At 46.1% G+C, this 65,588-nt stretch overlaps 2 protein-coding genes across 2 annotated transcripts; both read left to right on the forward strand.

Annotated features, from left to right (window-relative positions):
• The first annotated feature begins 21,153 nt into the window (after positions 1 to 21,153).
• Positions 21,154 to 21,770, forward strand: LOC109749062 (uncharacterized). Its single transcript, XM_020308057.3, has 2 exons — positions 21,154 to 21,498; positions 21,634 to 21,770. Exons 1-2 carry the CDS (start codon positions 21,195 to 21,197, stop codon positions 21,768 to 21,770), a joined length of 441 nt encoding a protein of 146 aa, XP_020163646.2. The 5' UTR covers positions 21,154 to 21,194.
• A 7,816-nt stretch (positions 21,771 to 29,586) lies between these two features.
• LOC141026730 (uncharacterized) lies at positions 29,587 to 59,130 on the forward strand. Its single transcript, XM_073503577.1, has 2 exons — positions 29,587 to 29,728; positions 58,114 to 59,130. The coding sequence occupies exons 1-2, from the start codon at positions 29,587 to 29,589 to the stop codon at positions 59,121 to 59,123; spliced, it is 1,152 nt and encodes a 383-aa protein (XP_073359678.1). The 3' UTR covers positions 59,124 to 59,130.
• The last annotated feature ends 6,458 nt before the right edge of the window (positions 59,131 to 65,588 follow it).

A 65,588-nucleotide genomic window follows, 5' to 3' on the forward strand; every position in this document is an offset into this window, starting at 1 on the left:
AGACTCCCTGTCTAGTATTCAGCAGATAGATGACCCTTAAGTGTGTGACCCTATAGGTTCGGTGAAGTATAGACATGACCCAGAACCCCTTCCGATCAATGATCAACATCGGAGCCGTGGACACCCATATTGACCCCTATACCCACACGAATAAATATTCGAGTGAACCTCCAGTTGCCGTGTGCTATTCCTGTTGCTTCGCGATATGTTACAAATACCCGAGGTGAGACATGTTGGCATTCCCGTGGATCAACGACTTGTCCACTATTCTAGTTACCTCGTTACCGGTATTGTTCTCTTTTCTCGTTATCGTGTTCCGGCATCCCCGTGATCAAATCACAAAGTGTCTGGCCAGACGATGATGGATACCGTAACACTGAGAGGGCCCAGAGATATCTCTCCATCGTCGGAGGAGCAAATCCCAATCTTGAGCTATCAAGTTACTTGACACACTTTTCCATGAACCTGTAAGCCGCCGTAATAGCCACCCATTTACGGATGACGTTTAACAAACCCCAAAGTTCATGAAGCAAGCATGAAGAAACTCGATACTCTCATGGTCTAAGGAATCATGCAAACGTTAACCATCTCTGTGTTATGTACCAATAAACTTGTGACGAATGAATCTCATAGCATAACATCATGCCGGGTCGATTCAACACAAATGTTCTCTTAACATTATGCCCTCAAGGTTGCTGACATAGACATGCCCATGATCAGGAAAACATAACCATCATGCAACACTTGAGCTAGTCTTAGAGGCCAGACTAGGAATACATTTTACCGTTTATTATTCCACACGTGCATATGAGTCTTCCTCCGAGCCTCGTGGTTATTGCAGACTCGAGAACCATAGCAGTTATAGCATGGAACATAAACATAATTAAGAACTCGGAGATAAATAATATCATTTATTATTGCCTCTAGGGCATATCTCCTACAGACTCCCACTTGCACTAGAGTCAATAATCTAGTTAATGCTAATGCACTTTACACCTGTGGCACACCGGTGTAAATATGCTTCGCTTGTGGTATAGCCTGATGTCCAACGGATCTGACGACTTCAGTTCCGTGTGTATCTTTGCATGTCCTCGCGTTTTCACGTTTTCACAAAATTCATATTTTGTGTGGACTTGGCTTTGTATGTATGTGAATCACAGGTCGAACCTGGATTCCTCAGACTGAGTTTTGGAGCAACTACCTGCAGTAGTGTCCCATTGTCAAAAGCCATCTTGGAACTATACTAAGTTCATGAATGAACTATATGATTCAACATCTTCTTTGTCGCTTCTAAAGCGTCAACATACTTAGCCCTTGTTATAGAATTCGCCACAGTAACTAGTTTGAACAAATTCCAACTAACTGTGCCACCACATTGTGTGTTACACAAAACCCTTAACTTAAATCGAAAATCGCACGGTGAAAAGATGAAGACTATCGATGTAACATTTTACAACGAACTCTTCATGATCTCCGCTTGCAAGAAAACATATCATCAGTACTTACTCTTGTACTCAATGACATCTTTCACTGTTGTCCCACGATCAGTACTTTGATCACTTTAGTATCCATACTCGCAACACCTTGAGAGTATCGGACATATCTGGTTGTTTTACATACCATGGAATACATGATTAATCCAAACACAAAAGTGTGTGGAATCTGCATCATGTATTTTACTCATCAGTGTTTTGGGACACCGAGTCTTGCAAAAACTCCTTCCATGTGACTTTGGCAAGAATCACTCCTTGGCGTTTTAAATGCTAAAAAGTTTTAGCATCTTGTCAATATGTATTCATTGTTAGCCCCATTAGGTAAATCTATCTCCATAGATCATCATGCCTAATATTGAGGCTATTTAGCCTAAGCACTTCATCGAAAAACTATTTTCAAATGAAGTCCTAATTCGTGTCAAGAAATTTATTTCCAATTACCAATGTGCCAAGCACATAAGGTTTTTAGAAATATTATTACGCTCTCACTTACTTTCTTGAATTACAAGCATCTTCGTTACCCATTGATGAAGTCAAAACCCCTTTGACCATTTCATCAAAACACGAAGATTCCAACTCCATTTTGCTCTCTTCTGTCCATTGCTGGAACTCTGAAGTTTGCATACCTACTAGCATCCTCTGGATCGACAAATTACTTTGGACTGTATCATATACAAGTCCTAGCTTTCATTTCCATCAGATGGAAATCCTTTTATCATCCATGTTTCATATCTCATGATTGAAATATGTATTAATTGCTAGTTCAACCCGAACCGACTTTAAGCATCGCTACGATGAAAACAACCTCATCGTAGTCAACTCTTGAACTTGTTATTTCAACAAGTCGAGCATTATGGATAAAACATTTTATCCGTATCAGTTTTAAGTTCCATAAATATTCTTTAGACTCTAAGTCTTCCGAAAGGTGTATCAAGGTTTTAATCTTGAATCACTTATATGGAAACTAACTCGGGTTGTATTGGCATTTAGCCAATTCCGGAGTCAGGGCCCATCAACGCTTCCTTGTGTATCATAGGTATAATGTTGTCTAACAACAATATCTCGTTTGCGCACCTGAGAGGTTTGCACGAGCCTTGCCTACGTGGTTCAGCTGCAAGTTCGACCGAAGTTCATACATTTTATTGTAGAGACTTCCGTATCAGTCGCGGTAGGAAACTCTGGAATTACTTCCAAGGTCTCTTTCCTTTGATCTGATGACGTAGATACTATTTATCTCGTCGAGTTGCACTATTCTCCCACTCACCTTTTTGAAAGAACCATTCTTTTTAAAAGCACACCGTTTCATGGCAAAACTATTTGCCTCGGTATAGTGAGGGAGGAATACCCAACATTTTGGTATAACCTACAAAGTAGCACTTGTCTGATTTGGAATAGGTTTGTAACCTTTTACACAAGCCCCATATTCCAAATGTTAAGAAAAGATATAACATGGTTGGGCGTACCATACCATGGCTTCATTTCAACAGACCCGATGTAGCTCTTTTCAGTGTAAAAGCCGCAGTCTCTAAAGCATCACTTTAAAAGGGATAATGGCAAATTTATTTATGTCATCTTTCACCTTACCATGTCATAAATGGTTTGATTATATCTCCACAGACTTTCCACTTGCAGTGGTGTTCCGGGAGGTGCAAGTTATGAAACCCCTTTCACAACTCATCAGACATTCGCTAAACATGTAACTCAAATATTCCTTTGTGCAATCAAATTGCAGAAACATAATTTTCTTGTTACAATAACTTCTACTTCATTTTTGAGAACCTTTCGAATGATTTTAAAAGATCCAGACTTACGTCTCATCAAGTAAATATCCATATATCTACTTGAGTCATTTCTGAAGATAAATAAATCCACCACTAACAACACTTATCGGACTACACACATCAAATGTATGATCACTAATAAGTTTGTTGTTCGTTCCTTATGGCATGTGAACGGTATTTTAGTCACTTCACTTTTCGGAGGAAAGTTGCAAGTGTCAGATGATTCAAAATCAAGAAGACTTCAAAATCCATCATAATGGAATTTTCCATGCGGTTTCTCCAATGTGACCAAATGTAGTGCCACACTTGTGTGGTATTCTTTTAGTCTTGCGACATTTAGCGTCAGTGTTATGGATGTATCATATTACCATCAATATTCATAACATACATGCCATCTTGGATGGAAGCATGGCCCTTCATGTTATTCATAATACTTAACAACAATTGTTGTTTTTATGAACAACTCTTTTGCAACAAACATTGTGCAATGGGCTAGAGTGTATGAAACTCTAAAATGAATTATGAAAGTAAACCCAGAGGTATTGTATTATTATCAATATTCATAACATACATCTCATTCATAATGAAAGTATGGCCCTTGTGTTATTCATAACATCGAACATGAAAAGTTCTCTTATGAACAACCTTCTTGCAAGATACCTTATGCAATGGGATAGAGTTTGTAAAACTCTAAATGAATTATGAAAATAAATACAGACGGCAATACACCGATGGAAGGTATAGTAACATTTACTATGTTCCTTGTGTATACCTTAACCTCATTTCTAGCTAGTCTTTCAGGCCATAGTAGTTCTTACATCGAGTTGCAACAGAATGCAATCGAGCGGGCAATTTTGTGATGAACTCACAATACCCAAGAATTAGTGATTAACATGTTTAACCATAATTCGCAAGAACTATATCTTTGACCAGCCTTCTATACATCAAAAACTTGTATGACATTCATACATGAGCTGGATATTCCAGTCTTCTTTCCTTTTGCCTTTATACTTCTAACAGTTTAACTTTTAGTATTTCTCCTACTCTCAGAAGAAGCACCCAACTTAAGAGTGGCATTAGCCCCGGACTTCCTAGGCGTGTAAGTCATACTAACACCCTTTGGACACTTCCTTTCTCTTTAAGTTGTTGTTTTATTCATCTTTCATTATATGACAGGCGTTCTTCTGGATCCCTTTCCCAACAGTCAAATGCATAGTAAACACTTTTACTAATACTTGCAAACAAACATTGCTTTGTTTGTATCTGAAAATAATTTTCAGTTCCATGAATATCATATAACTATCCCAACTTTCGAAGTTTGGGTTTCATGGAAGCAACCATATTCCACTTGACCGTAACAGAATTCTAGCTTTTGGATCGAAGGACGAGAGTCACATGATCCATAACATTAGCGGGAGGATACGGAAAGCATGCGATAGGACAAAGTCCTTCTCGGCACTTTTGAGGGCAATCCTCATATTACATTACCAATCTTTAAGTTTTAACCAGATATTTAATAGCTATTCAATTTAATAGGGAAGGTGGAAATGCGGGCCATTATTCTACAACTATTATGCAAAAAACACTTAGACAGTGTTCATAATTAATTGCACTGAGAATTAAACATGTTAATTCAATAGTGCGCTCCCACTCAAATCAATATCTCTCACAATTAATTTTGAGTGATACAAGATCCAGACTTCAATTCATCGCCATAGAATCATCATCTCATAACGGGAATTTTAATCGGTAGGCCAACTTGCCGATCACATCTCTATGTGACTCTTGCTCATCTTTCGATGCGTGTGTTCCGAGCTCAGGACGATCCTGCCATGAACGTCAAGACAACCAAGTGATCTTGCTGCGAGGTCTGACCTCACCCGCCTCACACTTCTCTAATCGTTCGTACCCATGCATCCATGGCGCAGCCCGAAAAGATAGGTGCCGTGACGGTGCTACACTTGGGAGAACACTAACTACTTGATATTTTAAGTGAGAGATCACCCTAATAAAAGCGACTACCGCGCAATCAAGAAGGGTGCATCATAAGGGATAAACATCTCAGGCAATTCATAATAGCATGATATGGTATAGCCCTTTCTGACGGAGAAGTATTTCATTTCTTCGTCTTCGGCATTCGCGTCGGTGTTCACCTTTGCGAAGATTGCCACCACCTTGTCGATGCACCAGATAATATTGCTATCTCTATAGCTAACAAAATAATGCATTACAACAAGGTTGACACGCAGGTCATTAAAGTGCAATCATATGGCTCCAGCCATCATGCCGAATCATGACACACAGGTCATGTTAATCAAATTACATCATATAGTCATCTCATACATAATCGAATTAGTATGAGCACTGCTATACCACATCACATGCACATCCTGCAAAACCAAGTTCGACGCCTCTAATCGGTTTATGCAAAATTTATTTTACGTGGCTTCTAAGGTTTTGACTTAAACCGCAGCGACCAACGTTCATCATCAAGTATGATTATTCAGGTTGCTAGATTAACATCTCGGGGTGTATGAAACACGGGATAATTAAATCTCGAGCCCCATACTAAACTTCGTCATACGCATGACCCCCGTGCAGATCATATCTGCAATGCCCTTTCATCTGCGAATTTCATCTTTCTTTTGACTACGGCAGAACCCAAAGAACTGATAGCACTTCCATGATCAATCAGGATCACGGATTGCCAGAACTTTGTCAAATTCCACCATGCTGTCTCGAGATTGAGCAAACGCAAATTCAAGGGAAGCAACAAGAACCTCGGGTAACAGATTTCATCTGTCACCCGCATAAATAATTTTCAGCAATAGATCTCATCTACTACCTAATTATATTATGCAATACCCATACATCTCCATGTATTCTAGATCGAAACCTGCATCTACGCATAGCACGGATCTTGATGCCACTGTAGGGTAACGCAGCAGAAAACAAAAAATTTCCGACCTACGCACCAGCCCAGGACCACTATGGAGACTGCATACATGGTTTGATCTTTTTCGTTACCGACTCGTAGCGCAGCGGGAAGTAGAGTCGATGACGATCGGCGGTGCAGATCCCCGCAGCTAGGATTTACAACCTCCCAACCGCGAGGATGTATACCCTCATCTGCTCCTCAGACAGCCCTACGGGAGGCGGTCGAACAGCCCCCCGGACGGTGTCGCGGACAGCCCTTCGGGAGGACCTTCGAAACTCGAACGGTCACTCGGACAGCCCTTCGGGAGGACCTTCAAAACTCGGACGGTCACATGGACAGCCCTTCGGGAGGCACTCACGAACTAAGACCGAAACTACGATCTCTCTACAGAGTTGCACACATATGGTGTCATCTATCCGGCAGGGCTTCGCCGTCCAGAACTAGTTCCTGCCGGAACCCAGACAGCCTTACGGCTCTACGAAACTCTTTTCGTGGGAGGGAGAGAAGAAGCCAGATAATGCATGGCATGTGTATGAGAGCAAGGGATGAGTGTGGAGGGCTGCCCTCCACCTCTATTTATAGGAAATCCCAAGGGGGTAGGGTAGTTTCACAAAAAACCCCAAAATGCACATGAATGAAGTCCTTCCACAAGGACCTAGGAGTGAAACCAAGGAACAAGAGGGTCCCCAAGGGGGGATACCCCATGTGGCCGGCCACACCCCCATGAGGGGCCCAAAAAATGGCTCCTATCCATCCATGTCATCCCCAAGATCTTTTGGAGCAAAGCCCCAAAAGGTGGCTTTCCGTAAAGTAACCATAAAGCTGATTTTCACTATTCACGACGACATTTTTCAGCGTCTGATCGAACTGAAAATATTTATGTGGGCTAAGAACATTTCTAGTACCCACTAAAATGATTTTCAACGCGTTCCGAAACAATTCCGGTTTTAGTGATTTTCATCTGTGAAACGCATCTGAAGTGGCTCCGGCAGCTCCGGAACATTTCCGGTTTTTATCTCAGAAAATTCCAAAAAGCTTCCAGAATGATTCTGGCATCCTCCAAGAATTATCAGGCATGTGCTGAAACCAATTTGACTTAATGGTGTATTCCGAAACAACTTTTCGGTATCATCCAAACTTATCCGATGACCTCTCTCTGCGGTACGATTCCGCTGTCCGAAACTTTTTCGGTGATTTTCTCTCAGACTCCCTGTCTAGTATTCAGCAGATAGATGACCCTTAAGTGTGTGACCCTATAGGTTCGGTGAAGTATAGACATGACCCGGAACCCCTTCCGATCAATGATCAACATCGGAGCCGTGGACACCCATATTGACCCCTATACCCACACGAATAAATATTCGAGTGAACCTCCAGTTGCCGTGTGCTATTCCTGTTGCTTCGCGATATGTTACAAATACCCGAGGTGAGACATGTTGGCATTCCCGTGGATCAACAACTTGTCCACTATGCTAGTTACCTCGTTACCGGTATTGTTCTCTTTTCTCGTTATCGTGTTCCGGCATCCCCGTGATCAAATCACAAAGTGTCTGGCCAGACGATGATGGATACCGTAACACTGAGAGGGCCCAGAGATATCTCTCCATCGTCGGAGGAGCAAATCACAATCTTGAGCTATCAAGTTACTTGACACACTTTTCCATGAACCTGTAAGCCGCCGTAATAGCCACCCATTTACGGATGACGTTTAACAAACCCCAAAGTTCATGAAGCAAGCATGAAGAAACTCGATACTCTCATAGTCTAAGGAATCATGCAAACGTTAACCATCTCTGTGTTATGTACCAATAAACTTGTGACGAATGAATCTCATAGCATAACATCATGCCGGGTCGATTCAACACAAATGTTCTCTTAACATTATGCCCTCAAGGTTGCTGACATAGACATGCCCATGATCAGGAAAACATAACCATCATGCAACACTTGAGCTAGTCTTAGAGGCCAGACTAGGAATACATTTTACCGTTTATTATTCCACACGTGCATATGAGTCTTCCTCCGAGCCTCGTGGTTATTGCAGACTCGAGAACCATAGCAGTTATAGCATGGAACATAAACATAATTATGAACTCGGAGATAAATAATATCATTTTTTATTGCCTCTAGGGCATATCTCCTACAGGCCATACGGGAAAGGAGAGAAAGGCCTCAAAAGGTGGCCGCACCCCTCCCCATGGTCTGGTCCGAATTGGACTAGGGAAGGGGGGCGCCCCCTTCTTTCCTTCTCCTTTTCCCTTCCCTTTTTCCTATTCCATGTGGGAGGAGGAATCCTACTAGGACTAGGGAGTCCTAGTAGGACTCCACACTTCTGGCGCGCCCTAAGGGCTGGCCGGCCTCCCCTCCTCCATCCTTTATATACGGGGGCAGGGGGGCACCTCTAGACACAACAATTGATCTCTTGGATCTCTTAGCCGTGTGTGGTGCCCCCCTCCACCATAATACACCTCGATAATATCGTAGCGGTGCTTAGGCGAAGCCCTGCGTCGGTAGAACATCATCATCGTCACCACGCCATCGTGCTGACGGAACTCTCCCTCAAAGCTCGGCTGGATCGGAGTTCGAGGGACGTCATCGAGTTGAACTTGTGCAGAACTCGGAGGTGTTGTGCGTTCGGTACTTGATCGGTTGGATCATGAAGACGTACGACTACATCAACCGCGTTGTACTAACGCTTCCTCTTTCGGTCTACGAGGGTACGTGGACAACACTCTCCCTTCTCGTTGCTATGCATCACCATGATCTTGTGTGTGCGTAGGAAATTTTTGAAATTACTACGTTCCCCAACACCCTCTAGCCAGCACATGCTTCAAAACGATGCCCCCATGAGGGACAACGATATTGAAGGTGCCATCATCGTCCGATCCGGTAGACCCAGATCTAGGGTTTCACCCAGAGCATTAAGAGTGGGCTGCCACGACCTGCAACAACGACGCCTCGAGAAGGGAACGACGTCATAGACGCCACCATCGTTCGCTATGACTGTAGTCGGCGCGATTTTCACCCGAAGTCGAGGCCCCCCGGTCTCGTAGCTGACTCGAACCGTACAGAGCCTCGCCGTCAAGACGAAAGCCGCCGTCGGCACACTGGCAGGGAGCCTTTAGCCACCCCTCACTAGTCCCTTCACGCGCTGCCGGTTGGAAAAAACCACACCAGGCGGACCTGGATGGACGCCAGATCCACGGCTTCCGCCACCAGCCATCTCCGGGCACAGAATCCACCGAGGGGAAGGGCACCATGCCGGCCATGGATCTGGCCGCCGCCGCACAGGCAAGGGGCGGCGCCCTACCTGCTGCTCGCGGATCCAACATCGGAGTCGTTCCTGCCGCCTCCGGGAGATCTCGCAGCACACAACCCGCCCTAGCGCTTTGGTGTCGGGCCCGCCACCACCGCGGACTTGGCCGACGGCAGGAGAGAAGACGGGAGGGGCCTGGCAGCGCTAAGGTTGGGTCCCCTGGCGTCGCCCAGGAGAGGCCGCGCGAGGGGATAGAGGAGTTGTATCTTCTGGAGCAAAGAATCAGAGAAATCCTTGACCATATCTATGGTCTGATGACGATTCATGCTCCAATTTTTTTACTATTCTACTGCTAGATAACACCGCATTATATGTAAAAGAGCTTTCATGAATAAACACATAAATGATCCAAGATAAATGTTCTAGCAGCCATATGCTTGGCTCACAATTTATATACCACTGACCATACACCAAGTGTGTTCTCTCCACAATGAATCATTTGGATTAGCACCTACCTCTTGTCCTGCATCAACTCTTATCTACTATCTCTCCGTTCTGTACTTTAAGATGTTCTAACTTTTTTTTTGAATCGAGTATATATACACACATTTTAGTGTGTTTGTTCAATCATTTCCGTTTATATAGTCCATAATGAAATATCCGAAACATCTTATAATTAGGAATGGAGGTGGTAGAATGCAAGAAAAAAAGTAAAGAGGTATACCAACTTGAGAATAGGAGACATCAGAAAAGGAAGACTTCAGACGAAGGAAAACCTTTGTAAACGCTTTGTAACACACAATATGTTGCTCTGGTGCCACTCCGTTTTCTAATGGAACGGGTTAGCAATCCATCTTCTGAGATCTAGAACGTCATGACATCTTTGAAATAGATGGGGTTGAGTCTCTTTAGATAACGAATCTAACTACCAGGGACACACAATCCCCAAATGTTTCATCTATGTGATATTTTCTTCTGGAGTTTAACTCTACAAAATTCACATTATTGTTGTATTTTGTGCGATATCGATTGCCTAGTCAACGTAGTTCCAATCACCCATTGATAGATCGAGTGACATATGTGCTCGATACTAAGTGCGCCGGACCTATCTCCGCGAAGGGTAAACTCAGTACTTTTAATTAGTACCTGGTTAACTAGCACATGCTCCCTAAAATGAGTTACTTAACTAGGACATCAGCACATTTTATGTGTGCAAACTTAATGAACTATTTCCATCTGTAGTAATTAAATTGTCTAATTGACTAAAACATGTAACAAATGATCAATTCAAAGCATTCATATCATGTGTCTTGCAGTGGTAGTCTTGGATGGCTAAAGCCAAACATGTCATTGGTTAATATAAATTACTTGTGTGCTATGGTCCTCACATCTACTAGTAATTATACATTTGGTCACATGAAACAAGGATGGGAAAAGTACCGCAAAGTACAAACATCTGTACATTATCTGTACATCACGCCCCACCAACCACCAACTATATATATCAGCAAGCATGCTGAACACAAAAATACAAAAACAGACCCAGTGGCCTCCCTAGAGGCAATTACAAATAATAATAAATATGAAGAGCTTCAAGGAATAGAAGACACGAGGAAGAGGCAAAAATTTCTCCTCGCTAGATCAGTATCAAATCCTATGGAGTTGAACCTGTGCACTCAAGAATACAAGTCACAGAATCACATTATGTCGATCAACCCAAGAAAGACGGGCTAGTGCTCCATTGATTCATTGCTTTTCCTAGACATTTAAGGGTAAAACAAAATAACCGAGATAATAACCAAACAAACATCAAGTCTAGATGTAACACCCCTTGTGTGATTATATGAATATGTTCATGTTAAAATTTCCATAATATACTAGCAGTATCCCACCCATTCACTGTTACAACTGGTACAATATGTTTAATCTTTAGATGTGTGTCGTTGGAGTAAGAATAAGATCTGTTTGTATGTGATAATATACTGGTGCGCAAAATTGAGCTTTCATGGTTAACAAGTCATTGTTGTATGTGATACTAGATTAGTTTGCCCCAGCATTTGGATCATGTGTTAACAAGTCATCGTTGTATGGCCACCATTAGATGATGCACTAATTGAAGACTGTAGAAATGCAATATTACATGGAACACTAGATAGAACATACACATGTTATACATGTTTTCCGTCGAAAGACTATTTTGGGGAACACTAGATAGAATGTGCACCGCTAATACATTATTTCTGTCGATAGGCAATACCTGGTGTAATACTAGACACTTTTTCACACGTGCTGTTTTCCCTTTGATGTGCAGGGTCTAGGAGACATGATTTGTACTACAGTGCCACACTGCTAGTTTTTTTTTTCCGAAGAACAGTCCGTTATGTAGTTAAGAAAAAGCTTCATTTATGATCATTTTATGCATTAATTGTCTGCAACATTATCATAAAAATCACCACATTTTGGCAATTGTACATTTTTTGAACGTCAGAACCACCGGACCATGGGGTTGGGTCTTTGCAAATAACACTAATGATTAATGAGTAAATTTTTTAAAAAAAGTTTAGGCAAACTATGAGGCCAAGTACCAACTCTAAAAGGAACTGCTATTTTATTTGTGAGAGATACCATACTTCTCTGTGAAAATGCATGCATGATTTGACCCTAGTCAATCCAAACCAATAAATACCATTCATAACACGTAAAAGGTCACTGAAAATAAATATACTACTTATTGCCATATAGACAATGTAAAATAGCACATACTCAACCACCTTACAAGATAAAAATTATTTCGGGCACATATATATGTTGCTCAATCTCCACTGAAGAAGAGGCAAGCTCCTCAAGCTACCAGTTGGCAAAACCTTCTTCTGCTATAATAAAAAAAAGAAGGTCATATGCAAGGAGAAGCATAGAAGCTAACCTAGGGGATACATTGCAGAAGAAGAAAATAAGTACTAAGTACTCCAAATACAATATGGTAATAGGAGACTTCGGGAAAGAGATGTTTGTTTCTCTGTACAGCTGCCACCGTATCAAGGCGTGGGGACGAACATTTCTTCTCTATGGGTTCCCTTAGCCCTTCATGTTTTGGTCCTAGATTTGTCTGGGGCGTGCTCTAGATCACTAGTGAGAAACAATCAGCAACTTTGAAGGTTAGTGGGTCTATCTTTATCTTGCAGCCCCAAAGACCAACATTCTTTTGGGTGCAGGTTCTGCTGAAGGTGCTGCTTATGGTCTGATATCTATGTTGGCTTCTTGTGCTATCTCTCGGCGTTTCTCACTGCAACTTGTCGATGGTGGTGGACCAAGCCTTAGTTATGTGCCTCACAAACTCAAATTATACCTCACGAACACAAAACGAGCGAATGTCCCCAAACGTGCCAACGCTAATTGTGTGACACGTGAATAGTGTGGCCTCGGACTTCTTGCTAACCTCTCTGTTAGACTTGATTAAATGTTGCTTGCTAGGTGTGTCCAATTCATATGTGTGTTTTTCATGAAAATATGATATCAAGTATTTGTTGTTTCTACATATGCTTATCATGGTGTCCTTCAATATTGCGATAATGGGTTTGCAAAGTCAAATCAAAACCAAATAGAGGTTCCTCTATAGTTCAGAATAGGCTCACTCCAACATTCCACGGTTGTGCTTTTATCACTTCTTTTGTTGTGGTCTCCCAACCTATTTTTAAATGCCTACCTTTTCACGTCACGGGGGACCGATCCCAACACTTATATTATATTTTCTATGTTGCGTTTGAGTTCAACACTTTATGTGGTTTAAGACATCCATGATTTGTTGTTCTTTGGAAAAGAATCCACTTATCCTCCTACCACTCAATGATGTTAATTTAGCATCAAAAAAATAAGATTGCTAATTTAAGTGGTTTACACGGTGAGTCATCTAGTGGTATTGTTATTAATTTAAACTAGTCATCGACCCGTGCTACTGCACGGGCTAGCATAAAAACATATTTACTAAGCTTTAAGTATTATGACTGCAATATCCTTTTAAAATTTTCCTTTTTATCCATATTAAAAATTATAACTCCAGTAAATTCCTCAATGTTTTACTTGATGATAAAAGATAGGCACTCATGTATACTATCTGAATTTAGAAAAAAAAACAAAGAATAATATTCTTGGATACTTGATATGGTAGACACTTTATACATCCTTCCAATTATTTGAGTAAGAAAAACAGTTCGTACATAAAGAACACACCCTGTTGAAGAGACTTAAGAAGCTGAGAATTATACATAAAAATAGTTGGAATTGAAGAAGACACAACTTAATGCATTTTGAATTTGAAGTATGTGAATAGGTATAAAACTAAGATTTGGATCTTAGATAGTCTAGATGTACTGCATCATTGATGGTCTTCGGCGAAAATTGTGCTTCCACGTTTAATCAAATAGTACATGGTAGTATTCTGACTTGGTGAACATGAATATAAAGTATAGTCAAGACCATAGTCCGTACTGAAATTATTGAACTCATATATTTTGAAGCCACTCACAAATAGGTTTGAGAACAAATACATAAACATGTTAGTACAATTTTTTTAGTGAATACAGAAATAGACTATCAAATCTATTATGTTGTATAGTTGTCAAAGGCATTCATTTTTTGAACTCCAAAGCGAATCAATGAAATTATCGTATTATTTATCTGGTACAGGGAAAAGGGGAATTTTTTTAACACAGAATATTAATTCTGATATTCAACATTAAATATGAACACATAGCTCATCAATCATCAACCGTCACCATGTGGCGATTCATCCTTGCATGAAGAAGTATTGCAAGGAAAAGCCCTGTGTGTGACATCACGCATATAGGCTGACATATATTAGAAGGTATATTAAGGAAACATAGGGAAGACATGGATTAGTGCAATCTTAATTAAGGTGCCATCACTCATATATGTTGACATATATTAGAAGGTTTATTGAGGAAACATAGGGAAGACATGGATTAGTAGGACATCTGGGTGCAATCTTAATTAAGGATTGCAGTGGTAATTAGAAGCCAATAAGAGAAATATAGATGTACCTTGAATAACCTCAGCACAGCTTGCCCCTCACTCGTAAAGTCCAAAGCATGGTCTAATATAAAGCTACTAATTATGGATCTTCACGTGCCTACACCTAGAATTGGACACATGGGTTTTCAGTCTTGGCCCATGTACAGTGACGTTCCTGCAGTCATTGATTGATATCGACGCTGGTGACTCCGCCGAACATCCAATCATAGACCACAGGTAGACTTGTTGTCCAGCTAATGTTACAGGAAAGAGATTACAAAGAAAAAAAAATTACATGAAAATTGAAAAATAAGATAGTAGATTAGAATAGTTGGATATGTGCTGTTGATGGGCATCATATCTATACGGCAATCCAGCAATATTAGCAGTTTACGTACCAGCTTGCACCTGCTAGGGAAATTGTGGACATCACTTTTAAATTTCAACAAAATCAAGAACATATGCTGAATTCTAGTATAGGCTTCTAACGGATGAAGCCATCATATCTTTTTGATGAGAAGTGAGTGGGTGCAAGAATGCCCGGCGAATAACATGAACGATGTCGAGGACGCAAGCAGTCGGCCAGCCGTACATCCAGTTGGCGCACTTCCTTGCCTGATTATTTTCTTTAAATTAACTGCCTTTGGTACGCCTCCTCAAGATCCATGGGAGAGACTACTCCGGATTTAAAAATTAATACTCAATTTCCCCAAGAACCATGGGAGAGAACCTTGATTAGATCGTACCTTTATCTAACTTCAATTCCTCCATACTTGGAAGATTGAAACTGAGAATAACTGGAGAGTGAATGCGGCAAGTTGGATAAGTTGGGTTAGGATTCTGCAAGGACATGCTGATGACATGCGACAATGAAGGCAAGGAGGCCAAATATAGCAGGACGCCACCATGAATTTCCTTTTCGTGGGAAACGGGGAGAGAGACGATCAGATTTCTTTTGTATTTTTTACCTTCGAACATAATACCTTTTTTTCCCTTCACGCAGAAGTCAGGAGACCAAGGGGAAGAAGGCTGAGAAGGAAGAGCTCATACCTTTTTTCCCCTTCACGCTAGAAAAGTTAAGAGACCAGTATTCCTTCACGGAGAGGTCAAGAGACCAAGGGGAAGAAGGCTGAGAAGGAGGAGCGTATACCTTTTTTCCCCTTCACGCTAGATAAGTTAAGAGACCAAGGAGAATAAGGCTGACAAGGAAAAGCGTACATGGTACTTCATCAAACGGCTACGGACGTATTATTTATTTATCCTAAGGATGATATTTCTTAACTTCAAGGATTAACGTGGTAACTCGGATGGTTCCTCCAATTAGTAAATACTCCCTCCGTTCCTAAATACAAGTCTTTGTAGAGATTTCACTATGGACTACATACGAAGCAAAATGAGTGAATCTACACTATAAAATGCACTACATACATCCGTACGTGGTTCATAGTGGAATCTCTCCAAAGACTTATATTTAGGAACGGAGGGAGTATAAGATAAGATATAAGATATTCATAGACAGAGTTATGCTCAAGACACAACCCTATGATTTGAAGTGAACATGAACTATAATCGTTAAAGGAATATAAAAAATTATCCCAAAAGAACATGTATAAGAAATGGAAAGATATCACTTCATCAAGCTAAACCAGCGAACCAGTAATCAGAATTGCCACTCCGCTAAGGTCAAATGAAATTGAACATGAACATGTTAGAATAGCCTAGATTCATTAGTCTAGCCAACTTGAAGGAAACATACATGTCAATGGTAGATACAATGTCTGCATGTGGCTCAATGTTTCATGGATGTCTAATTTTTCAGGAGTAACACAAATAACTTTAGCACAAACTGACTACGAATATTTAGCAATCCAATTATCCTTGATCTCATTGGCAACATTGATAAATATGGGTAAAACTTGAAGACTAATAACTAGCTTTAGTAGAGAAGATCAATACAGATGCATGCTTCAGTAGTATCGTTTGACAGAGAAAAACAATCATCAAAAGGAACTCCATTACTTGCATTTGCGAGGCTATGAGGAGGATGGGGCATGGCAAGGGAGAGAGGAGTGGCAAGTTCGTTGATCATGAGCTCTCAAGGACTAGTCAAAGCCAACAGAGGGCTATGGCTCACGTGCTGACGGAAGAAAAATCCAATACGACCGGCTCTTTCCTCTTATCAAGTGAGACCCACCCACAAAGGTGCCATGTGGCAACACTAATCTAAAAGCACCGTAGTCTTCTTTCCTGATTTTCTTCTATCTTATAGTATTACGCATCCATAGTCAGGTGAGGATCACCATCATTCTCGAATATCAATAGGATCAAGGCGGTGTTGAGTGCAAAAGTGCGTTAGTAGGAACGTGTGCTCGACACATATGCACCATCGCTAGGAGACAATGTCCTTGGCTTGCAGAGACTGATATAATCCTCATTCTCATAGTTTGCAGCAGGCCTTAATGCAAAAAAAAAGTGTGACGGGTGTGGCGAGCTGGAAGAGAACATGAGTATTACCGGCCATGGCGGCGAACACATAGTCACTGTTTGACCAATTTGGTTGCTGATTTAGCCAACACCTATCTCGTGGGCAAAGTGCCATATCATGGGTGAATGATTTTTACATGCGCGATTGATTCCTATAGATCTGGCACTGGTATTGACGATAGAACTGCTGTAATAAAATTGGGAAAGAATAGAATGCTATGCTTTAAGATCTGTGTGGCCACGTGGCATCTTCTGGACTGGGTCTCCCTTGATGAGAAGAACGGCCTAGTCGTTACGAGTTTCCCATGCAATTGGAGCACGAGGGCTCACGGTCGGTACGGCAAGTCTCCATCGTGCCACAGTGTCGAGACGAAGAGATCAAACCTTCCTGATTGTGGATAAGAGAAGAGGAGGGTTATCTAAAATATTAGATTTAGTGGTTGACAATGATCCCACCTGTGATATCAGCTGTTCCTTACCGAACTGATGCACACTTACAAAATTTTCCATTGGTTGTTGGTTTTCACGAGATACTTCGCCTGGAATCAATGTACTTTCTGGTAGCATGTGCTACACAACATTCAATCATGCAAATTAATAGCTTATTAATTATGCATGTGGGTGCACCGAGAAGAATCATGGTCTGTTAGGCGACACACACTTTTATAGCTATCATATCAAACGGTCATGAATGGGAAAGGCCAATGGTAGTAGCATAAATCTAGATGAGACGGGATGGAAAGAGCATGCAATAGATTAGTTGTAGGGAATAGGAGATACCGGGAATCAGAGCACGGGTGTTGGTTCACCTCACAGGTCTCAAATGTATCCCTAGGATTAGGGACACTTCCATATTTGATGCCAAACACACAATGCACGTGAGGCTTCATTACTGGTAGGTGCGGTAGTCGAAATTGAAGGAAACAAACTCCTCCACTTACTATGCTCAAGAATGTAGTTGAGTAATTAAGTAACGCGCATGCAACTTTGCATATACTGGCAATTTTGTTGATGACTTCCAAAAAGACCTGGTCAGATTAATCTATCACCGAAGCAAATCTCAAGAGGTGGACTGATGAGATCAGGCCCCGCGGCCGCGTTGTATCGTGGTGGCAACTCTGTAACAGTAGAAGCTAGTTGGTAAGATCTCTTGCTTGCATAATTGAGGATACGACTCAGCAGTGCACCTTGGCTATCATCAACAATAGGAGGCCCTGGCATATTTAGAAACATCTCATGCAATTCATAAATAAAAGGTTGCGTTCCTTCTTCACAAGCGTAGCCATATACAGTTGTAATCGCAATGACGAAGTTATTATGTCAGTTTTTAACTATTCTAGTAATATTTCTCCAAAAAAACCTATTCTAGTAACAAAAGGTTTTGATCTCCCAGCTAATTGTTTCTAATACATCAATATTCACTCTAACCAAAATGCCTCACTATATTCCTAGGGATATCTTTCTCCCGTGTGACCCCCTCGACCCCCTCGTGTTGCCCCCTGGGCGGCCCGGGGGGGGGGGGGGGGGGGGGGGACCCTAGCCGCCGTTTCTCGACCCCGGCCGCCCACCTCCGCTCCTTGCTGCCGTCCGCAGCGACGCCAGGCAAAGCCTGGCTGGTAGGGCGGCGGCGGGGCTTCTCCCCCTTCGAGCGTCTCGGGCGGCGCGGGACGGCCTGATCACGAAGAGGCGTCGGGCTAGCGCGGGGTCCAGCGGCGCGGCGGGCGAGAATCTTGGCGGCGGCGGCGCGGGGCATCGGTTGCGGCTTGGATGCAAGTTCACAGCGAGGTGGTGGCTGCGTGGTCTTCAGATCGGGTGGTCGCGGGCGCCGCCATGTTCAGGCGTGTCCATCTGGATTTGGCGCTTGGACGCGGTCGGCCGGCGCAGGGTAGTGGTCTTCGCCACTGGCCTCGTCGGATCATTGGATCCGGTGCCTGGAGATCTACGGCGGCTGTTCTTCTTGATCCTCCTTCCTGGTGGGTTGAGCCCCATGGCACTTGCATATCTGCTGGTGTCGGTTCGTGGCTCGCTGCCCGATCCGGAACAGACGGAGGCTTGGTGGTATAGGTAGGGGACCGGAGGAAACTTTGGTCGGCTACTCCGGCCCGGCATCGGCAGCGTCCCTCGACGCCGTTACCCTCCCTGGAGGCGAAGCCGAGGTCCCTCCTATCCACATCCGAACCCCTCCCGAACGAAAGTCCAAAATTCAGTCTGGATTGGGCGGCGGCGGCATCCTGCGCGTCGTAACCTCCATGGAGGCGCCGTCTTCGGAGCCTCAGTTGTTCGGGCGAGAGATGCTATGGGTGATGGGCTCCGCGGAGCTCCATCAGCGGCGACGGTGTGAAGGTTGGCAGGAGGACGGGCGTTGTATCTACTGCGTTTATGACGACGTGTATTGGCGGCATGGTGCAATTGTATCTCGACGACGGATGCAGCTGGATGAACGAGCGCAGGGCGGTAGGCCTGTTTGGCGCCGTGGCGGCGTTGATGGCTGGCCTAGCAAGGTCGATGCATCTGTACTTGCTCTGAAGATGGATCGGTGGAAGATGGTGGTGACGGCCCTTGCACTATGCGCATGTGGTGCCCACTGAAAGTGCGCCGGACCGGTGTGTTACCCAGACAAGGTATTGTGGCTTGGATGGGGCATCCGGCATTAGATGTTAGGTGTTGGTCGATGTCTGTTTGGTATTAGACTCGGACATTCGGCACCCCTTCATCACGGGGATAGGAGTAGCGACATATGTTGCCAAGATGGTGGTTTCAGGCTTACTGATGTAATACCTTGTGATGGCTTTGTGAATAATTAATAAGATGGTTGCATGCATCATCCAGATGCAGAGGCCGGGGGTACATCCTCCTTTTCCAAAAAAACATATATTCCTAGGGATCTTCAGGTTATGCTGGATGGGGAGGTGTTTTGCTTAGTCCACTGTATACCCGTTCATGTCAATTCTTGTTCTTTGTCTTTTTTCTTGGAAAGAAGGCTCATTGAGAGCCTGGCTTTGAATTAAGAAGTCCATCGACCGGCTACGATTGCATCGAACAAACATAGGAACCAAAGGAAAAAGAGACAACAAGAAGATACATGGTTCTATGTAAAAAGCTATCAGGCTATGACAAACTACTAGCAAAGATATGTAAATTAAAGCGCAAATGCAGCTAGAAGCCAGAGAAGCCCTTGGAAGCGAGCAGAGCACCACGCAGGACAACAACATAAGCTTGGGGAAGAAACATCCAGTAGCTGGAGGAGTGCCGTTGTTAGCTCGATGAGCTCTGGCCGTCGATGTCGGCCTCCTCCGCCTCAGACACTGTGGGACACCCCATGGACTCTCCATATCTTTGCCTTTTTATTTTCCTTCTTTCAGAGCACCATCTTCCAGCAAAACAACCCATTGTGTTCAAGTTTGTCAAGGTAGCCATGTGGGCATTGAGTTTTGTGGTAATTGCACCAATTTGTTGGCTGAATCTGTCTTATCAAAGCTGGCCATGCATGAAGATAGCTCCAACGACCAACTGTGAAGTTCTTCAATAACCAGGCATCAGCATTTCCCACTGATTTTTAAATGAAAATAACAGAATTCCTACAAGATACCAAAAGGAAATGTCTTTTTTTGTGTGTGTGATATGACCAAAAGGAAATGTCGAAGGGAAAAGAAAACAACCCGCTTAGAATTGAGAGTTCAATTGAAGTCCGAGACATGGTAGCCTGCCCTGCCCATTTGGTCAGTTAGGCGACCGTTTCCATAGTAGAATCATTTCGAGTCTTCGGGAAGAAGTGGACGTTTATTAGTTGCCCGGCCGCCGTGCCCCCGGCCATCCAGCAGGTGCCCACGACCGTAGCACGTAACGACCACCAATCACCGCATAGCCAGAGTCCCTCCGTTGATGAGCTCCATCGATGCCGTCGTGCATACCGTGGCCTCCTCCTCGCCCCGTGGCCTCGTATCGTTCGTACGTGCCTCTTCGCTCCCTCCACCTATCAGGCTGTCACTACCCATCACCAATTCAATTATTCAATCGTCGTCTTCCGGCCTCACACCGTGACCAATACCATATCGAATTTGCTCACTACCACTATGGTATATATAAGTTGTCAGTGCGAACATCAGTCAGTGAGACAATAGCTCCTCTCTCGCTCCTTTAGAAACCACGTACGTACGCACCGTCAATATCGATCTTGAATTCTTGATTGATTTCTCTCTCCTTCCCGGCGGGCTATGAGCATGAGGAGCTCCGTGCACGTGCCAGCCGCGGTAGCTGCGCTGCTGGGCCACCCGGTGGCGGCCCTGTCGGAGAGGCCGGCGCCGCGGCTGACGCGTCTGCTGATGAACGTGACGGTGCAGCAGAGCCTGTGGCCCGTGCATGTGCTGCTGGGTGCGGACGCCACCGTGGCCGACTTCACTCGCGCCGCCGTCGCCGCCTATGCCGCCGAGGGGCACAGGCCGCCGCTCCCCGCCGATAACGGCGCCACAGACGCGGGCGCACGGTTCGAGCTGCACCTCTCCAAGCACGCCCTCGTCGGCACTTATACGTAACAAGCCGTCTATGATGTATTCCATTGATCAATTGATTAGTTTTCCAAGTTTTCCAGTCCAACTTCGAGCTGCATCGATCACTCACGATGAGATACTCTGTATGTGTTGGGCATGCGTGCAGCTCTGAACCCGGAGGTCAAGGTGCTGGACCTGGGCTCTCGCAACTTCTTCCTTTGCTCCAACATATCAGCTTACGGAAAGGTGCGGCTACGCTCGAGTGCACCCACGCAGGTTATCGCGGCCGTCAGTATTCTCTGAGATTCGTGCCACAAACTGTCACAGTGCAGGTCATTTGCAGTGGGTGGCTGTTGTCCCGGTCCATTAGGCCAACTCCACCGTGTGACCCAAATCAACCCCAAATCATCCGTTTGTGTCCGTTTGGGGTAAAACGGACAAATCGAACGACCCAACGCATGGGCGCATATGGACGTTTCGTCCGGTTTGTGTCCGCTTTTGCCCCATTTCCAGACTAAAGTTGCTCTCGGTTTGGGGCCAAAGCGGATAGAAAGCGGACGTCTTCGCGTCCTCGTCGTCCGTCTGTGTCCGCCGTCGACCCCACCTGTCACTCTCTCCTTTTCTGTACCTGGCCCACCACGCGCACCCACCACCACGACGCATGCCACTGCGGGCACGAGAGCACAGACAAGGGCGAGGTGCGGCGCGGCCGGCGCGGCGCGAGGGTGCGGGCGAGGGCGGGTGTGAGCTGCTGCGTGGCCGACGCGGCGTGCGGGCGAGGGCGCGCGCAGGCATGCGGGCGCGCGCAAGGACGGCGGACGAGGGAGAGCGCCAGCCGTGGCGCGGCCGGCGCGGCGTGCGGGCAAGGGCGCGCGCAGGCATGCGGCGCGCATGGCGGTGGGCGGCGGCGCGGGCCGGCGCTGCGGGCGCGGCGGGGGGCGGCGGCGCAGGACGCGCTGTTGCGGGTTCGGCGACGACGGGACTGGGCTGCGGGCGGCTGGCGAGCGCGGGCGGACGCGCGGCAGGCTCGGCGACGGTGGGGCTAGCAAGCGCGGGCTGGCTAGGCGATGGCGGGGCTGGCGAGGCAGGCGGACGCGCGGCCACAGCGGCGTGCTTGTGCTAGCTAGCTAGCTTAGCTAGCCAGCCGCCGTGCTAGCTATAGCTAGCCAGCTTCGCCGCGTGGGCGAGCACCCCGGCAAGGCCCCGAGCACGCGGCCCCACTTCCGCCGGACCAGGAGCGGCGGCGCTCGGCGGGAGCAGGCGAGGCGTCGGGCGCGATGGCGGGCATGCGGTCGCGACGGGAGCGAGGGCGTGCATGAGCAGGAGCGGCCGCAGCGGCGTCAAGTTCGCTATGCCTGCTACGTGTTCGAAGAAATGACGAGGACGAAGAACTGGTGAAATGGGGTGAAAATGGGGTAGCAGCGTTGGGTGCAGCGAGTTTGCCCGGCCTCTGTCCGGCGTTTGTTCTCCCTATTTCTACCCCATACGGACAAAATCCGGATAAAATGGGTATCGATTTAGGGTCGTGCGGTGGAGTTGGCCTTAGTATATTTTACTCCTTGCTACTCCGTCAGGCAGTGCCAAGCAGTAGCCCGCAGAGGGCGGTGCTGTCAGGTGTCAGCGCTACTGTCTAACGAATGTAGCTGATGTCCCACTTCGTGATGTATCAAGTCAAAGCGCAGGGCCCATGTTTGTCCATACGTATCAATTATCCATCACGTTTTGTGCATTCCATTGAACAACATTTGTCATCTATAGCACAGTGTAGCTTATTTCACTTTATTTTTTAGAACAGACAGTGTAGCGTTTTCAAAAATATGTTTCAACTACGCTGGATCACAAGGTCGTGATGGCTGTATCAGGTGTATATGTTTTGTACCAAGACTTTAATCACGGTGTCCCATGACCAGTAGTATATGGAAACGTTAGTAAGCATCTGTCATGACATATGCTGTAAGAAGTTTCCTATCAGAAGCTAAATTGTGTTGTTAAGCTCCTTCAAGGCAGTTTTATCAAATGTTTTAGAGTTACGGGCTGACAAGTGGGTAGCAGGGTTCCTCTCGAGACGTCAATCAGCTGGATGTGACAGGCGTGAACAGTGGCCTAGGGAGGCTGGCGGGTTCCAAATTTCTTTACTTTTGCCGCCGTTGTCACTCTGCAACTTGTCTGTAAAACACACTTCGGCGTCAGTTATTAAATCGAATCTCGAGGTCGGGCACCTATCTACCCGGCCAGGATAAGGTGTGTGCATACACCCAGAAGTACAAAATCCGGTCTCATCAGCTTATCATCTGCTTCTTCAGTGAACAGCACTGCCATGTCTCCATGTCTGAAAGATTGAAAGTTGGGCTCTAAAAATGGTGGGAATCACTCTGGATCAGCACGTAGTTATTGTTTGGCAATGCAACTCTCAATTGATTAGGTGCATACACTCACGTATATATTTACAATGAGCAGCCCACGGCCTCGACTATACATGGAAACTAGGAGGCGGGGCTAGGTAGGAAATGATCCTACATATACATGTGATACACTGCCTATACAAAATATATTCAACACCCCCCCCGCAGTCGATACGGCATCTGTGACGCATAGACTGGACCGAAACTCCTCGAATGTAGTCGTCGGTAACCCCTTGGTCATAACATCGGCGAACTACTGAGCAGTGGGAACGTGCAAGACCCGGATGTGACCGAGAGCCACCTGCTCACGCACGAAGTGAATGTCGAGCTCGATGTGGTTTGTGCGACGATGATGAATGGGGTTGGCGGAGAGGTAGACGGAGGAGACGTTGTCGCAGTAGACAATGGTGGCCTTGGCCACGCCAAGGTGCAACTCCTGGAGAAGCTACCGTAACCAGGAGCACTCGGCAACAGCATTGGCCACAATGCGGTACTCAGCCTCCGCACTCGATCTGGACACCGTGAGTTGTCATTTAGACGACCACAAGATGAGAGAGGGCCCGAGGTAGACGCAATAGCCGGAGGTGGAGCGACGAGTGTCAGGACAGCCAACCCAGTCGGCATCTGAGTAAGCCACCGGGTCAGTGGAAGAGGACGCCGTCAATGTGAGACCCAGAGCCATGGTGCCGCGGATGTAACGAATGATCCGCTTCACCAAGGACCAGCGAGAATCACGTGGAGCGTGCACGTGTAAGCACACCAGCTGAACTGCGTACTGCAAGTCGGGCCGAGTGAGCGTCAAGTACTGAAGAGCACCGATGATGGACCTGTAGAAGGCGGCGTCCTGTGACGGAGTACCCTCAAGAGCAGAGACCTTGGCCTTCGTGTCGATAGGCATAGGTGCAGGCTTGCAGTTAAGCATGCCGGCGCGCTCGAGTAACTCCTGGGCATACTGCTGCTGATGAAGAAAGAACCCGTCCGCACGCCGCACTACCTCGATCGCGAGGAAGTAGTGCAAAGGACCGAGGTCCTTCATGGCGAACTCGGTGCCGAGGCAAGCCGTGAGCTGACGAAGAAGCTCGGTCGAGGAAGCGGTCAGGATGATGTCGTCAACGTAGAGCAGCAGATAAGCCGTCCCACTAGCGTGCTGGTATATAAACAGAGAGGCATCCGAGCGAGTGGCTTGGAAGCCAAGCTGCTGAAGGAATGCAGCAATACGCTGGTACCAAGCACGAGGGGCCTGCGAGAGCGGGTAGAGTGAGCACGAGAGCAGGCACTGCCTGATGGGCTGCTGACAGTAGACCTGCTCGGCGAGATGGCCATGAAGGAACGCGTTGGAGACATCCATCTGGTGGACGTGCCACGAGTGGGAGACCGCCAGCTGCAGAACAGTGCGGATGGTGCCCGGTTTGACAACCGCGGCGAAGGTGTCGGTGAAATCCACACCGGCACGCTGGCAAAAACCGCGAACAACCCAACGGGCCTTGTAGCGCTCAAGGGTCCCGTCAGGTCGAGTCTTATGACGAAAGACCCACTTGCCGCTGATCACGTTAGCGTGCGGCGGCCGAGGCACCAACTGCCATGGTGCGGTTGCACTGAAGAGCGTCAAACTCCTCCTGCATCGCGGCGAGCCAATGAGGGTCACGAAGAGCCGCTCGAGCCGACGATGGGAGGGGAGACGGTGCCGACGTGGAAGCCACGAGAAGATACTCGTCGGCGGAGTACCACTTACTCGGGCGGAGCGCACCGGTCCGGGCACGAGTCACCATGCATGGTGGCCACAAGTCCGGGGCGACATCATGCGAAGTTGATGAAGATGAGCCCATTGCGGCCGAGCCTGCTGAGGGCGCGGGAGAGTCCAGCGCGGACCCGGGCGACCTGGGCGCTGGAGCGGCCGGCGCGATCGTCGCGGCCGAGGCTGCTGGAGAGCCCGGCACAGGAGACCCGGTGGAAGGCGCCGGAGGCGCAGGTGGCAAGGAAGGCGCCGACGCGACCGTTGTCGCGGAAGAAGGTGGCGTCGGGGGTGCCGGTGCGTCGGGCAAAGCAGTGGTGCCAGGCACCGAGCCTGCAGCCATCGAGTGGGGCAGGGGGGAGAAGCCAGGAGGCGGCCCGAGGTGGGCTCGAGGGCGCGCATGCGCACCAAGGAAGCCCGAAGCCGAGTAGCCAGGAGCCGGTGGTGAAGTCGTCGGCAAGTCGTACGGTGGTACCTGCTGAAACGGAAAACCCCGTTCATTAAAGTAAATGTGTTTACATGTGCAAACACAGTGTGAGATAGGGTCGTAGCAGCGGTAGCCCTTGGTGTTGGGAGGGTAGCCCAAGAAGATGCATGCGAGAGAGCGAGGAGCAAGTTTATGAGGGGTGGTAGAAGCGATGCTGGGGTAGCAAAGGCACCCGAAAATGCGAAGGTCGTCATAGGATGGCGGGCTCGCGAAAAGCAGGTGGTGCGGTGCAAAGTTGCCGCGAACGCGGCATGGCCGAATGTTGATAAGAAGTGATGCGGTGGCGATGGCGTCGGGCCAGAAACAGGGTGGCACATTAGCATGGAACAATAGGGTGCGGACGCAATCATTAAGAGTGCGTAGGACCCGTTCGGCCCGCCCATTTTGTTGCGAGGTATAGGGGCAAGTGAGACGAAAAATCGTCCCATGTCTGGTGAGGAGATTGCGAACCGCAAGGTTGTCGAATTCCTTCCCATTGTCTGTTTGGATGGCATGAATGGAGCGACCAAACTGCGTGGTGACATATGTGTAAAAGGCGGTGAGAATGGATATGACATCGGATTTCCGCCGCAACAGGAAGGTCCACACGTAGTGTGAAAAATCATCCAAATGACGAGATAGTATATATAGCCGGTATTACTCGCAACTGGAGAAGTCCATACATCACTATGAAGTAGTTCAAATGGATACGATGCAACCGAAGAGGAAGTGCTAAAGGGAAGATGAGTATGTTGGCCTAGACGACACACATGACAAGTGTGAGCGTCTGTCTTATTACAAGTGAAAGAAAAACTCCAAAGAATATGATGAGGAGTGGTGTCGTTGGGATGTCCCAAGCGAGCATGCCAAAGGTCCACACCGACAGAGAGGGCGACCGGAGATGTGTTGGTGGAGGCGGGTGGGTGGACCCGGTAGAGTTCGTCGGGGCTATCACATTGGTGGAGCACCATCTGGGTACGGGCGTCCTTGACAGAAAAACCACACATGTCAAATTCAACGGTAACATGATTTTCACGAGTAAGAGAATGAACGGAAACAAGATTTTTAATGAGGTCTGGAGACACAAGTTTGTTAGATTACGATATCGGTGTGCATGTAGACGGAAAGTAAGCATGGCCTATTAGTGTAATGGGAAGTGATGATCCATCACCGACGGTAATGTGATTCGAAGTATGGACGGGATAAGAAGTGTGGAGAGTACCGGGCTTGGCAGCCATATGAGCGGTGGCGCCGGTGTCCATGTACAAATCGCCACTACCCGTGTAGTTGGCCGGCGAGGGGGCATAGTGGAGCGCCGCACGGAGGGCCGGGTCCCATGGAGCCGGCGGGAGTGGGGCGCAGACGGTAGGGCGGCGTAAGGGGCCGGAGGCAGCGCGGCGTACGGCGCCGCGGCATAGGGCGCTGGCGGGGGCGCGATGGACGGCGCTGACGGGAGCGCGGCGTGCGACGCATGCTGGGGCGCGGTGATCAGCGCCTGGTGCGAGACGGGACACGTGCCCAGGAGGCCGGGAGCGGGCGGACGGGGCACTGGCATGATGTACGCATGCACCAGGCCCATCCACGGGTTACGGGCCGCGGCCCAGGGCGCGGTGGCCTGCTGCTGGCGAGGCTGGCCGCCTTGGCCGTTGCCCTTCCGACCGCGACGCCCACCACGGCGGTGATCAGAGGAGGCCGGCTGGGGCGGCGGCCCCTGGAAGAAGGCCGCGGGCGGCGGGTACTGCCCGTAGGGAGCCGCCGGTGGAGGGAACCGCGGCGCGGCAGGCGCCTGCGGAGACGGCGGTGGTGGGCCGCCGCGGGATGTCCCGGCGGTGAGGGCGGTGTGGGTAGCCCTGGTTTCCGTCATCTTCATGCGAAGCTCCTCCAGACGCAAATAAGCCACGACCATGGGAAAGGTTGGCTCCGGGATCAAGGTGAGGTTCGAGGCAGCGTTGCCGAACTCCTCATTGAGCTCAGCGGTGAGGGTGCTGAGGAGGAGGTCGTCGGAGATGGTTTCGCCAAGGTCACGGAGCTCATCTGTAAGTTTCTTGAGACGCATGCAATAATCATCGATGGATGAATCTAGTTGATGAGACCCAAAAAATTCTTGCTGAAGAAAAACCCGACGTTGGAGTTGGTTGTCGGTGAAGAGCCCGTTGAGTTTGGTCCAAACGGCGAGGGCGTCATCCCCGTCGGTGACCACCGTGTGGAAGAGATCACGGGAGATGGTGAGGTAGAACCAACGAATGAGCATAGCATCGATGGTCGTCCACTCTTCATCAACAAGCATGAGACTGAAATCAACGGAACCATCGACGTGATCATGAAGATGATACTCGCGGAACACTAGAGAGAAATATGTTTTCCAGGCGTAGTAGGTGGAGCTAGAGTGATCAAGGCACACGGGGAAAGGGCGATGGATGTCAAGATCGTTAATGAGGACGGGATCGGGACCGGCGAACGGGTTGTTGTTGGTGGAACCGGAGGAGGATGATCCGGGTGAGGCCATGGGGATGGAGGGAAGTGGCTAGGGTTGTGGGTTGTGGGAGCGGAAGCTTAGGAAAGGGATCGTGGAAGGGAAACCGATACCATATTGTTTGGCAATGCAACTCTGAATTGATTCGGTGCATACACGCACGTATATATTTACAATGAGCAGCACACGGCCTCGACTATACATGGAAACTAGGAGGCGGGGCTAGGTAGGAGATGATCCTACATACACATGCGATACACTACCTATACAAAATATATTCAACGGTGGTGTTAGAGCATCTCCAACAGGCGCGCGATATTAGCGCCGCGCTGGAAAAATCGATATATTTGCGCGCGCAGCCGTTCCGGGTGCTCCAGCGGAGGCGCAAAAAACACGCGCGCGGTATAATTGGTTCAGCGAACGGAGCGAAACGACATCGCGCGCCGCTTATTTCGCGCGCCCTCTCCCGCGCGCTTGAGAGCGATGACTCGGCGCGACTTCCACCAACCTCCATATCCAGGCGCTGGCGCCGCCGTCCACACCTCCCCATTTGCTCCGGTGACCCGACGGCACTTCCTAGGCCTATCCCAAGCCGCCGCTGCTTCCTCCACCTCCTCTAGTTGCCGCCGCCCTTCAAGCGCGCCATTCCTCCGACGAACAGTGCCCGGCCGCCCACTGCCGCTCGGCACCCACAAGGTGTTTGATATTGAAGAGGAGGAGCACCTTGCAGTGATCCTAGCTATGCACATCAACAAAAAGCCAAAGCACGGTGGTTCAGTTGTGGGTCATTAGAAAATTTGGAGGGATAAGGTCGATGCTGACTACAAATTGATCAGGCACTATATTGTGGATAATCCCGTGCCGTTTTAGGATGAGCATCGAGTTGTTCAGGGGCATGAAAGAGAAACTGGCAAGCCATGATCAGTTTTCAACAAAGGAGGAATGCCAACGGAGAACTCGGGCATAGCACCTTTCAAAAGGTGACAGCCGCTTTGCGTATGTTGGCATACGGTATTCCGGCTGATCTAGTTGATGACCACTTGGCCATGGGTGAGAGTCAAGCCATCATGTGTGTCATGCGCTTCACAGTCGAAATTGTGCAAGTGCTTGGTACAGAGTATTTGAGAGCTCCCAATGCTGAAGACGCCACAAGGCTTTTGGAGATGAACAAAGCTCGCGGGTTTTCAGGTATGCTTGGCTCAATAGATTGCATGCATTAGAGTTGGAAGAACTGTCCTAAGGCATGGCATGGACAATTCCACGGCCAGAAAAAGGGTTCACTATAATCCTTGAAGCGGTGGCTGATCAAGAGAGTTGGATTTGGCATTCTTTTTTTGGAATGCCTGGATCTTTGATGACATCAACGTTCTTAATCAGGCACCACTATGGATACTATCTTGCGAATGGCCTCTACCCAAAGTGGCAAATATTTGTGAAGCCATTAAAAAAATCAGAAGGTAAGAAAAATCTTGATTTCCACAATGCTCAGGCGGCGGCTAGGAAAGATGTGGAGAGATTTTGGGAATATGCAAGCCCAATTTGCTATTGTGAGAGGACATGCTAGATTTTGGGATCAAAAGATCCTTTGGTACATCATGCACGCTTGTGTGATAGTGCATAACATGATCATCAAGAATGAGCATGGCCAAGATTTATACTACTCTCGTATGAGCTCCTGGGACGTCCCGCGTGAGTGCGGCGGATGGCTGCAAGGGTGGCCCAATTTGTTGCCTCCTCTCATGCCATTCGACGTGCCGAAAGCATGATGATCTTCAAAAGGATCTAATCGGGGAGTGGTGGGCATGGAATGGCCGACAAAACTAGTGATTTGTATGTATGTTTGAAATTGTATTGTTGAACTATTTGTTGTACTGGTATAAATTAAACTATTTATTGTTGATTTACTTTTTATGTGTTTGATCTTCTTGGTTTTATGTGAGTGGCAAATGTTGTTTGTGCTGGGCGCGCGCGCCGTTTTTTTGGAGCGCCTCCTGGAGCGGCTCGCGTGCGCAATATTTTGCATCGGCCGCTGGAGCCAGCGCTCTGCTGCGTGCAAAAAGGTGCTATTTCGGTGTTGTAAAGGTTATTTTAGCGCGCTGGGTGTTGCGCGTCTGTTGGAGATACTCTTAGGTTAGGTACAGTTCGGTCAAGGGACCACACATATGCGTACTAGTACGACAGTCCTACGACCTTACATGTCACTGTATGTATGTATGTATGCAATTAAAATGCAAGCGCGACACTGATGATCCTGCGAAATCGATAGGGAAAAAAGTAGGACTATGTGACAGGCGCCTGAAAATTTCTGGTTTCAGTCAAAAAAAAAAAATCCCTGTCCGTCGATTTGCATCCGAAGTCTGAAACATAAGCTAGTATCATTGGGTTGACGGAAAGATTGTATTGCTGCAAGCTATTGTATTTGTCTTCTGCAATATGTGGGTGCCTTCACGCTTGATTGTGTCTCCATGGGAACGTCAACCTCTTCAACCCCCTCTTCCTCGGCCTCGGCTTCCTACTCCTCCTCATCCTCCTCCACTTCGGGCTCACAATCCTCGTCACGCTCTTGTTGCTGAGAAAACATCGAGTCATAGTTGAGCTCATCAAGGACAAGCATATGTTACTCCTCCAGAGATGACAAGAATTTAGTCGTGTTCATGTCTATAATACGGCCGCAAGCAATCAACAATTGATGCACCAGCCGAAATGAAAATACATTTTTTACCTTGATGGCATTTTATCGACTACTTGGCTGCCATAGCCCTTGGTGATGGCACCGGTGACCAGACACGGGGTATGAGGTGTAGGACAACGATGAGGCACCAGAGCCGCCTTCTTCTTATTCTTCTTCGCCACCTCCTCAGAGAGCGATGTCGTGACACTGTCGGCTTCCTTGCTCGCTTGCCGGTGGCTTGAGCAACGGGAGGGCGGCCTGCCATCGCTAGAGATGCTATGTCCTTGTCACCAACCTTGCTATCGGCGTTGGTTGCTGGTGTGGTGGCCCAAAGGTGGTTTTTGGTGCCCAACCTCATCCTTGGTGCGGGCGGCGATGCAAGGGTCGTTTCTAGGGCATCGGGCCGGTGGAGGTGGCCGGCGTGGTGGCGGAAGAATCTTGCTTCTGCGTTTTGGCAGGAATCGGGAGCATAGGGTTGTGGCGGCGGCGACGGGAATTTGTGACCGTTCAGGCGGGAAGAGAGGGTGCCCAAACTTGTGATCTCGCCGTCGCGGGGCAAGTATATTTGAGAGTTTGGGGCTCACTTTTGATGTCGAGGAGTAAAATTAATCAACCTCTTCATCAAGGTTTGAGGGATTGGTTAGATGCAGTTAATTCCCTATTTTGCTCCTTTAAAGGTTTTTAAGGGATCGGTTAGATATGCTTTATAAGCTCACTGGTATACTAACAATTGTACTACTTACCATCACAATGTCGGTATAAAATATAGTACATACTAGTCAACCACGTAACAAGGTATCAATAATTTCAGGCACTTATATGTTCCTCAATGTGCATGGAAGGAGTGGCAAGCTCCACAAGCTACCAGCTGGCACAAACTTCTTTTGATGAAATCAAATAGGCCACATGTGCGGAAAAGCATAGAAGCAAGCTCAGGGGATACATGGGAGAAGAAGAAAATAGAAGGCTATGGAATACAATCCGGGATTAGAAGACCGCGGGAAAGCAATGATCATTTCTTTACATCTACCACATTAAGCTGTGGGGACACTCACTTCTTCACGACGGGCTACTTTGACAGACCGGTGGATTCTAGACTAGACAAGCACAGACGACAGTTATGGAGGACACAAACCCTTTTTTATCTGCGACACTATCATGTTCTTTTTATCCACCGGGCTTGTGCGGGGGTACTTTGAACGATCTCATAATTCTAGGCAGGATTTATTACACGTCACAAGTTGCATACCGGGTAGCAACTTTATTCATGATTTTCTACGTGCTTAAACAACTAGTAATGTAATAATACCACATGACACATGTGGCAAGCAATCCAAACAATTAAAAAAATAATGCAATAATACAAGTGGGGAGGAGAACACGTTTTTTAAGCCAGCAAGGTCTTATCTCAGTTTTAGCACCGCTGGCTATGTCTTCTCTTAGTCCACACTTTGTTCTGTGGTTTGCATTAGAAGGTTATCTGTGCTAATTTGAATGGGTGCATGTTCATCCAGAGTTGGCCAATTCCGTTGTTGTGCTGTCGGATTTGCACCTCGATGCGACATCAACCTTCCATGTCATCTTTAAAGTCCAAGTTATGAGATCGAGCGCCACATAAATCACATGCATCTTATCTTTACAGTCCAGGTTATGGGAATGGAACCGACCTGATATTTTTTTCACATTATTAACTAGCTAGTGGGCCACCTACTTCAGACATCTTGTTTCAAAAAAACCTACTTAAGACAACTTGATGATGCCCCGCGCATTGCTGCTGGAAGATAGGATGGTTCAGTAACCTAGTATCTTTTTAGTAAGTAGAGAACCACCATTGTCGTCTTGCTCCGTGTTGTTGAAGAGTAGATGTCTTTGTAAGCCGGCCTTTTGCTATTTCAAAATATGTTTTCCTGAATCAAGGGAGTCAGAGAGGCACCCAAGGTTCATTGAGTCTCTTCTATTGAAAAATATATGTTTATTCAGTTGTTCACTTGCCGACTAGCCGAGTGCAACCCAATCCAGTTCATAAAGTATGTACGTACTATTATCCTAAGGGAGCGGTGATTTTCTTTATGTTTTCCGAGGACATATGATGAGGTCGTGCATGTTGCGATGTTTATTTTATGTGACACTCAATTCTGCGTTGGTTCACATCACCCATTCATTTCATTTTCTTCCTATATAGAAATCAATTCCACTTTTCAAAAAGTGACGGCTCCACATCAATTAGAAACAAAGAGAAAATATTTCCCTGCAACATACTAGCTAGTGACCCAATAGGTAGCTAGTGGGTAATGGCACTTGGCGAGGCCAATGTGACACAGGCGCTGCTGCCGTGAGTAATGGTGGTGCTGTTTATTAGTAATGGAGGTAGTATCATTTAGTCCTAGGACACACGACATAATTGTAGGTACCAACTCTAGGACTAGTCTGGTTCCATAAGAAGAAGATGCATTCTAGCATGTAGGACATAAGACACTACGATCACTTGGGCTAGAATACTATATTGTGTTGTGGGTGGGTATGTATACCACTGCATGAATCCTCTCCCAAGCACGTAGTAGCATAAATCTACAGTGAGGTACCCTTTTCTGCTCTATACAAATAGGGCATCTCTGAAGAATAGAGAAAAGCTAGTGACCTGGATAGAAGAAGCATTTAGGAATAGGAGGCAGCAGGAATGAGAGGACATTTGCTAATTATAGCTAACGGCCATACGTGATTTGAGTCTGCGCTCCTTCTTCTGATGCTACTATAGTGCATGCCTGACATACCGGTAGTGTGTCGCCACACATGTTCAGTTATTAACTGAAATCCTACTGGGATGTAATGACAAGCTGAACTAGGGGTCCTGGTGTTTCCCAAGAGATCATTAGCACCTAAATAAAGAACAAATACAGGACCTTGATACCAAATACAGTCCTAGTGTGCTTCTCCTCAACCAACCAGCCACCTAGGGATTTCCTTGACCAGATATGGCAATGAAATCATCAACCCAAGGCCACTCCCAATATGTTGTGTCTCTTAGTGTGGTCTCAAATGACTTGGTAGATATCTAGAAACAACAATGCATTGTATTTCAGTGCTGTATCTAAATGAGTGCTCATTTGTACAAACTTGGTCTATTTAAATGGAAATCGGGGTGAGACCATCACATTGGGAAAAATAGCATTCATTTAACTGATTTTAGGATTACACTTGATTTCAACCTGGTTTGTGTTTCTGCACACGCACGACACTAGTAGAAAAAGGCCCATTTGCCCCGGTTCATAAGGCCCATTTGTCCCGGTTCCTGAATCGGGACTAAAGGGTCGGTACTAAAGCCCAGTACCTTTAGTCCCGGTTCTTATACGAACCGGGACATTTGGGGCTCCACGTGGCCGCTTTGGCTTGCCCAGGCAAGGGGGCCTTTGGTCCCGGTTGGTAGCACCAACCGGAACCAATAAGCGTCCACGCGTCAGCAGTTCAGGGGTTGGGGTTTTTGTTTTTTTTGAAGGGGGGGGGGGGGGGGGGGGTTGGGGGTTTTGGGGGTTTTGTAGGGTAAATTTAGGGGTTTTATATATTGTGTTAGCTAGCTAATAGAAAGAAGTGTCCTCTCTTATCTCCGTGCTTGGTCGACGCTACGTACTATACGTATAGAGAGCAGTTGACACGCTAGCTAGTAAGCAATGAAGAAAACCATTAAGTACACAAGATCGTCATATGAACATATATATACAAAGAGAAGTGATTGACCTCTCCTTCTCCCAGAGATTGGTCGAACAACAAGTTTTCGTATATCTATCCGACGCTACTGGCTACATATATATCAAAATGTAAGATCTCTTACAATACCCTAACATCTGAGCTCAAGTTCCACATGGTATTCTCCGGCTTTATTGATGACGTGGTCAAGAAAGAATCCCGCCAATTCCTCTTGAACTGCTCGCATGCGATCTTGTGGTAGGAGTTCATTCCACATATGCCACATCTAATTTGAAGAAGGGGGTCAATACATATATATGAATGAAACTCAACACAAATGATGGTAATAAAATAAAATTGTGAATATTATTGCTTACGCACTTCATATTGTCTTTTAGAGTAGCCCCGCTTATTCTTGTCCGTCGCGTTGTAGATGAATTCGTAGACGTAGTATCCACATAAATCATTCCCGGCTTCCTGCCACAAGCACTTTACGAGAAATAGAGGTCGATCAAACTGATAATGAAGCATTATAAATGGTATTGATGAAAGTAGCTAGCTAGTAGTATTTACTTTCGGGTATGTAAATCGCAGCTCCCCCGGCAGTCCCGGAACTTGTGCGGTGAAGTCTTTCCAAACCCCGTGAGACAAAGAAAACAATTACTTGATATCAGAAAATGAACAAAGTTGCCGATATGGTGCGATAATGACCAATTGAACTTACTTCTCGAGAATTTTAGTCATGTCGGCACAGTCCTCGGGATCTTTTCGTCTCGAGTCTAAGACGGTTACTTGTCCCTGCTCAAGCTTAATCTCTAGGAGAATATAGTGGAACCTGCGCACGCATGCATAACTCATCAATTACATTACTATAACCTCGAGAAATAAGGGAAAGCGAATATGCACAAGACAGTAACACTCACTTGAAGTTGTAAGGAAAGAGTATTTTATCTTTGTTTTGATTTATGAGCAACAATCGTAGCAAGTTGGCCTCGGTTTCTTTGGGTTGAAATTTAACCGTAAATTCATCTATGAGATTTGTGTTAATGAACCCAATATCATAGATTTCTGCTTTTCTGCATTCGACGGTCTTCAATCTGCATAATATAGTGAGGATAATTATATATACATGCAATGAAAGAGCTGAGCTATATATAGAGACTTAATGACAGAACTAGTACTTACAGACAGTAGCAAGACAGTAGCAAGTGACCGTTAATTTATCGAGGGCCTTTCGATTGAAAAACTGGAAGAACTCCTCAAATGGAACAGACAACAGATCAATTCCAACGAGGTCGTGCTCCTCTTTAACTCTCAGCGTCAAAGTATCCTTCCCCCAGACTCTCTGCAGGTTTTCATGTACCAATCATGGAATCTTTGCATCATCGTTGTTAGAGCAGGACTTCCATCTTTGATGAGAGGCTTCCCGTACTGGTATCTGAATTCGTCCACCTCCATTATATCAAAATGTGAATCATCGTCGTGCATGTAATCTGCAGGATTGGTACCGGCAAGATCCCCAGATGATTAGCGACGATATCGCTAGACACCTTGAGCGGGGGGCACGATTAGTTCACTTGTTCGCCGAGCTGGGGAATTTTTTCCCACTTCTTTGTTTCTAACCTTCGATGACTGCAAGTATTTCCCGACCACTCCACTTCCATATATGACCTTTCAATAATTCGTGGTTTCTTCAGGGCATCGATAGTGCGCTTTGCTTTCACCGGATCTATCTTCTCCTCCGGAGGTGGATGTTTCTTTGCTTTCACCGTTTCAAAGAAGTCCCTCACTTCGGCTTCCACGATCTTTGCGTTTTCCTCCATGGTCCTCTCGGATGGTAACTTCTCTAGACGCTTGAGAGATGGACCGAATCTGTATTGCCTCCCACCTCTGGCTGTACTGCTAGACGCAGGGGCAGACGGAGCGGCTGTGGCTGTCTTTTTTCCTTGCTTACGAGGCGGAGAAGAAGGACTACGACGCGCCAGAGCAGCCGGAGCGGCGGCGGGTCTCTTCCGCCGTTGCTGACGAGGCAGAGAAGGAGGAGGCTGGCTGCTCGGACGCGCCGGCGCAGGCGGAGAAGGAGGCGGAGTGCCGCCACGAGCCGGAGAAGGAGGCGGAGTGCCCTGATCACTCGCCGGAGGAGGAGGCGGAGTGCCCTGACTCGCCGGAGGAGGAGGAGGCGGAGGCGTCCAGCTCGGAACCTTGATGAGCTCCTTCCGCCATAGACATGGAGTCTTCAGAGCAGAACCAGCCGAGTCTCCCCTTCACCGGTAGGGTGGTCAAGCTCAAGCTCCTCAAATCCCTCCGCTATTTTGTCCACCATCACAATAGCATATCCTCCTGGAATCGGACGGCAGTGAAAAGTTCCGCCGGGTTCAGGAGGTGCAATAGAGCCGACAACCACCTTGTCTTTGAAGTTCTGCCATTGCGTCATAAGGTGGCAATGTTGAGACACCGTGATAGCATCCACGGGGTAGCTAGCAGGAGCCGTGAAGACAGGCTCCTAAAGCAGCTCGGTGGAAGCCACACTGCTTCTCCGCTGAGATGGCGGGGTAGCTTCGGGAGTAGCTGTAGGGGAACGCAGCAGAAAACAAAAAATATCCGACCTACGCACCAGCCCAGGACCACTATGGAGACTGCATATATGGTTTGATCTTTTTCGTTACCGACTCGTAGCGCAGCGGGAAGTAGAGTCGATGACGATCGGCGGTGCAGATCCCCGCAGCTAGGATTTACAACCTCCCAACCGCGAGGTTGTATACCTTCATCTGCTCCTCAGACAGCCCTCCGGGAGGCAGTCGAACAGCCCCCCGGACGGTGTCGCGGACAGCCCTTCGGGAGGACCTTCGAAACTCGAACGGTCACTCGGACAGCCCTTCGGGAGGACCTTCGAACTCGGACGGTCACACGGACAGCCCTTCGGGAGGCACTCACGAACTAAGACCGAAACTACGATCTCTCTACAGAGTTGCACACATACGGTGTCATCTATCCGGCAGGGCTTCGCCGTCCAGAACTAGTTCCTGCCGGAACCCAGACAGCCTTACGGCTCTACGAAACTCTTTTCGTGGGAGGGAGAGAAGAAGCCAGATAATGCATGGCATGTGTATGAGAGCAAGGGATGAGTGTGGAGGGCTGCCCCTCCACCTCTATTTATAGGAAATCCCAAGGGGGCAGGGTAGTTTCACAAAAAACCCAAAATGCACATGAATGAAGTCCTTCCACAAGGACCTAGGAGTGAAACCAAGGAATAAGAGGGTCCCCAAGGGGGGATACCCCATGTGGCCGGCCACACCCCCATGAGGGGCCCAAAAAATGGCTCCTATCCATCCATGTCATCCCCAAGATCTTTTGGAGCAAAGCCCCAAAAGGTGGCTTTCCATAAAGTAACCATAAAGCTGATTTTCACTATTCACGACGACATTTTTCAGCGTCTGATCGAACTGAAAATATTTATGTGGGCTGAGAACATTTCCAGTACCCACTAAAATGATTTTCAACGCGTTCCGAAACAATTCCGGTTTTAGTGATTTTCATCTGCGAAACGCATCTGAAGTGGCTCCGGCAGCTCCGGAACATTTCCGGTTTTTATCTCAAAAAATTCCAAAAAGCTTCCAGAATGATTCTGGCATCCTCCAAGAATTATCAGGCATGTGCCGAAACCAATTTAACTTAATGGTGTATCCCGAAACAACTTTTCGGTATCATCGAAACTTATCCGATGACCTCTCTCTGCGGTACGATTCCGCTGTCCGAAACTTTTCGGTGTCCGAAACTTTTTCGGTGATTTTCTCTCAGACTCCCTGTCTAGTATTCAGCAGATAGATGACCCTTAAGCGTGTGACCCTATAGGTTCGGTGAAGTATAGACATGACCCGTAACCCCTTCCGATCAATGATCAACATCGGAGCCGTGGACACCCATATTGACCCCCTATACCCACACGAATAAATATTCGAGTGAATCTCCAGTTGCCGTGTGCTATTCCTGTTGCTTCGCGATATGTTACAAATACCCGAGGTGAGACATGTTGGCATTCCCGTGGATCAACAACTTGTCCACTATGCTAGTTACCTCGTTACCGGTATTGTTCTCTTTTCTCGTTATCGTGTTCCGGCATCCCCGTGATCAAATCACAAAGTGTCTGGCCAGACGATGATGGATACCGTAACACCGAGAGGGCCCAGAGATATCTCTCCATCGTCGGAGGAGCAAATCCCAATCTTGAGCTATCAAGTTACTTGACACACTTTTCCATGAACCCGTAAGCCGCCGTAATAGCCACCCATTTACGGATGACGTTTAACAAACCCCAAAGTTCATGAAGCAAGCATGAAGAAACTCGATACTCTCATGGTCTAAGGAATCATGCAAACGTTAACCATCTCTGTGTTATGTACCAATAAACTTGTGACGAATGAATCTCATAGCATAACATCAATCCGGGTCGATTCAACACAAATGTTCTCTTAACATTGTGCCCTCAAGGTTGCTGACATAGACATGCCCATGATCAGGAAAACATAACCATCATGCAACACTTGAGCTAGTCTTAGAGGGCAGACTAGGAATACATTTTACCGTTTATTATTCCACACGTGCATATGAGTCTTCCTCCGAGCCTCGTGGTTATTGCAGACTCGAGAACCATAGCAGTTATAGCATGGAACATAAACATAATTATGAACTAGGAGATAAATAATATCATTTATTATTGCCTCTAGGGCATATCTCCTACAGTAGCTTCGGCAGGTCCATTGATGGATGCTGATCGGGATCATGTTCCTAACAAGAACCCCGCACTGAGCAGAGAATGCTTCCTTGGTCTGGATGGGTTCAATCGGTTGGCCATCTCGCGCGATTGGTGTGATTGTGAATCTTTCATCCTGGCGCAACTTTTTCTTCGGGCCTCGTCTTGTTACCGAAGTTTTGCTCGATCCGGAGGGCTAGAAAAGAAGAAAGACGAGAGTTAATATGTGTACATACCAAAACAATTAATGCATCAATTAGCTATAGTCAGCACAGGCTTAATTAATATATATACCTGGCCGGACTCTGTTCGGTCACCGGAGCCGTCATCATGGTGTCCTTCTTCCACCGGCATTCGGTCACCGGAGCCATCATAATGATGTCCTTCCTCCTCCATTGTTCGATCACCGTAGCCTGCTCCACCCTCTCCTTCTAGACCATCGGTGTCGTTGAAATACGACATGAGATCACCTCCGGCGAGGATTATGTCCCCCAACACATGTTCTGCTTCCAAGTCTCGGTGCTCCATAGTTTCTGCAGATATTACAACATGGCAATTAATATACAAACATGACAGATGTATATATTAGTGGCAAACATAGACCTAGCTAGCTAACCACAACAAGGAATCATATTAGTGGCCTCTACCCTAGTTCCCAACCCTCGCCCCCCTCATGTCACGTTTGTCTAGTGTCAAAGGATTCAACAAAACCATGTCTTCATCATTAGGCGAAAGTAACAGGCACATGATGGTACGAAGCTCTTCAAAGTTGTTCTGGAACGGAGTCCCAGATAGGATAATTCGCTTTTTGGTACAAAGTTCAGCAAGAGCCTTCCGAATATCGCTATTTGGAAGGCCTTTGCTGAAATCCATACCAAAAGGCGGATTATCCTATCCGGGACTCCGTTCCAGAACAACTTTGCGGAACTTCGTACCATTATGCCCCGGTTACTTCCGGCAAATGATGAAGCCATGGATTTCTTCAGTACTTTGACAGACAACGTGACATATAGAAGACCCCTCAGCGACCCTCGACCCTCTACACTAGTTCACGACCCTCGACCCCTGGACGACCCTCGACCCTCGACCCCTCGGCGACCCTTGACCCTCTGCACTAGTTCACGACCCTCGACCGCTCGGCGATCCACGACCCTCTACCCTAGTTCCCGACCCTCGACCCCCTCATGTCACGTTTGTATAGTGTCAAAGGATTCAACAAAACCATGTCTTCATCATTAGGCGAAAGTAACAGGCGCATGATGGTACGAAGCTCTCCAAAGTTATTTTGGAACGGAGTCCCAGATGGGATAATACACTTTTTGGTACAAAGTTCAGCAAGAGCCTTCCGAATATCGCTATTTGGAAGGCCTTTGCTGAAATTCATAGCAAAAGGCGGATTATCCTATCCGGGACTCCGTTCCAGAATAACTTTGGAGAACTTCGTACCATCATGCCCCGGTTACTTCCGGCTAATGATGAAGCCATGGATTTCTTCAATACTTTGACACTAGGCAACCTCTCGACCCATCGGCGATCCTCGACCCTCGACCCCTCGACGACCCTCGACCCTCGAACCCTCGGCCCCTCGACGACCCTCGAACCCTCGGCCCCTCGACGACCCTCGAACCCTCGACCGCTCGACCCTCGAACCCTCGACCCTTCAACAACCCTCGAACCCTCGACCCCTCGACCCTCGAACGTCGACCCCTCGACCCCTCGATGACCCTCGACCCTCGAACCCTCGGCCCCTCGGCGACCCTCGAACCCTGGACCCTCGACCCATCGACCCTCGAACCCTCGACCCCACGACCCTCGAACCCTCGACCCCTCTACCCTCGAACCTTCGACCCTCGACCCCTCGACGACCCTCGACCCCTCGGTGACCCTCGACCCTCTACCCTAGTTCCCGAGGGTTCGAGGAGAAGAAGAAAAAAAAGCAGAAGAAGAAAAAAAGGAGAAGAAGGAATAGAAGAGAAGAAGAAAAAATAGATTAAATCTATTTTTTTCTTCTTCTCTTCTATTCCTTCTCCTTCTCTTTTTTTTCTTGTTCTTTCTCTTCTTATTTTTCTTCGTCTTCCTTCTTCCTCTTTTCTTCTTTCCTTATTTTAATTCCTCAATATCTACTAACCTAAAATCGATATCTACTAACCTAAAATGCACTAACCTAAAATCGATATATACTAACAACTTAAATAAAAAATAATACATATATGAAAAAAACATCATCATATCATCATCAACATATATGAAACAAATGCATATACGGAGGAGGCCGGCCGGACCTAGCGCGGAGCGGCGCGGACCGGGGCGGCGACAGCGTCGGGGCAGGTGCGGCACGTCGACGGCGTAGGGGCAGGGGCGGCGCGGACCGGGGCGGTGACGACGCGAGGCGGCGCGGCGACGGCGTCGGGGTAGGGGCACGCGCGGCGACGACGTCGGAGCAGGGGCGGCTGATACGTCTCCAACGTATCTATAATTTTTGATTGCACCATGCTATATTATCTTCTGTTTTGGACATTATTGGGCTTTATTATTCACTTCTATATTATTTTTGGGACTAACCTATTAACCGGAGGCCCAGCCCAGAATTGCTGTTTTTTGCCTATTTCAGAGTTTCGCAGAAAAAGAATATCAAACGGAGTCAAAACGGAATGAAACCTTCGGGAACGTGATTTTCGGAACGAACATGATCCATGAGACTTGGACCCTACGTCAAGAAAGCCACCAGGAAGCCACGAGGTAGGGTGGCGCGCCTACCCCCTGGGCGCGCCCTCCACCCTCGTGGTCCCCACGTTGCTCCACCGACGTACTCCTTCCTCCTATATATACCTACGTACCCCCAAATGATCCGATACGGAGCCAAAAACCTAATTCCACCGCCGCAACCTTCTGTACCCACGAGATCCCATCTTGGGGCCTGTTCCGGAGCTCCGCCGGAAGGGGCATCGATCACGGAGGGCTTCTACATCAACACCGTAGCCTCTCCGATGAAGTGTGAGTAGTTTACCTCAGACCTTCGGGTCCATAGTTATTAGCTAGATGGCTTCTTCTCTCTTTTTGGATCTCAATACAATGTTCTCCCCCTCTCTCGTGGAGATCTATTCGATGTAATCTTCTTTTGTGGTGTGTTTGTTGAGACCGATGAATTGTGGGTTTATGATCAAGATTATCTATGAACAATATTTGAATCTTCTCTGAATTCTTTTATGTATGATTGGTTATCTTTGCAAGTCTCTTCGATCAGTTTGGTTTGGCCTACTAGATTGATCTTTCTTGCAATGGGAGAAGTGCTTAGCTTTGGGTTCAATCTTGCGGTGTCCTTTCCCAGTGACAGTAGGGGCAGCAAGGCATGTATTGTATTGTTGCCATCGAGGATAACATGATGGGGTTTTTATCATATTGCATGAATTTATCCCTCTACATCATGTCATCTTGCTTAAAGCGTTACTCTGTTCTTATGAACTTAATACTCTAGATGCATGCTGGATAGCGGTCGATGTGTGGAGTAATAGTAGTAGATGCAGGCAGGAGTCGGTCTACTTGTTTCGGACGTGATGCCTATATACATGATCATACCTAGATATTCTCATAACTATGCTCAATTATGTCAATTGCTCAACAGTAATTTGTTCACCCACCGTAAAATACTTATGCTCTTGAGAGAACCACTAGTGAAATCTATGGCCCCCGGGTCTATCTTCATCATATTAATCTTCCAACACTTAGTTACTTCCGTTGCTTTTTACTTTGCTTTTATTTTACTTTGCATCTTTATCATAAAAATACCAAAAATATTATCCTATCATATCTATCAGATCTCACTCTCGTAAGTGACCATGTAGGAATTGACAACCCCTTATCGCGTTGGTTGCAAGGATTTATTTGTTTTGTGTAGGTGCGAGGGACTCGCGCGTAGCCTCCTACTGCATCACCCTTTCCTCCTCAAGGGAAAACCAACGCAGTGCTCAAGAGGTAGCAGCGGCGTGCGGCGACGGCGTCGGGGCAGGGTGCGCACGGTGACGAGGGCGTCGGAGGCAGGGGTGCGGCGTCGTCGGGGCATAGGAAGAGCCTAGCGGCGTCGTCGGGGCGGTGGGAAGAAGAAGTGAAACGAAAATTTCACAAGTGTTGCTTATATAGACGGAGCATTGGTCCCGGTTCGTAGCATCAACCGGGACCAAAGCACCCCTTTAGTGCCGGTTGGTGCCACCAACCGGGACCACAGGTCTCTTTTCAGCAGCCCAAAGGGCGGGAAGCAGAGGCCTTTGGTCCCGGTTGGTGGCACCAACCTGGACTAAAAGGGGGGCCAAGTCCAGGTTGGTGCCACCAACCGGGACCAAAGGCCTTGTGCTGCCCGCGTCGCGGCCAAAAGTTTAGTCCCACTTCGCTAGTTGAGAGAGCTCAAGAGTGGTTTATAAGCGCTGCTGCGCCCACCCTCTCGAGCTCCTCTCAACTGCAGGCTTTCAGGCCTAATCTGTGACTATGTGCCTGTGGGCCTACTGGGCCTGCTGCGGGCCTGAATCCTGGCCCATGGTTGGGTTTCTAGTCGTATTCAGGCCGTGGTGGCTTAGTAGGTGGCACTTTTTTTGTTTTTTTGTTGCTTTATTTATTTTATTTTGTTTCTACTTACAACAAAATACTTACTATTGCTATTTTTATTTACTCTATTAAAGTTTATTTTGTTTCTACTTATATATTAAAGTTTATTTTGTTTCTACTTATTTATTTTATTTTGTTTCTACTTATTTATTTTATTTTCTTTTTTGCTTTTTTATTTATTTTATGAAAAATCTTTTTGCTTTTAATGTTTTGAACAGAAAATACTTTGATTATTTTAGTTGCATAAATTTTATATAATTTTACATTCAATAATACCAGAGGTTTATAAAAGCTTTTTGATTGATTCCTTTAGCTATTACAGTTTCATTAAAGTTTTCTAGTTCATTCTTTTTTCTATTACAGTTTCATTAAAGTTTTCTAGTTCATTCTTTTAGTTTATTATTTTTGCTATTAGAGTTTCATAAAAGTTTTCCAGTTCATTCTTTTTTATATTAGTTCATTCTTTGAGCTAAATGACCCTGAAATTGAAAAGCATTTCAAATGAACTCTGAAAAGGTTGAAAGTTGGCATGGCATCATCGTTTCACCCACATAGCATGTGCAAAAAAGTTGAGAGGGTTACGGCAAAAACTGGATGCACTTCGTGTACCAAACGGACTATCTATTTTGAGGTATCAGGGTTTCGGACGAAAACTCATCTATTACAAAGGGATTGCATTTTTTAACTTATTTGAACTCCAGACTTTTTGTGTGTTCAAAATGCACCATTCAAAGCCACATCGTCAATTTTCAACCCTTTCTGACTTCATTTGTTATTTTTCATGCATTTACTGATTTTTTTGAGCTATATGACCCTGAAATTGAAAAGCATTTCAAATGAACTCTGAAAAGGTTGAAAGTTGGCATGGCATCATCATTATACCCACATAGCATGTGCTAAAGAGTTGAGAGGGTTACGGCAAAAACTGGATGTACTTCGTGTACAAAACGGACAATCTGTTTCGAGGTATCAGGGTTTCATACGGAAACTCGTCTGTTACAACAGGCATTTCATTTCTTCACATGTAACTGCAGTTATATTCTAGATCAAAGGCATCATCATAATAGTTGTGGAGAGAAAGTATTCACTTTTTCTTCGCTTGTGTCCTTTGCTTATTTCGCTGTAACCATGGATAATCTTCATCGTTTATCAAGGTGCTTGGGTCAGACTTGACTTTGAAGGGAGGAATTTCATGAAACTTTTCATATTCTTCGGACATGTCTGTCTTGCCCTCCACTCCCACAATATCTCTTTTTCCTGAAAGAACTATGTGGCGCTTTGGCTCATCGTATGATGTGTTCGCTTCCTTATCTTTTCTTTTTCTCGGTTTGGTAGACATGTCCTTCACATAAAAAACCTGCGCCACATCATTGGCTAGGACGAACGGTTCGTCTGTGTACCCAAGATTGTTCAGATCCACTGTTGTCATTCCGTACTGTGCGTCTACCTGTACCCCGCCTCCTGACAGATTGACCCATTTGCACTTAAACAAAGGGACCTTAAAATCATGTCCGTAGTCAAGTTCCCATATGTCCACTATGTAACCATAATATGTGTCCTTTCCCCTCTTGGTTGCTCACCGCTGTTTTGGTTGGTGCTCTTTTGATCTTGGGCGATCGTGTAAAATGTATTCCCATTTATCTCGTATTCTTTGTAAGTCAATACAGTCGAAGATGGTCCCCTGGACAACGAGTACAGCTCATCACAAACAGTGTTGTCACCTCTAAGACATGTTTCCAACCAACTGCCGAAAGTCCTGATGTGTTCACATGTAATCCAGTCGTCACATTGCTCCGGGTGTTTGGAGTGCAGACTGTTCTTGTGTTCTTCGACATACGGGGTCACCAAGGTAGAGTTCTGTAGAACTGTGTAGTGTGCTTGAGACCAAGAATGCCCGTCCCTGCATATTATTGAGTCCCCTCCAAGCGTGCCTTTTCCAATCAGTCTCCCCTCATACCGCGATTTAGGGAGACCAATCTTCTTAAGGCCAGGAATGAAGTCAAGACAAAACCCAATGACATCCTCTGTTTGATGGCCCATGAAGATGCTTCCTTCTGGCCTAGCGCGGTTGCAGACATATTTCTTTAGGACTCCGATGAACCTCTCAAAGGGAGCATATTGTGTAGAAATATGGGGCCCAGAGTGACGATATCGTTGACTAGATGAACTAGGACGTGCGTCATGATATTGAAGAAGGATGGTGGGAACACCAGCTCGAAACTGACAAGACATTGCGCCACATCACTCCTTAGCCTTGGTATGATTTCTGGATCGATCACCTTCTGAGAGATTGCTTTGAGGAATGCACATAGCTTCACAATGGCTAATCGGATGTTTTTCGGTAGAACCCCCCTCAATGCAACCGGAAGCAGTTGCGTCATAATCACGTGGCAGTCATGAGACTTTAGGTTCTGAAACTTTTTCTCTAGCATATTTATTATTCCCTTTATATTCGACGAGAATCCAGACGGGACCTTCATACTAAGCAGGCATTCAAAGAAGATTTCCTTCTCTTCTTTGGTAAGAGCGTAGTTGGCAGGACCTTCATACTGCTTTGGAGGCATGCCGTCTTTTTCGTGCAAACGTTGCAGGTCCTCTCGTGCCTCCGGTGTATCTTTTGTCTTCCCATACACGCCCAAGAAGCCTAGCAGGTTCACGCAAAGGTTCTTCGTCACGTGCATCACATCGATTGAAGAGCGGACCTCTAGGTCTTTCAAGTAGGGTAGGTCCCAAAATATAGATTTCTTCTTCCACATGGGTGCGCGTCCCTCAGCGTCATTCGGAACAGATAGTCCGCTGGAACCCTTTCCAAAGATTACGTGTAAATCATTGACCATAGCATGTATGTGATCACCGGTACGCATGGCGGGCTTCTTCTGGTGATCAGCCTCGCCTTTGAAATGCTTGCCTTTCTTTCGACATTGATGGTTGGTCCGAAGAAATCGACGATGGCCCAGGACCACATTCTTCATGCATTTGTCCAGGTATATACTTTCGGTGTCAGCTAAACAGTGCGTGCATGCATGGTATCCCTTTTTTGTCTGTCCTGAAAGGTTACTAAGAACGGGCCAATCGTTGATGGTTACAAACAGCAACGCGTGCAGGTTAAATTCCTCCTGTTTGTGCTCATCCTACACACGTACACCGTTTCAATTCCACAGTTGTAAAATTTCTTCAACTAATGGCCTTAGGTACGCATCAATGTCGTTGCCGGGTTGCTTAGGGCCTTGGATGAGAACTGGCATCATAATGAACTTCCGCTTCATGCACATCCAAGGAGGAAGGTTATACATACATAGAGTCACTGGCCAGGTGCTTTGATTGCTGCTCTGCTCCCCGAAAGGATTAATGCCATCCGCGCTTAAACCAAACCATACTTTCCTTGGGTCACCTGCAAATTCAGCCCAGTACTTTCTCTCGATTTTCCTCCACTACGACCCGTCAGCGGGTGCTCTCAACTTCCGGTCTTTCTTACGGTCCTCCATGTGCCATCGCATCAACTTGGCATGCTCTTCGTTTTTGAACAGACGTTTCAACCGCGGTATAATAGGTGCATACCACATCACCTTCGCAGAAACCCTCTTCCCGGGGGGCTCGCCGTCAACATCACCAGGGTCATCTCGTCTGATCTTATACCGCAATGCACCGCATACCGGGCATGCGTTTAAATCCTCGTACGCACCGCGGTAGAGGATACAGTCATTAGGGCATGCATGTATCTTCTGCACCTTCAATCCTAGAGGGCATACGACCTTCTTTGCTGCGTACGTACTGTCGGGTAAATCGTTATCCTTTGAAAGCTTCTTCTTCAATATTTTCAGTAGCTTCTCAAATCCTTGCCAGACACAGCGTTCTCTGCCTTCCACTGCAACAATTCCAGTACGGTACCGAGTTTTGTGTTGCCATCTTCACAATTGGGGTATAACCCTTTTTTGTGATCCTCTAACATGCGATCGAACTTCAGTTTCTCCTTTTGACTTTCGCACTGTCTCCTTGCATCAACAATGACCCGACGGACATCATCATCGGGCATAATATCGTCTGTTCCTCTTGATCTTTAGCAGCTTCCCCCGTTGCAGCATCATCGTATTCCGAGGGCACATAGTTATCAACTTCCTCTTCTTCTTCGTTGTCTTCCATCATAACCCCTATTTCTCTGTGCCTCGTCCAAACATTATAGTGTGGCATGAAACCCTTATAAAGCAGGTGGGTGTGAAGGATTTTCCGGTCAGAGTAAGACTTCGTATTCCGACAAATGGGGCATGGACAGCACATAAAACCATTCTGCTTGTTTGCCTCAGCCACTTCAAGAAAATTATGCACGCCCTTAACATACTCGGAGGTGTGTCTGTCACCATACATCCATTGCCGGTTGATCTGCGTGCATTATATATAATTAAGTGTGTCAAAAGCCATTACAGAACATCATGGATAAATAAGTGACCAAATTTATAGAAGTTCATCATCACGTTAAAACCAAAGTACATACATAGTTCTCATTGAACAACATATAGCTAGCTCTCCAGAGCATCTAATTAAACCATATATTGAAACTATGTAAAACATTTCAATACAACAACAAATGCGATCATAATCGTAACCAAGGTAACAACTGATCGAACGGCATAATGATACCAAGCCTCGGTATGAATGGCATATTTTATAATGTTCAAGCGCATTGCATCCGTCTTGATCTTGTGATCATCGACGACATCCGCAACATGCAACTCCAATATCATCTTCTCCTCCTCAATTTTTTTTATTTTTCCTTCAAGTAATTGTTTTCTTTTTCAACTAAATTTAACCTCTCTACAACGGTCAGTTGGAATTTCCGGTTCACATACCTCGTAGAAAAATAAAATCTATGTCACGTTGGTCGGCATAATTGTCATAAACAATAAATTAACCAAATAGTTATAAAAGATAATATATACCACATCCGAATCATAGACATGACGAGGGCAGACGGGAGCGGATACCAAAACCATTGCACTATATAATAACAAGCAATAATAAAAGTAAGAAAATTAGACAAGTATCTATCTAATCATACAAGTAAGAATTTTTTCCTTTCAGAAATAAGATAAGAACAAGAGGCTCACCACGGTGGTGCCAACAACGAGATCGGCGCGGGCGATCAACGGCGGTGAAGACGGGGCCGGGACGTGACGGACCGCTAAACCTAGACAAATCTTGAGGAAAATAAAGCTTGGAGGCCGAGTTTGGAGAGGAGAAAGCTTAACTAGTGTGACTCGGGCATTTCATCGAACACCTAATGTGCATAGGAGGTGAGCTAGCGCACCCAAATGCCCTCCCCTCGCCGGCCAGAAAAACAGAGCAGTGGAGTGCTCTACTCGCGGGCGAGGGGGTATATATAGGCACCTCATTGGTCCCGGTTCGTGGCTGGAACCGGGACTAAAGGCCACCCTTTGGTCCCGGTTCCAGCCACGAACCGGGACCAATGGGTGTGGGCCAGGAGCGAGGCCCATTGGTCCTGGTTCGTGCCTGGAACCGGGACAAATGGGTCCAGACGAACTGGGACCAATGCCCCACGAGGCCCGGCCGGCCCCCTGTCCGCACGAACCGAGACGTATGCCCCATGGGTCCCGGTTCGTGACTGAACCGGAACTAATGGGTTGGCCAGACCTCAACCAAAGCCCTGTTTTCTACTAGTGCGACCATGTCAACTTTGTGGCAACCTATATGGAATCCTATGAAAAAAATAGTGAAAAAACACTTGACGGGAGCCCTCTGCTAATTTGATGTTCTACGTGTCTTTCAAGGATCATTTTAGCATTCTTTTCTTACCCTTTCTGTACTGTCTCGTTTGTCATGGTCATAAAGTCGTTGAACTGCTAATTTAATCTTTCTTAACATAACATTTCAGCTTTCTTGCATGGTTTGACAATAATAATAGCAAAAGACACTAAGAAAATGTTTTGTAGAACAAACAATTTGTTAACGTATACATAGATTTGGTTTTGAGTGAAGTTTTGATTTATTTTTATGTAAAAACAAAGTCGTGCTTAGTCCCATGAAATAGAAAAGCAAATTGCCATTGGAAAAAATTCCAAATGCATCACACCTTTTTTGTATTATTGTTGATATTTTCTTTGTCTGACACATCTAGGTGTGCTTATAGCAAGCAACAAGTATCACCCTTCTGCAGCAGATGTGGCTTATATATATCATCTTGGCTTTATTATCCCTGCCAGCTATCACCATGTGAACTAGTTTTCTTTTCTTCTATCTCTAATTTCTTCTATGGTCACGGCAAGGTCCTCCCTCGATCTCCCAGTTATTCTCCGGCCAAACTATTGATACCAACGTATCTACTCGTTGAGAGAATTTTCCCTTTTTTGTGTTTTATGGAGCTTCTCCCTGCCTCCTCACTTCTCTCTTCTTCTTTTCATTTACACGCGAGGGATCGAATGGGGAGTAACTGCAGGGTATCTCAGAGCCAGCGGGGTGGCTTTGGGACCTAATCTGGAGGATTGATCACCGAGAGGAGAAAAGGAGATGGGGTTGCTGGAGTTTGTCTCAATGATGCCATGGGTTTGCTTCCATTGCGACCAAATGAGAACGAATGGATCTCCAGTAGCCTCGGACTGATCCTTGTTGCCCTCACGTGCTCTCGCCACGCGCCGGTCAGTACGTGCCCCAAGATTGCATGCCCCCCTGTTGAGCCTCCAGGCCCCTCCTTCGGGTTCAGTGACTGCTTATGTCCTAAAGCACTTTCATTTTCAACCATGATAGTACAACAAACACTAGAAATAATAAAAATTACATCCAGATACGTAGACCACCTAGCGACGACTACAAGCACTGAAGCGAGCCGAAGGCGCGCCCTTGTCATCGCCCCTCCCTTGCCAGAGCTGGCTAAGGCCCCATAGAACCAACGCACCAGAACAGCAACCACCATAGAAAAAGAGGGTAGATCAAAAGGATCCAACCTGAAGACACGCGAACGAAAATGAACGACGAACAGATCGGAGCAAATCCACCAAAGACAGATCCGCCGAAGACGCGCCTCCACACACCCACCGATGATGCTAGATGCATCACTGGAATGGGGGCTAGGCGGGGAGACATTTACTCCATCTTCAGGGAGCCCTTGCCGTCTCGCCTTCCTGAGAAGAACACAAACCCTAACAAAGCTCGAAAAAAGATCTAAAAACAGAGCCCTCCCACTGTCAAGGTCCGAGATCCACTCTGTCCCCATGGCCCTAAGGCCACCGAAGAAAGGACGGACCGGCGCCGGCGCCTGTGGGAGGCAGAAAACCCTAAGTTTTTAGAGGCGGCGGCTGGCTAGAGACCTACCTTAGTCTATATGATGAAGTTTAATATGTGCGGACATAAATAACACCATGAGCAACTCTGTTAAAATTGCGCTACTTCGACAATTATCTATTATATATTAAAAGAACTTAGCGCTCTAACCAGAGAAAAGATAGATATGCTAGCAAATCTCACAAACATTAGATACATCTTATCATTAATCAAAGAGAGTACACGTTACAAGCCTGAACTAACAATTCAGGGTAAAATCCAACCTTGAACTTCAAAACTAGTCATCCTTCACTCCGAACTAACCTTCCGGTTTAAGAATCAACTCGATCTCCGCTCAGTTTTGACTCGGTCAAGTGATTTTTACCACATTGACCGCAGACTGGGCAGTGCCATGTCAGCATGTGGTGCCAACTAAGCCCAACTAAAAAGCCAAAGCCCCTCTTTCTGTGTCTCATGTTCCCAAGCCCGAGCCCATCCCCGGACAGCAAGCAACCATAGTCGCCGACGTCCCGGCGGCTCCTTAATTCGTCCCCCGCCTTTGCGACAAACGGCGGCACTGCATGTCGGCATTCATGTGGTCATATTTGTCCGGGCGGTCATTGGGGAGATTCGCGGTGGTGATGCAACCATGACAGAGTGGTCCGAGGAACCAATTTCCCATCATGTGGCATCAATTGCTCGGACGGTGTCACAACCCTCCAGTCCTGTGACTGCACACTCCCCTCCGTTATCCAAATAATTGACCTCGCCCGCCTCCGCCTCCGGCCAGCACGCGCCGCGGAGCGACCGGATTCTTCCAGCGGCGATCCTTCCCTTGAGAGTCGCCCACGTCTTCCCGGCTCCTCTCCCCTCATCCTCCGTCGGCCTTGCCGGCTGGAGTGGGGATGGGAGGGAGGTCCTGGCTGTTCCTGTACAAAGTAGATGTAGTTGTAGACTTGCCCACGGGGCGTTTGGCATCATGCTGTTAGACTGCAGTGTCCGGGTGCTCGCGCGCAACACGCCGTGCTTGCCGGAGTCGCCACCGGCTCATTCTCCATGGTGGAAAAGGAGCGGCGGAGGCGGATCTGGTCTTTCCTGCCTTAATAAGTGCGCTGTGGTTGCAAGTGGTGTAGGTGCGGTGGTTTCTTTCGTCTCCTCGTGCCATTGTGGTTGTGGTAGGCAGCGCTGGGGAGAAAACCACCTCATCTAGATTGCCTGGAGCTGGGCCTCGCCGGATCCGAGCTTCCGGCGACGGCTGGGTCTCCCCCCGATCCGGAGAAGGGCTTCGGGCATGATGCTGGAAGCTAATGATGATGGGGATCCGGAGCTCAAAAGACGTTGGTTCAAGAGAAGCTACGGCGCCCGCGCAGGCTGGCCGGTCTTCTCTGTCCATTCATCTGATCTTATGGTCGAATGGCGGCTCAAATCTTTCCTCCTGGCCTCGATGCTCAAGTGGAGGTTGTGCTGCTTCGTGTTGAAGTCCATGGTGTGTCACCGTGAAGATCTCGCCGGACCAAGTGGTTCGTCCCCGACGCTGGCGGTGATACGATCTAGCAGGGAGCAGTTTGGACCCGATCACATTTTTCCATATCTCTTCGGGGTCTTTTTCGTAAGATAAAGGGGCCAGTTTGTATTTTCTTTCTTCTGTAGGGTCCTTGTTGTATGATGTACTGCCCAAACCGTCATATATATATATATATTGAGTAGGATTTTCTACAATAGCTTGCCACAGAACTAGTTAAGGTTTTCAACAGTGGAAAAGTTCTCAAAAATCCTGAAAAAAATACTGAACCAACACACCTATAATATAAAATGATCCAACGGAGGGATTGAAAAAATATGACTGCATGTGTCCTGGACAAAAAGAACAAAATTTTCAATATATATTGATCCTGCAGTGAGCTGAAATGCTTGTTTTTTCGCTGAGGACACATAAATGCATATTTTCACAATCACACCGTTGGATCATCTTATTATATTACACACACTAATTGGAAGCACCATGCGAGGCACCACATTTATCCTAGAATTAAGAAATTTCATCCATCTGATTAATAAGTATTATGTTGGTAGCCGTCCGATGAAACATGAGATGTGTACGCTAAGGCAACGTACAGGAGCTGGCCTCCCCATCCCATCCGTACACCCCTGGGCCTCTCCCCTTTCCAAAGAAAAAAAACAGCAATAAATCTTAACGTCATCTCCCTTCCCAAAAAAAAAAGGAATGTGTTCTCTAAACCAACATACGCGAGCCCTCGTGCCCATCCCAGCGTACACTCCTTGGCCTCTCCCCCTTCCAGATTCCTTCGAAAAGAAAAATAAATAACAAATCTGATCGTCATCACCCTTCTCAAGTGAAAAACAAACCAACTAGAGAACCAGATTTTGTCTTCACATGGCCTTTGCGTAATACAGTCTGCAGGTGTTGAGCAATCCGGCACGGTACAATCTACTTACAATATTGACCGGTGTAGGTGGGGAGAAGTCGTCGCCAACATAGTCTCCCAGTGCTCATGTACACCCCCACATGGTTGTGTGCAGTTCTAAAAAACTATGTCGCGCGACCCTGCTTAGGCTACACCACCATCATCCTAGCCGCCAACATCCACATCACATGTTGAATTGATGGCTACTGCTAAACCGATCTTGCTCGGCGCCTCATCCGACCCATCAGGCGTAATTTTATGAAGGTTTCTCCGGCATGGGTGATGCAACCGACAATAGTTAACAGATTAGATTCGTTTATGTTTAAATTCCTCAGCAGGTCTCCATATACTCATGTGCGTCTCCTTCAATCTTTAGTTTTTCTTTGTTACTTTATGGATTCAAGCAACCTGTCGGCAGAAGCTAGGTCTAGATTGGAGTGTTCAAAGCAAGAATGAGTTTACATACTGGTGTTTGCAAGATCCCTCAAGTCCTGGCCAAAAAATATTACTCATAGACTTAGTGTCTTATTTGAGTTTTAGAATCATCGCTTTTATTTTTGTTTCCCCAAGTATAGAAATCTTGAATCCCATCAGGTTCGAGATTCTGGCCATATAGTAACCAAGCATATATTTTTAGTCTAGAAGATGAATTTTTATCCGACGATGGTTAATGCGGCAAAAGAAAATGTGTGCTGGGCTGTTTGAAGCAGATTAGACAGTTATCGCTGTTGGCGCTCTAGGCGAGCTAACATACTATATGCCAGATCAAATGGCCAAGCTGTTCAGGTTCTCAACATCGTTTGATTTTGTCGATGTACACGGTCGTCTCTCTGTCCACCTAGCAAGGAAGTATTTTAGAATCATGAATTTTGTGCTCATTTATCTCTAATACTCTGTCCAAACCGATTGTGCTAACTCTCCTATTTTATATGGCTGATTTGTGGAAAGTGCATTGCATATGTAAGTAAACTAGGCTTGACCAACGTTGAAGTCTACCATCAATTTTTAGTGCCTGAACAAAAATAATTGACCTTTATACACAAACTGGTCGTGCTTTGAGAATAGGCATCGCTTGGCTTGAAGGGATGCAGATGAGCATGTCATGAGGACCCAACGAGATGTAAAGCGAAGAGGTTTGACGTAGTGGCTTATATCAAGAGGCAACGGCGGTTCCGGTCGGCTGGTGATATGTAGCGCCAGCTACATCCTACGTATCCTGTCGCAAAGTACTGGCCAGTGTAATACAGGTTTACTCTACATACATGTTTTGTTGGAGTCTAGCATAGCTTGATTATTCTGCATGCTCATATATTATGAATTTTTTTCCCGCATAGTTTTTCACTGATACACTGCTTTTACATGATTAGCGCCTAAGCGAGTGTCGAATTACATTGTTTCTTAGAGGGAGAATTATATTGTTTCTTAGAGCACCAATTCACATGGATGTGTAAGAAAAATCTCATCTTCGCATACGATTATGCATGAGATATACATATCTTTGTTACAGATAGAAAATAGAAAAAAATTCTCCAACCAAATTAATCTTATAATTCTCAAAGAATTTATTGATTAAGAGAAGTAATCTGAAACCCATATAATCTAGCCCACTGACGCCAATTAGATAATTTCTTATTACGTGGTTAGAAATATCGCATATGTTATAGACAGAGCAACGTGCGTGGGTCCAGTATTTCAAACAACCTGTTTTATAACTAAAACAAAACTAGATAGAACTCAAATGCCTTTCATATGTTCCTAATAGTACACTTCTGCATGGAGATTCTACATATTAATACTAAATCATGTTGGGTGATTAGTGTCTCGACATATATGAAGATCAAACTCTGTTGGACTTTCACGGCATAAGGGAAAATATAATCTACAACATGGCATTTGTTATTGGAGCTACGTACAAAGACTTTTAGGTAATGAATAAATAGAGCATGGACCTGATTTTGCATTTGCAACCATGTCGTCCACTAATATAATGAATCTAAACTTAATGAAATTAGAAACCCTATTTTCATATCATCGTACAATCGGAGGTTTCTTGGCATGATCCAGATGGAATATGTGTGCCATGTGACATAACTTAATCACAAATTAGTCAAAGCAATAAATATTCTTTGACCTCTATGTATAACTAATAAAAAATGATACATGCATGCTTAATAATGATCAATGAAAACATGTTCGCACTACTGACAAACATTTCAAATTCGTAAAAATATTGGCCCAATATGAGAATTAATGCTAGCCCGTGCAGGTGCACGGGTTGATGACTAGTTGATGACTAGTTTAACTAATGCAGTGCCACCAGGTCCTTCGGGACCCTTCTCGTGTTAAAAAAACACAGACTAGGCTGAACCCTCGCCGCATCGAACCTATATTTTTGAGATACTGATGTATTTATGTATTTTTTGAGTGGATATACAATATCATCCCTGTGTATAAAGTTCATCTGTGAAAGTTGGGCTGTTTTCTGCTATAAGGCATGCATGGGTGCATTACGCTTGTAGTTGAACATGCTGGCTGCCTAGTACGATTAGATTTTGTACTCTCTTTCTCTTTTTGAACATTACTTGTCTACTCTTCTCACTGGCCTGCCATTAAGAATTTATGATTATGTTGTTCACCTCAGGCATGGGATGTTGTTTGGTCCAAGTAGCTCCAGCTTAGGGCTCAGGCATGTTCCACATGGATGGCATCAAGGGGGAGTCTTTGCTGGTGGCGTGCCGTAGCAGGCAGTCCAAGCAAAGCTGAGCTTGCACTTGCCGAGCCCCAGGGCAAGTACTACATGGCTGACGTGGTTTAGAAGTTCGCCCAGGCGTGATTCTGAGCGAGCCAGCAGATGGAGCTTTGCTGAAATATAGAAAACAAGCTGGTTGTGTCTACTTTGCCCAGGCATGAGTAGTTGTCCGCAACAATCCCTTGTGAGTTTGAAATAGTTGTGGTGTGCCTCCACTCCCTCCACAATGCGCAAAAACAATGGTTTCCGCACGTGAACACGGCGACGAAACTATTGATCATCCAGGAAAGTAGGATTGGGAGCAAAGTAGTCCCTGCAAAGTAGTCCCTATCTCGGTTGGTCACTCTTCTTCCTTCGAATGAGCCCTTGAAATTCAGAATATGCTCCACTTGCTAGTCTATTTCCTCTTCCATGCTCATGAGCATGATCAAGTCCACTTCTTTGTCCAAATCAATCGAAGAACTCATCTTGAATCAGTTGATCAAGCTCTGTCGGTCCATACTCCTCATCTCAGGAAGTATCGGAATCCATCATTTTCCATAATAAAATCATAAAAAATCCGGTCAGACAATGTGTTGAACACACCAAGCGCAAGGCGGAGCTAAAGAGTTGCTGGACGAACCGCGGTGGCGTCCGGGCCGTCGATGACGTCCCACGCGGCGGAGGACGGGACAGAGGACTGCTCTGCCGGAGCTGGCGGCGCAGAGGCTAGGAACGGCTGCGGAGCGCGTGCGGCTGCAGAGCGGCGAGACGAACGGCCAGGGCCGGCGGGGGGGGGGGGGGGGGGGGGGGCAGGGGGGCGGCCGCCCCGGGCCCCCACCCAGGTATGTACTAGGGTATATACGTATAGCAGGCTGTAGGCCCATGTCAAACAAAATAGCCAAAGGCGAGGCCCTTCATCATCCTTTCACGCACACGCACAGGCTCGCAAGCGAAACGAGCAGCAGCAGCAGGATTAGCGACATGCGCGGCTTGATTAGCGATCGCTTTCCTTCGTCCCCCACGTGAAAAAAAGACAACAATATGCTATCCTTTCACGGCTTCACCTAGAAAAAGAAGGCCGATCGTGATCCTGTCGATTCTCGACAGTTCGACCCGTCTGATCATGCAGGCTCCCAGCCCTAGTCTGCCGCCTGCCGTCGCCGACGCGCCGTACTGCAGGTCTGCCGACTGCCATCTGCCCCTTGCTAATTTCTAATTCTCTTCTCCTAATCTCCTTCCTAATACAGTTCACAGCTGATTTCAATTCAGGGGGCCCTCACGCTTGGTCAATTGCTCATTGCTCTCCGAGTCTAGGCGCTGCAAACAGCACTCGGACTGACGCTATCAGAATTCAGACCACCAGAACCAGGTATATTATATTTGTGTTTGGCCGTTCCTTGATGCGTATGTGGTACTGTTCAATAATTGATGCAAAAATTACTTTTTCAGGATTGTGTTTTAGCATGCCTTCAAGAAACAGGACGTATGCATCAGGTAGCAAAAAAAGGAAAAAGAAGAAGGCCGCAGATAAATTGGTACAATCACAGCATGGACATATGCACAGATATTTCAAGTGTACTTCCACTACTTCGATTAATCCAGATGATGAGTTTGCGATAGTTGCCATAGAGGAAGAGCAACAAAATAATGTGAATTCAGAATTCGATCAGCAAGAAGAAAATGTCGACACCAACATCGACGACAACAATGTAAGTGGCTCCGAGAATGTAGGTAATTCATCGGATGCACAAGAACAGTCTCCTAGTGTTGATGAACCAGTCTATACTCCTAATATTTATGATCCAAGAAATTGGGATAATCTTGACAATAAAGCAAGAGATGTATTAGTTGAGAAAGGGCCAATGAGAGAGGAAGAGGATAAAATGGAATATCGTGTAGATGATGCAGGAAGACATTTTTCCTATGTTCATTATCATAGGAAATTAAGCAATGGAGAGAAACATGGTAGAAAATGGCTAGTTTATTCAGAAGCTGTTGACAAAGTTTTTTGCTTTTGTTGTAAGATCTTCAAGTCTAGCAGTAGCAGGAGTCAGAGTTCGTTAGCACATGATGGATTAGATCATTGGAGGCACATTAGTGAGAAGCTTAAAGAACATGAAAATAGCGTTGATCATATTAATAACATGAACAAGTGGAATGAATTAAGGATTAGACTGCGGAAAGAGGAAACTATTGACAAGGAATTTCAGCATAAAATAACAAAGGAGAAAGAACGTGCCAGGCAAGTTTTGTTAAGAATAATAGCCATTGTGAAATATCTTGGTAAACGCAACTTGGCTTTTCGCGGAAACAGTGAGCAACTTTACAAGGATGATAATGGTAATTTCTTAGCTTGTGTTGAGATGATTGCAGAATTTGATTTGGTAATGCAAGACCACCTTAGACGTATCCAGAACAAAGAAATTCATTACCATTATCTCAGTCATAAAATTCTTTGAAGGATAGATTTAAACAACTAATGGTGTTCCAAGATATCTTTGGATTTTTATTGAGCTCGGGCACCCTGAAGTCATTAAGTGATAATGAACTTGAACAGTGTTGCACAAAATTTGCAGAAACATTCTCTCTTGATGGTTCATCTGATGTAGAGGTATATGATCTTATTTCTGAATTGAAGATTATGAGATTCACACTTTGCCAAATGGCGTAATGTCTGCCATGGAGATTTTTAGGCATGTCAGAGTAGTTGATTGTTATCCAAATATCTTCATTGCTTATCGCATCTTATTTACTGTGCCTGTGACGGTCACATCGGCTGAAAGAAGCTTTTCAAAGCTGAAATTGTTGAAGAATTATTTAAGGTCAACAATGACTCAAGAGACGTTAAATGGTTTGGCTACATTATGCATCGAGAAGAAATTATTGGATGAGATTGACATCGACCCCATCATAAGCGACTTTGCATCGAGGAATGTTAGAAGAAATTTTTACGGTAATATTTATAAATTATTTGATACGCATACTGATTTTGAATGCATTGGAGTGTTATTGCTAAATATTCATATATACATACATTTTTTTTACTACTACAATGTGTTTATAAGGGCCCCGGATTTTAGGTTTGCCCCAGCCCCCAAAATCTCAGGACCGGCCCTGCGAACGGCACGGAGGAGGAGGAAGAGAGGAGAGAGAGTGAATGGATCCGGCAGGTCTAGGGGTGGATTTGATGCAATTTACGGTAGGGCCGGGCAGTCGGATCAGACGTGACGGGCGTGCCCGGACGCCTCATATCCGCTTCATGTTTGGGCTGGATATGATGGGTGCCAGTCAGATCGGGCGTTTGAGGCCAGTTTGAGGTGCCCGACTGGGTCGAAATATCGCGACCGAAAAGTGACCGGACGGCCCGCCTGAACGTAGAAGGCGGGTTTGAGACGCGCGGCTATAGATGCTCTATGGTTCCCTGATACGTCGTTGTTTTTTCAAGCCTTCCCACGCAGCTGACTCCACCGGATCGATCGAAACTGTCCCTAGTGATCGATCCAAGGCTACCTTTTTTTCTAGACTCAGGCCAGCTTTTCTCTCGTACCGATCAATCGGATCGATCACACCAAGCACAGCCAGCTCCCTAACGATTGAGAATCTCAGCTGACTCGATCGTATCTCAACGCCGTCTGTGAGCAACGTGTACTCACTCATCAGCCAACGAACAAGCCCCAGCAGCCAATGAAAGACTCCCGAGTCCATAATCGTGTCCGATACCCATGCGCCCACGCATCGGTCTGAAAGAAAAACACGCCGCCCCCGATCGTCCCACGACCGTCGTCTCCACGCGGGCTTCAGGGGTTGCAGGTCGAGGCCGCTGGGAAAATATCTAGTGCTATCAAAGTTTAGGTTCTACCGTGATAAAAGCTTCTGGGCCGTCGGATTCTTAGATCTGATGACTCTCAATGACTTTACAACATTTGCAAAAAAGCCTACGTTCTTTCTAAAAATTGCGCATAGGTCCAGCAGATCCAACAGCTCCCGGGTGCCGTCCTATCTAAGAATCCGACAGCCCAGATGCCCATATCACGGTAGCATTTAAGCCTCGGTAGCATCAGATACTCTCCCCGAGGCCGCTACCCCTCCTCCATAGGGGAAAATATCGTGTACTCCAATTGATGGTGTGCTCCGGCTGCACCATGTTAACAACAACCATTAGATATATATTGTAGGTACATGATCCAACCCGAACGCTCCACCCTTGGAAATTTGCAAACAACACCCCAGATGCGTACAGAATTAATGTATTTCCCATGTCACCTACCTTCAAGCCGTGCGACTGTTCCCAAATTGGAACAGAAGGAGCACGAACAGATTAGGGCTTGGGTCCTCCGGCGGCGAACCTGCAACACCGGGCGAACGAGGTCGCTGCGGCGCTAACGTACTGTGCTCCGACGTCCTGGGGAAACTCCCCGCCCCACCATTCTCCACCTCGCCCTCCCTCTTCCCGATCCGGTGCCTAGCTCCGCCGTCCATCGACGCCGAAGAAAAGAACTCCAATCTTCAGGCATGTTGTTAGATGTTACAACCTTGTGTTATTTTGTGAGTTTGGTTGTAATCCGTCATGTGATGTAGCTAATTTTGTGAGATGCAGCTAATTCTAGCTTGGAAAAAATGCAGCGATATCTCTCTGTATTGTATCAGGCACAGGAAATTAATCACTGAAAATTTTGCTATATTTTACTCGGATTAATATTCGAGCAATTAGGTGATACTCCTAATTGTTCATTGCCTAATTGCATAGAAATTGCTCGAACACTGTACAATTTCAGCAACTCATTGCCTGTACATGAGTACAGATTAATTTCAGTGAAATTGTACAGTACTGTACATGTACAATTTCAGCAACTCATTGCTGAAATTAACAATTTGCCAGTACAGTACTGTACTGATTACTCCAATTATGTGATGAGTACAGACTAATTTTATCTACCTTTTCAAGTACCTGGAGATGAAGTGCTTGTTGGCAAGATCGAGATTCATCTGCCTGTACAATGTGTATGACTTCACAAATTTCTGAGAGTTCACTTTCTATTGGTTTAGTATATTCCATTGGACTAAGCTGGTGTTGTTTTGGTTTACTGAATTAACTGTCTTAGCTCTTTAGCATCATTTTCACAGCACTCTTGTTGCTGAGTACATATATGTGCCAGTGCATTCAGATATTTCCCTCTTTACCACTTTGCCATGGAATTGTTGTTTTTTAAGGCCTGTTTGGTTTATGCCCAGGCTGGCCACACCAACGTGGGGCGAGCCAAAATATTGGCAAAGGTTTTCCCCGCCCGCACTTGGCCAGCTCGTTGGCGAGAAATTGAACAGGGGAGCAGAAGGCTGCGTGGGCACGCCAAAGGTTTGGCTTCAATCCAAGAAACGCCTAAGAATCTGGTCATCAACGCCAAATATTTGGCTTGGCAAGCCGGGGCGCCCAACCAAACAGCCTCTTAGACTGCAATGTGCTGCAGCTCTAATGAGAAGCTAACTCTTAGGATCAAAGTAATGTTCAATAATTTGGATCCTTTATTCGAACGACATTCCCAAGCATAATAATTCATCCACCTGATGTTGCAAACACGAAGGGTAGTGGTAAGAGATTAAAGAGGGGTTCAGAGGAGGTCAATAGCAAAAGGAAAGAGGTAAATGAACCATAATTTAAATAATCTATCTTTTGTCAGGTTTTCACAATACAATTTTCTTCTTGTTTGCAGAGCAAGTAGCGTCTGAGAAGTTTCACCATCAATCAGTAGATTATTCTAGTTACCTTGTAATTTGATAAAGGTCGTATGCTCCGTTGTATGCTCTTGATGGTTGGTAATCACCGTGAAGTGCCTCTCCTTATCAGCAACAATTGAGATCAGGAAGATTCATTGCCAGATTTGACTCTTGCACATCTCTGCCGCCACTTTCTAAGCTGCTAGTATGTGCTTACCTTGATGGCCTGTGTGCTTCCTTGCTTCAGAACAATATGGAGCAATTACCTAACTTCGTGCTTATATTTTGTAAAATTAGAAGTGCTCTGGTCGAATGTGGCAATATGTAACTATGTGTTACTGGACATGTCCACTAATTCTGTTATTAAGTGAAACCTGGACCTGTATATTTGCTACCAGTGATGTTCCATCTTAATGCCTGCTATTCTAAATTTTTTCGGTACAATTAGTTTATCATGATGATTTCCACTTTAAGTTTTCAACATTTTGCTAAAGTTTTTACTAGGGTGTAGTTTTTTTTAGTAAACCTGTTGTCTGTACTATGGGCATTTTGCTCCATCGGAAGCATTTTGCCTCTGAAGTGCTACATTTGTTCTGAGATGATTCGTATACTATTTCAGATTTGGAAGAGAAATGTTCAATCGCATGTTACTTTCTAATTTGACAAAGGTGGTTAATATACCTGATGTTGCTGTCTTTCCATTTTCTGCTGCTGATTTTATCAGCTGAAGTCTTCGTTCATGGACTTGCTAATTCTTTATACTCTTTGAATTACCTTTACCTTCTTAAATCTATTTGCTGAATGTTTGTGTTGAGCACTTCCAACGGAATATATGTCTACTTTGTATATCGTCTTGCAAAATCCATGAGGCTATCTGTAAAATAGAACTACCACTCAATAAAAAAAATCTGTACCATAGAACTGTTGTTGTGTATATATATGTGTGAATGTTCAAAAAATATATATATGTGTGTGTTGGATCAGTTGAATTCCTCGGCCTGAAACGATCAACTAACGAGGTACAGGATGTGCCTGTTATTTCTGTTCCAAACCCAGGGCAGCACAACTTCTGGAGCTAGATTATGGGACTGTTGTAGTTTTCTATACTTATATAGTTTTTTTTTTTTTTGCAAATTCCACAGGATGGGGACGTCCACACTCTATCCTGTACCTACATATTCCAATCAACGGCTGTGATGTGGCTGGTGTAGCCGGAGTACTCCATGCTTGGGAGTACAGGATGTGCTCTCTCCTCCATAGTCCGTCCATACTCGCCTCAAGCCTCGGGCAGATCTCTGTTTAGGGCTCCCCCTCAAGCGTGCCGATCAACTACATCATCAGCGACCCTCTCACGTAAATTGATGTCCAGTGATGCGATCATGATGGCTCGCCCTCAAGATGATGGGCCTAATCAACCTGAGACCAAATGTGGAACGGGCTAACGAGGAGGCACCAGCAGACGAGGATCAGGCCGACATGGCCATGGCGGCCGAGGAGGAGGCGGGCACGACAAACGCGGGCAGGAAGCTGTAGATGTCATCGCACTAAGTAGCGTTCGTCACCATCGCCTTGCTGTTCAACTCAGTCTAGAAGTTGCATGCACAGTCTCTCCAGTTCAGTCCACCCGCTCTCAGCCCAACCATGTTGATTAATGGGTAGTTAATCAGTCTGTTTTTCTTAACATGATCAATCTAGCTTGTACTACATGCATGTTCCGTCATGGTTTGCATAATCATCAGATCGTCCACTGATCATGGATGAGAAATGAAAGATAATGAGCGATCCCTTACTCCCTCGATGGGAGCGGGTCGTGTATATATTGAGATCAGGCAAGCCTGCCTTGGCATACAAGGAAAGAGTTACAAGAGTTGGAGAAGGTTACGAGAAGGAGAAGGAAGGTCGGTTGAGATTACACGTTTTCTCTAACACCCTCCCTTAATCTCAACTATCCTAAATTAAGATTATTCTTGAACTCTTTAAATGGTCTTGCTGAAAGTGCCTTTGTGAAGCCATCTGCTACTTGGTCCTTGGAGGGAATAAACCGTATCTCAAGTTTCCTTGCTGCAACTCTTTCTCGCACAAAGTGGAAGTTAATCTCTATATGTTTTGTCCTTGCATGAAACACTGGGTTTGCAGATAAATACGTTGCTCCCAAATTGTCACACCATAAGCACGAGATACGATTTTTCTTCACCCCCAACTCATCAAGAAGTGACTCAACCCAAATAATTTTAGCAGTTGCATTTGCCAAGGACTTGTATTCTGCTTCTGTGCTTGAACGTGACACAGTGGCTTGCTTTCTAGCACTCCATGAAATAAGGTTGGATCCAAAGAATACTGCAAAACCTCCAGTTGATCTTCTATCATCACTGCATCCTGCCCAGTCAGCATCAGAGAATGCATTAATAAGAGAGGAATTAGACTGTTTGAAATGAAGTCCTATTCCCATAGTATCCTTCACATATCTCACAATTCTCTTAACAGCTGCCCAATGTGCAGAGGTAGGTGCATGTAGGTATTGACAAACCTTATTAACAGCAAACGAAATGTCTGGACGTGTGAGAGTTAGATATTGCAATGCTCCCACAGTACACCTATACCTTGTGCTCTCCTCCTCTCGAAGTGGCTCACCTTCATATGCAGAGAGCTTTTCTGAGGAAGATAAAGGTGTAGGCACTGGCTTACAATTCTTCATTCCCATGCGAGACAGAAGCTTGTTTACATATTTTTCCTGATTTAACACAATGCCATCTTGAGTTTTCTTGACTTCAATGCCTAGGAAAAAGTGCAAATCACCTAGATCCTTCAAGGCAAACTCTGAGGTCAAATCATGCAACAGAGCATTAGTAGCATTTTGTGAAGAACTGGCAACTATGATATCATCCACATATATGAGCACAAAAATGACTACTCCTGCCTTGTTATAAATGAACAAGGACGTATCAGCCTTGGAAGCAATAAAGCCAAGATATTTCAATTGTAAGCTCAGTCTGGAATACCATGCTCTAGGTGCTTGCTTTAAACCATAGAGTGCCTTATCAAGCTTGCAAACATAATGTGGTAATTTCTTACTCTCATACCCGGTGGCTGTCTCATAAACACTTCCTCTTCTAGAACACCATGCAAAAACGTGTTATGTACATCTAGCTGCCTTAGGCTCCATCCTCTGGACACATCAATAGCCAACACAAGTCTGATAGTTCCAGCTTTCA

The sequence above is a fragment of the Aegilops tauschii genome, chromosome 7 (genome assembly GCF_002575655.3).
Source record: "Aegilops tauschii subsp. strangulata cultivar AL8/78 chromosome 7, Aet v6.0, whole genome shotgun sequence".
Taxonomy (NCBI): domain Eukaryota; kingdom Viridiplantae; phylum Streptophyta; class Magnoliopsida; order Poales; family Poaceae; genus Aegilops; species Aegilops tauschii.

Excerpts from the sequence above, each read along its gene's own strand:
- LOC109749062 (XM_020308057.3), top strand. The coding sequence starts at position 21,195 with ATGAGCATGAGGAGCTCCGTGCACGTGCCAGCCGCGGTAGCTGCGCTG. Across the intron at positions 21,499-21,633 it reads CTCCAAGCACGCCCTCGTCG|CTCTGAACCCGGAGGTCAAG; the intron begins GCACTTATACGT and ends GCATGCGTGCAG.
- LOC141026730 (XM_073503577.1), top strand. The coding sequence starts at position 29,587 with ATGGGTGAGAGTCAAGCCATCATGTGTGTCATGCGCTTCACAGTCGAA. Across the intron at positions 29,729-58,113 it reads CAAAGCTCGCGGGTTTTCAG|GATTGTGTTTTAGCATGCCT; the intron begins GTATGCTTGGCT and ends TTACTTTTTCAG.